The 72,089-nt window shown below is 44.0% G+C and overlaps 2 protein-coding genes across 2 annotated transcripts; both read left to right on the forward strand.

The window, feature by feature from the left end:
* Positions 1 to 28,313: 28,313 nt before the first annotated feature.
* On the forward strand, positions 28,314 to 31,800 carry LOC136458499 (TPR repeat-containing thioredoxin TTL1-like). Its single transcript, XM_066458440.1, has 7 exons — positions 28,314 to 29,301; positions 29,977 to 30,178; positions 30,279 to 30,466; positions 30,559 to 30,892; positions 30,968 to 31,172; positions 31,338 to 31,444; positions 31,564 to 31,800. The coding sequence occupies exons 1-7, from the start codon at positions 28,460 to 28,462 to the stop codon at positions 31,723 to 31,725; spliced, it is 2,040 nt and encodes a 679-aa protein (XP_066314537.1). The 5' UTR covers positions 28,314 to 28,459; the 3' UTR covers positions 31,726 to 31,800.
* Positions 31,801 to 36,281: 4,481 nt separating this feature from the next.
* Positions 36,282 to 40,103, forward strand: LOC136460766 (uncharacterized). The gene is made up of 7 exons (XM_066460345.1): positions 36,282 to 36,869; positions 37,026 to 37,205; positions 37,428 to 37,515; positions 37,732 to 38,166; positions 38,645 to 38,719; positions 38,860 to 39,278; positions 39,747 to 40,103. Exons 1-7 carry the CDS (start codon positions 36,282 to 36,284, stop codon positions 40,101 to 40,103), a joined length of 2,142 nt encoding a protein of 713 aa, XP_066316442.1.
* Positions 40,104 to 72,089: the final 31,986 nt, after the last annotated feature.

Genomic DNA, 72,089 nt, shown 5'->3' on the forward strand with positions numbered 1-72,089 from the left:
GCCTAGGAGTCCCACCGCAAGCCCCTCCATGGCGATGGCAGCATTCATCATTGCCCCGAAGGTCTAATAGTTCGCCGTGTACAGCTTCTCCTGAAGGATATAAGAGAGGCCACGAAAGAAGCGGTCCTTCTTCTTCTCATCAGTGTCCACATGAATGCCAGCATACTAGGACAAGTGATTGAACTTATTAACATAACCCATCACTATCATACTCCCTAGCATAGCTCTAGGAACTCAGTCAGCTTCCGGTTGTTGACACCAGCAGGAATATAGAACTCTTTGAATGCTATGGTGAACTCCTGCCAGGTTGCTAGATGATCTAGCTACTGCACAGCATGGAAGGTATCCCACCATGCACTTGTGGACCCTAATAGTTGCTGCGCTGCAAAGCACACTTTTTGCTCGTTGGCCACGTTGAGCAACAGAAACTTCTGCTCCAGAATACGAAGCCAGTGCTCCACATCTAGGGGCTCATCTATCAGTGTGAAAGTGGGTGGGTGGGTCTTGAGGAAATCCTAGTAAGAGGAGGGTCCCTCAGGACGGTGGGCACCACCCCCATTCTCACCATTGCCCCCATGGCCTCCATGGGCGAAGCCAACGATAGCTTGTGCCAATAGCTCCATGGCATGGGCTGACTCTTGGTGAGCAGCCATCAGTTCAGCCATTATCTCAGCGTGAGTCATCAGAGGCGGTGGTGGCGGAGAAGGAGCCAGAAGTGGAGCCCCATGGCTCTCCCCGTGGTGCTCATTGGCCTGGCCACTCTTGCCTTGGCCCTCGCCAAGACCGTGAGCCGCCCCAGCACTGGTGCTCCCATGTCTAGACCTTAGATTCATCTGTAAGAGATAGGAACCATCCATTTAGAACAACCTTCCCGATTAGAAGCAAGGGATTAGAGAAATGACAGCACATTTAATTAAAGCATTCTTTTAATTAATCCTATCACTTTACTAATCCAATTATATGTGTACGGGGAATTTTTAGTTTAAGCAAAATGCTATTATCATGATGCATGTATCGTCCTATACATTCACTCAAGCCGAAATATAGCGGCATTCGCAAAAAAATTTGGCACATCGCACACTCACTTTCCTTATGCTAGATGATTCCTTACGTAACGTAAGTCAGTGTACCTATAGAAAACTGATTAGATAAAACCAGTGCCGCTATCCTAGATAGACCATATTGCTAGGGCTGATACTTATTTACATAATATAATCGTATCCTACTTTTCGTAAAACTTTTGTTGGTCAAATTTTTAAGTTTTGAAAAAAAGTGATGAAACTCGTAACCATTATTGGCTCTGGTACCAACTGTGGTAGAACCACCCGAAATAACATGCTTACAGAGGTGCTCGCCTTCCACCAGACACTAAGCACCCCGAAAGCAAGCTACAGCGGTGGTATCCATCGGGCACACCCCAAGGGAGAACCCAAAAGATCCACATTTTTCCCAAGGATCCAATAATGAGAACGAGTTACAATACTAGTCCATTTCATATATAAGAGTTTCTTAAAAATTATATTATTATATTACCAAATGTCAGAGTGCGGAATAATAAACAGCGGAAATTAAAATAAACATCTAGCGATAGAAATGAGGATCCGTCTGTGCCACCAATAGAATCCTCCACACAATGGTACTTCTCATGCATCACCTACAATAGGGGTAAAATAAACCCTGAGTACATAATGTACTCACAAGACTTATCCAACTAGTAGGAATAATTTCCTGACTCTAAGGGATATGTAAAGCTTTATGGTTTGCTGGGTTTCCCTTTTTACAGAAAGCAAGACTAATAATGAGTCCTTATTTATGTCATGATTAATAGCCATATTAATGTATTATCTAGCCAGTCTATGTAAGCACCTGTTCTACTTTCAAGCAAGAGTTGAGCAATCAGTTCCATTTCATCTTCTTTCAACTTTCAATTCTTACTATGATGCTAGAGGTAAGACAAGTCGTATCGACTCGACGGCGATTCATGAACCAATGTGCCCAGCTGGGTGCCCCAAAAACACATGCTCCGCTTGTACCCTAGGCACAAGCAGGACTAACCCATCGCCATCCTGTCCTAGGTGTCTAGGTCCCCGTCCAAACTTGGACTCCAAGCCCCCACTCCTAAGTCCTGGACTCAGTGCGGTGCAAGGACCTCCACCATCCCTACCTCCAATCAGTCGGTCTAGAAAGAGCCGGATCCACAACAAGAGAGTAATAAGTCTTCTCTGCGCCCATACCCAAGTATGCGCTCGGGACAATAGATCTGTGACTTGCCTCATGTCCATTGCAACGACCGGTCCTTAATCGACCAGACAGGGGAAAACTGTAACCAAGCTATGCCCTGTTGACCACAAGACACAACCCCTTACACCCACTAGTACCAAAACCATATCCCTGCCTGGTCACCATTTTTCCTTTCCACCATTTATATTTTCCAAGTGATAATAATACAGTAATATATTTCCTATCTCTCGTGAGTGACAGACAATCACTCGACTTCTACTAGAGTCCTGTAGCATAGCATTCTACACAATCCTGTAATACTAGTAAGACTCATAGGATAAAGATATATATGCAAGTGGATTTCATTCAACTCTTTAAAACTTAATGCATAAATATAATTTAAACTGCAGAAAAGTAGGGGTTATGCACCGAGGCTTGCCTTGGGTAGGCGATGGGTCAGTAAGGTCAGCACCAAAAGGCTTTGGGGCGCCCTCCTGCATGAGGATCTCCTCCTCGTACTCCTCAATAACTTTGTCATACTCCTAACGGGCATGAACTCTACCAACTCATGATCTACATGCATGAAATGATGATGCAATACTTAGTAATATAGCAGCAACAACTCTTAAAATAAAGTACATCTGTCTAACTACTAAGCTAGTGCTATCGACCATGGTACTAAGTTATCTATTTTTTCCAATAACAAGTATGAAGTATGGTATACCTTATTATAGCAACTACATGTATTCTTACTCCTAATGCTGATTTACGCTATATATGATAAGGCAAGGGTAATAGCTACTCTATTTATCAACTTGCTCTAAGGCTACAAAATTTATAGCAAGTACATAATAACCTAGTGAGCCTACTGTAAAATTTTTGTAGCTATAGTTATCACCAATTTACCACAAAAATTCCTACAATTATTAATCTACATAATACTAAGCTCTTTAGTTTGAATTTATGACCCCCACCATTATCATAGCTAACTGTAATCTAACTATACTAACAAGTAGATGGTGTTTTGTGAACCTAACAAAATTGGTTTTACTATTTTTGGACAACTACACAATTTACTACAATTTATCAAAGTTCAACTAGAAATTATATTGAATAAACATTGGTAATTTGCTAGAGAATTGAAAAACGAATTCACCACGCGGCCCGCGAGCGACGGCTCGGCCCACCCTGGCTGCCCACCCATGAGCATGCGCAGCAACCGGCATGGCCCACTCGGTAGCACGTGATGCGGCCGATCTCAGGCGGCCCACAGTGGAGCCGTGCGCGGCTGGCTCTTAGCGAAAAAGCCCCCGTTCTCTACCCTATTCGCACAACCCACTCGATTACTATTTCACTGAGCCACAGAGTTTGCATCTAGGACCCTACTTCTATTCGAATTCATGTTTTATGAAGCCCCTGGCCGGACTAATAGGGCCACGGCCTCATCGGCCAAACACCGGCGAGCACAGACCTCTCCGGCACACACTAGGACCCCCATGAGCTTCTACGTGCCATGCGTAACGGATTGAGGTAACAAACGCTAGGAATGGCGCACCACGCAGGCGTGGCCACGTGCCACGGTAGGATCTGGCCGCGGTAGCCCGACGTCAGCGAAACCACCTAATCGAACTCCTCTACTGCTACTCGGTGACCATCTATAGGCTAAAAGTAACCACCTTGAAGCCCTAATTGAATAACTGTTGCGCCCAACCGAGCTGGCCATAGGAGCGGCCTCAAAGCCTGCTCATCGGTGCCCACCCCCACGCTCCGGTGAGCCTCAGCCCAAATTGACTCACCCAGCTATCCTAGGAGTAGGAGGGCCTTACCAGCGATGCGCAGGATGGCTTGGACACGATCGCAGGGCACAGCAAGGCAACTGGCCACGTACACGGGGTCACTCTGGTTCCTGGCGAGAGCGGCGACGATGTTCCCGGTGACCTGCGGCTTTGCCGGTGAACCCACTGCACGAGCACGATCACCAAGTCAATCACTACGCAATGCACAACCTAATTGAAAAAGTGAAGCACCACACGACGCCCTGGACATGCGCCTGCTCCGGCGGCCATGGCAGACCGCCGCGAGGGGAACACCCAGCGTCACCTCACTGTAGGTTGAACAAACATCGGAATGACTCCAATCGAAAGCACACCATCCGAGCTCGTAGTGTGCATGGTTAATTGGAAAATGGTGGAGCATGCGAGGCTAATTTGCAGGGGTGATGCCTATGGACTTATGGCGGCTAATGACGACAAAACTTAAATTGACGCCCCTCCCTTGTACCCCCACGACAGTGGCTGGTTAGGCACGATGTTGTCCTTCCACTCGACCACCAAACGTGCTCGGTACAAGGAAAAGGGCCAACACATTGGTTAGGCCTTGGCGCGGCTCGGCCGGCAGACGACCTTCTAGGTGATGTGACGGGGCCTTTGGCGTGGCCTCGCGCGCAAGCGTGAGAACGAGGCAAGCAGGGCAAGCCCACACGCGCGCACAACCGATGTCAACGGGAGCAGTAGCTGGACGACAGCGCCGGACGACGTGTAGTGCGAACGACGCGACGTGACAGTGAGCAGCAGCCCTAGGCGGATGTGATGGGAAGGGGCAAAGCAGCCAGGCATGGTCGGGCCTAGCGCGCGCACGTGCCATGTGCCAGAGCAAGGCAGCAGGAGACCTAGGCCGGCAGCGTAGAGCCAACGCATGGGTGTGCACGCGCAAGCGCGACGACGACCGGTGCGGCAGTGCCGAGAGCCATGCGGTGACCGCGCCCCAAGCGTTGGCATTGCTCAACCCGTGACTTGCATGCTTTTTAAAGCCGTTCAAAAACTCAAACCCAATGATTGAAGAGTCAAACCATCTATTCTACACTCAAGAGGGTACCTAGGGCTATCGAACTAAACCAAAGCATCTCACCACTTCTTAACCCGATCGCTCTACAAAAATTGCCGAACATGGCTTCGTCGACCCATTTTCAAACTTACGCGAAATGACTAAACTTTGAACGGTTTCGCGTCGAATCCCTTTTCCAAGATACTTGATACACTAGCTAGCGAACCCTGTCTTCGACCGCACGTATTTCATCGTCGCCTACGAAGTTCATACTACAAACTTTATCAAAGTTTCGCATAAGCGTTCTATAGCATTTTTGTTTGATAAAAATTCACTTAGAATACTAAACGATATAAAGCGACATGAAATATAACATTTGTTTCTTGTTTCAAATGAACGTTTCAAGTTCCGAATATCGATGTATACCCTATATTACACACATTTACACACAAGTTTGATGCTCAGGCGGCGTTTTAGCAAAACCATACAATGTAACACCAAGGGTGTTATAGGGCGTGGCTTACCCCAAACCCCTAGTCGCGGCGGCATTCGTGGCCGACGACGAGGAAAAACCGAAATTGGCCGCAGACAGACCACGGCTAGGCCCGACGAGAATGGGGCGTCTAGCTAACTTCCCATGCTACTCACTGGCACGAGGAATTGGGCTAAGAAGCCATGAGCTTGTGATTATGAAGGAAGAGGGAATGGTACATTGCCACTGCCACGTTGTAGAGAGTGGCGACGACTTAAGTGGTAGGTGGTTGGGAGGCGGAGAGCGAGCGCTATAGTGGTTGAGGTGAATCGAAAGGCGGGGAAAACTCCACGATGACCGAGCGACGGCAGCCGTAGCCTCGCCTTGGCCCTGCATGTGGCACAGCGGCTCGGCGTGGCTTGGACAACAAGAGGGTAGGGCGAGGTGAGAGGCGCATCGTGTCGTCGTCCTGGTAGGCGGCACTGGCCTACAGGGAAAGGCCATGACCAGCCCTAGGCCGAGTCCAGCACCAGCTGCGCACGCGCGCGAGGCGACCGTGCCTACAGGGCCAAACGGATGAAACGGTGACACGCACGCCTGTTAAAGCATGCCAAAAACTACTTACTAACTCGATGAAGGATCAACCAACTCCATGATCCCAAGGTTGATACTAACACCTAGCTGGTGAAGCAAACCTCACGTCTAGAGAGCGACCAGAGGGGAGATAAAGAGGTGCCAACGCGTCACATTGAGCGCTGGTTCATGAACGGAGCACCAACAACATGGTCATAGCGCGTTCTAAGGAAGTTTGGAAAATTTTTAAGAAAACACGTGCCACTCAACACCACTACAACATATACCATGCCCCCAATACTCACTTAGAGGCAACTAATAGTGCAAGAACATGAAGCTAGTGTTTAAACATTTTAGTTTAGAATTTAAATACCAAAATAGCATTGTCTACTATCCTTTTCAGACTCAGAAAAGAGCAAGGGTTCAGTTAGAACTAAACAACCATTAGCACTTTTATCACAATTTTTAAGAGGCCTAAACCCTATCAATTTCAACCAACAAGTATTTTATGCAAAAGTCCATACTTCATACTAACCCATAGGAGCAAAATGCTTAGACACTATTTAACTAGTTTGCTCAATATAATTCGCCAAAAATGACACTTTAACTATAATTTCAACGTCTTGTTGATTCAACGAAAAGTTCTATTTAAATTTCAAATTCAATTTTTGAGCTCCCAAAAACACTAGTTAACAATATTCACTTTCCAAAATTAAAGTTGCATTCTCATCTTCACTATTTGTTCATCATCTTTACATAAGCGCCATGCACAAGCCATATTTTATTTTTGTTTACATAAATTGTTTTTTGTACCAAACCATTAAAACTACTTATTTTATTCTTTTTGTTAGGATTTTCATTTCATGTGTGTTTTAAAATCTTAAAACTCGAAAACTTATTTTGCTAGATTCTCTAAGGCCTTAACTTAGGTGCTAAGCAAGCTCGTAACACCCGAGGTGTTACAGGATACTCCTTCTGGTTGGTAAAAGAAGTCGTTTTTGATAGTGACACAGTCTCCATAGCATAAATTTGACTTCTTATTTTTATTAAAGTATTTATTAAAAAGTGTTATATGTATATGTTTATGAAAGTATTTTTCAAGACAAATCTATTCATGTGGTTTTTATATTTGCAAACTCAACAACTTAGAAGTTATTCATGATTTATATTCTGAATATTTGATCCAAACCTTGTCCAACACGACTTCTTTTACCGACCTAGAGAGAGTACAAAGTATTGAAAGTTTGATGGCTACCTTTCTGTTGACTCTCGAAGATGTTTCTTGCAAGTTATGCCGGCTGAAACAACAAAGGTTCGGTGGTGGGTACCGGTTGAAGTTTAAAATTTTCTAGGTTATCGAGTTGTGATATTAGAAACACAAGAGGATGTGTATATTCAATCGCATTATTAAGAAAAAGATCGCATATATCTCGTGCAATAAAAGACTCGGAATTCCAGTAAGAGATATGCCTATGAAGTGAAGTAAAGCATTAACTCTAGATTTTGTAGATTAGGCATCTGTGTGGTATATCTTGCTAGAAGCTTTATGCTGTGTCATAAGGTGCGCGCACATACAACTATATTCTTATTAAAAAAATATAAATATCTCGTACAAAATGATAAAAATAATTCACCACAACACATACCTTCTTAGAAACTACTATTTGAGTTTAGTGTAGTGATATGTGGTTAATCTAACAATCTTCGCTTAATTTGTTTCATGAGCTTAATTGGTTCAGCTCTACACGGCACTATCTTGGGGCAAATCGAAGCCATCCTCATGAGCATGCATGGCCTGGACATGTATCCTTCCTAGCTGATGTGTGATTGTGTCTAGCTAAGCCAACGTGTGTCCGGCTAAAAAAAAGAAGCTTTGGCTTCATTTGGAGATAGCTTGTCCTCTTAGTCCCGGGATCGTTGTCCCGGCGCGGTAACCGGGACTAAAGGCTGTTACCGCCCGGGACAACAAGTCCATTCTGTAGTACATGTACTGTTGTTGTCTGGATTACTAAAACATCCCTAGAGCAGATAACCACAGTTTTGTGCTTGATACCTGCCCCTTTTCTTTGGCTCTAATATATGCGGCGTTTTAGACAAGCAACTGAATATATGTACGTGGCCGGCCAGGACGCCACAGATTAAAAATAACAGAACCTTGCTATGTCCTGGGAGGGATGCATTTAGTATGCAAAGTAGGCCATCCTTCTCATTCTTAATTAGGTTTAAGCTGGTCACAACTCTCATTCAACAACAATACAGCATCAGTTGCAGCTGCACGGCACGGTACCGCAGCATAAACATTTTTTCAGATACGTGTGAGATTCTTCTGCTATGCAACTTCCGGTGCACGCCCTAGCTCCGCATTTGTTTTGGCCATCCATGCATGTCTCGGTCACCATGCGACTACTATATATCTTTGCATGGCTCTGACAGATCACACTTGACACCCTGCCACTGCATGCTGCCACTACTATATATCTTTGCATGGCCTTTGGGGGGCTTTTTAATTAGCATCCAATGGTTGTTGGTCAGTGACCAGTCTATGCAATGCAAGCATCAGGCCATGGGGGGGCTAGCTGGGCTGGCTCTCTTGGCAATAGGGTGGTCCGGCCGTGTCCTTGTTGGATGGATCAAAGCGAGCCATGGGAGAGAAGACAAGTGCTTGAGGCTTTTGCTTGTTTCTGGGTCACAGTGGATTCCTTCAAGGGAAAGAAAGTGGAGTCGAAGCAAGGGTGCTAGGAGCTACCGCTATTAAAATGCACATCGAACATCCTAGGAAGAATGTTGATTAGTGTACTGCTGCAAAGCATTTTTTTTTTCCATTTCTCTATGGAGAAAGCTTCTCGCCGTGTCCAGGATTAGAATGGATCAATACCATTCGACCAATAGCATATATATTCTGCTATTGTCCATTTTGTGTCTGGCTTAATTTAATTTGAGCAACTTTATGTCTCTAACGACACTGAGACAGCCAATGCGTCGCTCAAAATCACATTCACCTCACGCGTAAATGAAAGTTTGCGTTTCAAGTGGAAGTTTACTACTAGTAATCTTATTTTTTATTGATTGAGGTCAACAATAGAACCATCACATTAATTCTTCTCACAAAAAATAGATATCTCGATCTACTTACTGCAGCCCAGGATGGGCGTCGTCGTCTACGCGTGACTTCTTGTTTTGATCTCCCCTACGCCTAGGACGTTGTCTGGTAAAACTATTTAGCCATCAAAATTTGGTACTCCTCTATTTCAAATTGCAATCGTTTTATTTTTGTGTATACTCTGAAGTCAAACTTGTCTAACATTTTACCAAGTTTATAGAACAATAAATCAGCGTGTACAATATCAAATGATTTCACTATAAGATATATTTCATCATGTATCTAATCAATCTTGTTCAATATTGTAGATGCGTGTAAATTTTTATATAAACTTATTCAAAGCAAGAGAAGGTTGACTCGGGAAAAACTAAAACAACTTATAATACTTTAGAATAGAGGGAGTAGACTATAATCATCATTGATTATAATAGCTATTGTATTTAATGTGTTTTCTAAGAAATTACTACTCACATATGCTATTATGAATAATGGTATAAAGTAACCCCTAATTTGCATCTAAACCTTCTCTAGATTTGCGTCAAAATTTAATTTGAGGTTTGCTATGATAAACACAATTTGATGTAACCTCTAATTTACATCAAAACTACCCAACCTACCACTATGATATATAGGTAATCTATGTAACCCCTTACTTTTGCATCTAAAAATTAGAACCCACTTGTACCATTTAAAATAAACTGAAACATCCCCTTGAGTATACATTTAAATTACCAACATTTGCTATTATAGAAAAGATTTAAATAACAATAAATTATACCTACATATATTTCTAAATTACTCGCTTCTATCACTCTTGATATTTAAAAAATAACTTAAAGTAAGCATACGTGTTACTATGTCATCATGCGGATTAAGTGTGTTCTGTATGCATGCATACATGAGAGATAAAAAATATACTTATATGTTTCAGCAACCATGAAAAATGTTCTCTTAACGACTCATATACCAATTATATTAACAACTGAATTAAAATATATATTAATATCCATTACGATAGTTTACGTAAGTTGTTACTTTAAATAAATTGAAAACTATGAGATGTCCATATTGATAGTATAATTGTAATCACTCCATTTTTTAAAAATATTACTATGGTTTCATCACTTCATTGACCTTATTCACCGCCCTATGCAACACTAGGTTGTGGCCATAGCTAATTTCACAAGGGGTTTTAAGGGGTGTTAAGGTGATAAGGAGACAACCAATATTAATATCAGTAGTTATTAAAATAGTAGGTACGTACACCCCCGCTGGGAGCATTGGCACTATTTTATCCTTGCCGTTGGTTATCTAGCTATAACTTGTCTTGCAAAGTTAGAACAATAGAAGTAATTGAAAGCATCTAGGCTCCTAGTTGGGTTTCGGTGATTAATGACAATACGTGATTACTATGACTAACGTGTGTTTTGCAGAGGCAATTAAGTTAGGTCATGGTAATGGAGATCGATCGGGCTATCATGGTGGTCATGCCCCTATGATGGAAATCGTTTCGGTTTTCAAAAGATGGACGACAAGGTTAAGGATGGACTAGTTCTAAGTGTCGATTGGAGTGGAAGAGACACTTAGAGTAGTTTAGGACTTTGTTTTTCATTTGGCCGTACTATTAAGGGGGTATGGACGGGTAGCTTGACCTAGGTGAGTCTAGTGGGTTAGGTGTGGTGCACACTTGCTAAACCTAGCACTAGGTAGCTTCTAAAAAGCCCTTAGATCCATTGGAGCAAACTTCATTCACATATGATCAAGAGTTGGAAGTGAATGGAGTGTCAAATACTGACTGGACACTAGCTTCGGTGTGACAGGACACTGGCGCAGAGTCCGGTCAGTTCATTTGATCAAGGTGAAGTTGTTTGGAAGTGACCGGACACTGAGAGGTGAAGTGACCGGACGCTGAGTCCCAGCGTCCGGTCGACTACAGTAAGGTTCCAGAGAGGGAAAATCACGACCGGACGCTGAGTCCCAGTGTCCGGTCGACTCCAGTAAGGTTCCAGAGAGGGAAAATCACGACCAGACACGTCCGGTCAGTGCTGATCGGACGCTGTCCAGCGTCTGGTTGCCGCTTAAACACTGGAGTTTAGGGAGAACTGACCGGAGCGTCCGGTCAATATGACCAGAGCGTCCGGTCACCCCGCAGAGGCACATAACGGTTCGTTTTTCAGCCATGGTTATAAATACTTCCTCCATTCATGTGTGGGGGTACTTTTACTCATTCCAACAGCTGAGAAACACCTTTGAGAGTGCCAAGAAGAGCAAGGCCCTAGTGAGGTGATTGAGATTTGAGAATCCCAAAGAGAGCCCTCATTAGTGAGATCAAGAGTAGCAAAGTGTGCATCCACCCTTCTCATTAGGCTTGTCGTGGTCAAGTGAGAGTTCGTGCTTGTTACTCTTGATGATCGCCATCACCTAGATGGCTTGGTGGTGATTGTGAGTTTGGTGATCATCCGGCAGAGCTTGTGGATGACCCAACTTAAGTTATGAGCGGTTGTGGGTGATTCACTATGACGGAGTGTCGAAGAATCAACCGGTAGAGAGCACTTGATCCTTGCATGGATCAAGGAGGAGCTACACCCTTGTGTGGGTGCTCCAACGAGGACTAGTGGGGAGTGGCGACTCTCCGATACCTCGATAAAACATCACCGCGTTCCTCCTTTTCACTTTACTTTGAGCAATTCAATTCTTGTCATTTACATTCATAGAATTGCCATGCTAGAGTAGGATTGGAACTTAGGTTACTAAACTTTTGTGCGGCAGATCAATAGAAACACTTTCTAGGCACAAAGGGTTAATTGGGCTAACCTTAGAATTTAATTATTGCAAAAAAATTTAGAATTAACCCAATTCACCTCTCCTCTTAGGCATCTTGATCCTTTCAATTGGTATCAGATCCTCATGGTCATGTATTTAGGCTTAACCGCCTAGAGAAAGATGTCTCACAGGGATGAACCTCCTCCTATCTTTGAGGGGGATGATTTTCCATATTGGAAAATTCACATGGAGGCGTATCTAGGAGCTCTAGATGTTGAAATACTTAGAGCCACCTCACAAGGCTTCCCAAAATCTTGGGATGCTACACACCTACAAGACGATGAGGTGAATTATGAAAAATGGAATGCAAAGGCTTGAAACACCATCTTTAGAGACCTTTGCAAAGATGTATTCAACCGGGTGAGGAACCACAAAGATGCCCATGCACTATGGTCGAACGTTTGTGCGCTCCATGAGGGAACAAAGAGTGAGTGTGAGGAACGCTATCATCTTGTCATGAAAAAGCTTAACTCTTTTGAGATGCTTCCCAAAGAATGTGCTAATAAAATGCATTCACGCTTGAATGTTCTTGTAGAGGAAGTCAATGGGCTTGGACTCACTCAAATGCAACCATCCGATGTTGTAAGAAAGATCTTGAGTGTCCTCCCCATTGACAAATATGGGCATATTGTGACCGTGCTTCATCAAGGTAATCTTTCCACCGCTACACCAACACAAATCTTAGGAAAGATCAATGCTCATGAGATGTACATGCACATCACACCACAAGATGGCTCATCCTCTACTAAGAAGAAAGAAAAAACTTAGCATTCAAAGCTAGCCAAGAGAAGGGCAAAGCAAGGCTTGAGTATGAGAGCTCAAGTGATGCTGAAGTTGATGATGCAAGTCTTGCTCAAATGGTGAAAAGAACCACCAAGATGCTAAAGAAGCTCAACAAGAGTGGCATCAAGTTCGATGGCAAGAAGAAGTTCTTCACAAGCTCTAGAAGGAATTCCACAAGAAGAAGAAAAGTGGGAAGGCATACATCATCGGTGATTGGCTCACGGACATTGATTCATCAAATTGCTCATCCGATGATGATAGTGATAATGAGAAGGTGGCCACCATTGTGATTGACTCTTCATCATCTTCACCAACACCACTGCTATCATCCTTTACACACCTATGCCTTATGGCCAAGGGTGAATGAAAGGTATTAAATGATGATGATAGTAGTAGTGATGATCATGCCAACAATGATGATTTTGATAGTGATAGTGATGATGATGAATTTGAATCACCTTCATATGATGAACTTGTCAAATTGCTAAACAAATATACTACGATCATTAGAAAGACTAGAGCTAAGAATGACAAGCTAGAAGCTAAGAATGATTCTCTTTTAGCTAAATGTGATATAGCCGAAAAGGCTAGTGTTGAGCTTAGAGAAGCAAATGATGCGATATCATTCAAACTCAAGGAGCTCAAATCTTCTAAGAAAGAGCTTAAAGAAAAACATGATAAACTTGAGAGGATACATAATGAGCTCATCACTAGCCATAATATGCTAAAAGAAGAATATACTACTCTTAAGATTAATCATGATAATCTTGTCATTGCTCAAGAATTTCTATCCAATAAGCCACATGATGCTACTAACAATGTTGTTTAGATTGATATAGCTACATCATGTGATAATTTGATCATTGAGAGCATTGAGCAAAGTTCTAGTAGCAAGGGCAAGCAAGTGGTTGAGGCCAATGATTATGATGAGTTTGTCAAGCTCAAGAATGACAATGAAAAGCTCAAGAAAGATCTTGAAGAGCTCAAGACCACCAACACCATAGTACTTAAAACTAGTGATCATGATGGTGACTTGATTCTTGAGAATAAGAAGCTCAAAGAAGAGAACAAGAAGCTCAAACAAGATAAAAATAATGATGCTCTCAAGGAAGAGAATAAGAAGCTCAAGTTGAAAAAAGAGCATCTCAAGATTGGATTGAGCAAGTTCACAAGAGGCAAGCATCTTTAAAGTGAGCTACTAATGAACACCGTCATGAAGATGGATAGAAGTGGCATTGGGTACATGACAAACAAAGAGAAGAAGGCTCAAGCTCAACAACAACAAAAGCCAAAGCCAAAGAAGTGTTTTGAGTGTGGACAAGAAGGCCACTTTGCCCATGAGTGCCAAACTCCACCACCATAACCCTTGCCCAAGCATGCTATACCTTTTGCCTTCAATGCTAATTACATGCTTAGAAAGGATTCTAGTAGAAAGATGAAAGTCATGTTCTTAGGACCTCCAAACAAGAATAGGCCTAAGAAAATTTAGGTTGCAAAGTCACTTGTTGAGAAGGTGAAGGGCCCTCAACAAGTTTGGGTTCCTAAAGCTTGATCTCTTGTGTGTAGGTGAACTACAAGACTAGTGGAAATCATTGGGTTATTGATAGTGGTTGCACACAACATATGATCGGTGATCCTTGTATGTTCACCTCACTAGATGAAGAAGTAGATGGACAAGAAAGAATCACATTTGGAGATAATTCAAAGGGCAAGGTTAAATGATTGGGCAAAGTAGCAATATCAAATGATCATTCTATCTCAAATGTGCTCTATGTTGCTTTATTGAGCTTCAACTTGCTATCCATTGGACAATTACATGATCTTGGCTTCTAATGCTTGTTCACCAAGAAGGAAGTTGTTGTATCTAAGAAGGATGATGATCAAGTGATATTCAAAGGATTTAGATACAACAACCTATATTTAGTGGATTTCACCTCCGAAGATGCTAATTTGAAGACATGCCTATTCACCAAAACAACACTTGGGTGGCTATGGCATAGAAGACTTGCTCATGTTAGGATGAGCTCACTTAAGAAGCTAATGAAGAACGATTTGGTGAGAGGGTTTAAGGATGTGAAGTTTGAGAAGGACAAGCTTTGTAGTGCATGTCAAGCCGGCAAGCAAGTTGCAAATACTCATTCAACAAAAGCTTTTATGTCAACCACAAGAGTGCTAGAACTCCTTCACATGGACTTATTTGGACCAACAACATACAAGAGTTTAGGAGGAAATCTTTATTGTCTTGTGATTGTTGATGACTATTCAAAATACACATGGGTATTCTTCCTTCATGACAAATCTGAAGTTGTATCTTGCTTCAAGAAGTTTGCCAAGAGAGCACAAAATGAATTTGAAGTGAAGCTCAAGAAGATTAGAAGTGACAATAGCAAAGAATTTGACAACATAAACATAGAAGCCTATTGTGATGAAGTTGGGATTAAGCATGAGGTCTCCACAATATATACTCCTCTACAAAATGACGTAGTTGAGAGAAAGAACCGGACATTGATCACTCTTGCAAGAACAATGCTAGATGATTACAACACCCCCAAAGCTCTATGGGCGAAAGCTATCAACACCACATGCTATGCATCCAACCGCCTATTCATTCAAAAGTTCCTTGGCAAGACACCTTATGAGTTGCTCAATGGGAAGAAGCCGAACGTCTCCTTCTTTAGAGTGTTTGGTTGCAAATTCTACATCTACAAGAAACAACAACACCTAGAGAAGTTTCAAAGACGTTGTGATATTGGTTTTCTTGTTGGTTACTCATCAAAGTCTAAAGCATATAGAGTATTTAATCATGCCACTGGCTTGGTTGAAGAAACATATGATGTGGAATTTGATGAATCTAACGGCTCCCAAGGAGCACATGAGAATCTTGATGACGTAGGCGATGAACCATTGAGGGAGGCTATGAAGAACATTCTGGTTGGAGACATCAAGCCTAAAGATGATGAAGATGATGTGCATGTAATTGATCCACCTTCTTCATCAAATGTGCCACAAGATGGTGATAAAGATGGGAGAGTAGAAAATGAAGACACTCATGTCTCCCACGATCAAATGGTGGTACAAGCATAAGATGTTGATGCTCCACAACCTCCTCCTCAAGTGGTCAATAGAAGAAACACACCTCTACTACAAGATCATCCACAAGATCTCATCATAGGAAGTCCATCAAAAGGTGTAATGACTCGCTCACAAAAACTTGCTTCATTTATTGCACATCACTCTTTTGTCTCTTGTTTTGAGCCTACTAAGGTAGAAGAAGCTCTTCGAGATCCGGATTGGATAAATGCCATGCATGAAGAGTTGAACAACTTCACCCACAATAAAGTTTGGACTCAATAAAAACATTTTCTAGGCACAAGGGGTTAATTGAGCTAACCTTAATACTTAATTATTGCAAAGAAATTTAGAATTAGCTCAATTCACCCCCTCTTGGGCAACTTGATCCTTTTAGTAGAGTTAGATCATAGGAAACCTTGCTCACTCATTGTCCTCCCACCTAGCTATACCACCTTACTTAGTTTTTTTTAAAAGATATACCACCTTACTTGTATCTTTGTGTGAGTTATCTCTGTCTTTGGTGTCATCACTATCCTTCCTATTATCGATTACCCCCATATACCCCCATATACTCTGATAGCTAAGTCATAATATAACTAAGATCTCTCATTTATTACTATTCCTAGCCACCACTTTCTGTGTGGATTAAATAAATAATGATATCTTAAAATACTCCTTGGTGAAGTGCTACAACTATATCTATGCGCTTGCAGAATATTCTAATCTTGAGCATAAGAAATACCAACATGGGCTTACTGGACAATCCATCATAATTCGCCAGATGGTCCAAAAGACTAGGCTGGATGTGCCTAAGTGAAAGGTATGGCTAGAGCAGGGTGAATAGCCTAATAAAATTTCTATAAAATTATTAGAGCAACTTGTTAGACAATAAGATGGCAAAATAGCAATTTGCTTTAGCTCTACTTTTACCATTAGCAAGCCACCTACACAATGCTAGTCACTATGATCTCTAAGATGATATCACATAAATGATTAAGCTAGTGACTAATGCTACTACTACAACTAGTGAGCTAGCAAGAAAACTAATTACAACTATGCTACTCAAGTAGCAAGGCAAGCAAACTATCACTGCACAAGTAAACTAGGAAGGTAAATTGCAAGTGATAGAGATGTTGTAACACCCAAAAATTCTACTACAAATTAGCAATTTATTCTTAACCTTTATTACATTTTCTAGATATTTTTAACTTAGGCCAAATAATAAATATTGGATAAATAAAATAAACTATAAGGTTTAGAAACATATTTGTTGCATTCATGCCGAAGCATATTGTTTTTGGTTGAGTGTAGGGCTAGATGATTTAAAGTTGAATTCAAATCTTATTTGAATTTGGTTTAGAATTGAAAATAGAGGAAATGGAATTGGAAAAGGTTTTGTTTTTGAAAAAAAATTCTTCTTTATTCTATTCTGGCCCAACCCCAGTTCTGGCCCAGTCTTTCTTTTCCTCTCTCTTCCACACTGGCCTGCTACCATGCACAGCCTAGCCTATCGCCCGGCCCACTGCTCGGCCTACCTCGTGCTTCCACCGCGCACGCACCGCACGTGGCCCAGCCAGGCGCACCAGCCCAACTCGGTGGCCTACCCCGCACGCTAGTGCACGGCCCGCTCGCCCTTTCTCTTTCTCTCTCTCTCACTGCGCTCCGGCCCCACCTGTCAGCGCATTTCTTCTTCTTTCCTTTCTTCTTCCTCAGCCTTTCCGTTCTTCACCGCCCGACGCTTTCCTTTCTTCGGCCGCCGATGGTGTGGCCATGCACGAAAAGCCACCGCCATCGCCTGCTTATGGCAGGCGGCCAATCCCGCCTGATTTCCCCGCTTCCCTTCCTTATTTCCCCCACCATCTGGCCTATAAAACTCTGAGCCGAGCCCCGCCTCCTCTCCCATCCTCTGCTCATAGCTGAGAACCACCGCCGCCATAGCTTTCCCTCACCCACGCCTCGGAGCTCGACGCCGACGCCACTCGAAGCTCCGCCGTGACCTCTCATGCCAGTAGGTACCTCCCTCTCGTTGATTTGGTGACTCCATGCTCGGATTGAACCTCACTCGCACGTTCTCTCTCTCTCTCTCTCTCTCTCTAGAGCTCCGCCACCATCGACCAAGCCCCTAGAGCCCGTCCTGAACGCCGAGAACGCCCCCAACCGACTCCCGGTGAGCTTCCCATCCTCCCAGTACCCTCCATTCTCGGTTTCATGCCCTAGAACGCCGTTCTAGCAAATCCCAGCCATCACCGACCATGGCGCCGCCGTCGGGTCTTTCTTCCCCGGTGACCCTCTGCCCTCATACATGCCTGCGCCATCAGATCTGGACGGGCGGCCCAGATTAGCCCATACTGTTTCGGTCCACCATGGGCTGTGGACTCGATCCACAGAGCTATGTCAGCACCCACGTCAGCGCGCCCACGCATGCGTGGTGCACCGCGCCTACCAGAAGGCGCCACATGGCCACCCAGTCAACAGCCAGGCCCAAACTACAGTCAATCGCGTGCATTTTTCAGAAAGGCCCTTCGGTTTTCTTAGAATCAACCCGTAGTCCGTTTTAATGCTAAGAAGTTATTTTCCAGTCCTGTTTTTATTCACTTTAGACCCTGTACTTTCCAGATGTAATGCCCGCAGTCCTGTAACCGTGAGAATTTATATTTTTAATTGTTTTAATTCAAAAATAGGTTCAGTTTATTTACAGAAATGCCATTACATCTTATTTCATGCATAACTTTCGCGTTTTAAGTCCGATTTGAGTGATTCTTTCGCTCACATGTTCGTAGCAATGCGTAGAATAGATTTGTAAGCTTTTCAACTTATGTTTTCACTGTTTGGTGTACTGTTCTAATGGAAGTCCATCTTGTATGCATGTAATGATTGGTATGGTGCTTGATTGATGATTGGATCATGATTAGAGGGTGAGCCATTTGAGGTGACTGAGGACCCCAGCAGGATCAGCAGTACTCCCAGGATGACTTTGAGGAAGGCAAGTGTACCAAAGGCCCCTTGTTACCTATGAACTATTACCACTTACATTCATGCATGTGTTTAATTTGAAATACCTTTAAGGACTTTACCTAGATGATTACTGGTACCACATATCCTTGATAGCTGGGATTAATGGATAGGCATTTTGGATAGATGCTACAGCGCTTAACATGAAATAATTATTAAATATGATTAAAGGCTATATGCAATGTGATAAAATGGTGCTTTTTAGCAACAGATAGGGGGTTGGAGTATGGGGTTGAGTACTCTAGTGCCTCTCCATAAGGACTTAATCCTGAAGCGGCAACCCAGGAGGGACTATACAACCCCGAGTATCACATGGCTCTAACTTTAACCTGTTAACTAGATTGTATTAGCTCGTCTATAGCTCCAGTAAGGGGTAAGAGGGTATCTTTCCTTTTTCTGTTAGGGTGTGCACCGTGCTGTGATGCCCATGTATGCCATTCCTTTGTAACTACGACCTGTTGGTGCAACTAGCTAAGGGTTTCATAGTGAAACTCTACCACACTTCCTGGGAAGAGGTGTAGTGGGTCTCGCGAACCCCGGCATTGGGAATCATGGCTCGGTGGGTAAAGTTGTACAATTTCTGTAGAAATAATTAACCTATTATAACAGCTGTGCTCATGGATATGAGCGGTCTGGATCCTTCGAGATTAGTGGTTACTGTGGATGATGGATGGTTGGGAATTGAGATAAATTTGATGATACTTTAATACCACTTGGGAATTGGGATTGTTCATTAAAGTATTGATTCAGGATGCTAAAATTTGATTAACTAAAATTGTGAACCACAGTCAAACAGTGTCAAGCCTTTTTGAGCCTCATAGATCCCTTTGATATACTTGCTAAGCATGGTGAGCTTACACTTGCTTTACATCCAATGAAAATCCCAGATGGGTAACAGATAATGGATATGAAGAGTTCCCGGAGGATGTCCAGGACTACTAGGGAGACGTTCACCAGTTGGAGTCCCTATGGCAGTTGGGCTAGTTATTCCGCTGTGATTGTAATAATATTGCCTTTGAGCAAACTTTGTATTTACTTTATGATGAGATATGCGATGTAATAAGTACTTTACTTTGATACTATTGCAATTTGTGATATATGTGTGTGTTTGGACATCCTAGGCGCACATATATGAGTACTTGGTTTTGCTATGCAAAATTGGGTGCGACAGATGTATATCGAACCGAGCAAGTGTCCAATAAAAAAACCAAGAGACAATGAGAAACAAGATTTATCCCCGAGGTTTGGTTGCTTGCTGGCAACCTACTTCCTCATTGTGGTGATACACTCGGTGGCTTATGCACTAATTGGCATCACACGCCTTGCCCAACACTTTGGTGCCGTAAGAACTAACACAAGAGAGGATCCACAAGCCACAACAATCCATTCGAGTTACCTTTGATGATCTCCTATGGGGAATAGGCACAAGAACCCCTCACAAATCACCGATTGGAGCCAGAGACGATCACCACCCTCTGCTCCTAGACATCTAGGTGGCGGCAACCACTAAGAGTAACAAGAAATCCCGCAGCAAATCCGATCCCAAGTGCCACTAGATGCAATCGCTCAAAGCAAATAAACTTGCAAGTGTCACAATTGGATGCTCTCCCAACTCACTTGGATGATGAAAAAAATCAAGAGAGATGAGTGGGAGTGGAGTATCTTAGCTCTAGAGGGTGTACAAATCACGAAATGGCCAAGAGAGGGCACCCAAGGCTGGCCCTTGCACTTAAATAGGCACCCCAGAGCTACTAGTTGTTGAGTTGACAAGGGGACTATCGGACCCATTTCATAGGACCGTCGAACGCCCTCCGCGGCTACCACACGTTCTCTGAAACGAATTCGACCGTTGCGTGTTCTAAAGGCTAGCTGCTGAGTCTAAGGGCTCAGGGCCCGATGCCCGTCGAACCAATTCACGCCCTGGTCCGAGGCACAATAGAGAGGTTCCAAAATGTGAAAAACCATTGGACTCTGGTCCAACATAGACCGTTGGACCTTTTTGATTGGTCTAACACCCCTACGAACTTCATGATGTGCGCCACGTGTCACTGCTCATAGCTGTGCAAAGTGTCGGCCTAATGAACAGTGTTTCCATACCGTCCAACGCCTCATTTCCTCATGGTCCGACACCTGCATGACCTCTCTATGTTGTATAGACCAACCGTCGGACCCATTCACCAAATGGTCCGATGCCTGTCAAGCTGTGGTCTGATGCTGACGTGGTGCATCGCTGCTCTCTGTCTTCATGCTATTAGTCGTTGGACCCATAGAAGAATTGGTCTGATGCTTTCTGAGAATGGGTCCAACGCTCATGCTGACTCGCTCCCTTCTCTAGTATGTTAGATAGACCGTTGGACCCCTAGGGCCGATTGGTCTGACGCTTGCAAGATTAAGGTCCGACGCCCCAAAAGCTCCCCTTTCTCTTTTCTCTTTCAACCCTTTCTTTCATGTGCCAACACCAAAGTGTCCCAAACACTTGTACACGTGTGTTAGAATTTTTCAAAGCATTTTTCTAGGGTTGTAAGAACTCACTAGGTACAAATGCAAATGCAATGAATCACTTCTAGTGGCACTTGATAGCTGCATCAACTTTGAATTTTCCCCTTTTCATAGTACGACTATCTATCCTAAATCCGATGACGCACTCTATTAAGTCTTGACCAACAAAACAAAATGGCCCTAGCTTTTATACCTTTGCCTTGAGTCAATTTTGTTTTTCTCTTTCTTCTTTTCTAAGTTGGAGCACTTGATCACTATCTTTTGGCCATCTCCATCACCATAAGTGCCATCTAGCTCCTTCTTGGACTTGGACCAACCTATCTCATTCTACACACTTAGAGCATAGGGTTAGTCCTATAGGTTTCATCAATTAGCCAAAACCGAACTGAGGCTTTCACTAAGTGTGATGGTCCATGATGGCTGGTGGAATAGTTCGGGCAATTTCAGATCATCTATCAAATCCAATGGACAATTAGTCATGTTTGTCGACAAAACCTATGTTCATAGGTGTTCTTGGATTTCTTGATGGGGTTCTCCTAGGGTTCTTGAAGGGTGACCATAGGGTGTGTTGGGGGACTTCATAGGGTGCTTGTGCAAGCTTCCAAGGTGGTGGAGCCTATGGTTTTGATCCACTTTCATATCTCTTCTATTGAGTGTTCTAACCTAGGTTTTGGAATTGTGGGCAAGATTGAGGGAGATGATGATGATGAGCTTACCCATGGGGCTCCAATCTTTGCACCCACCAAGCTCAATCTCCTTCTCTTACCATCCATGTATCAAGGTGGAGCTCACTTCATGATTTAGGGAGGAAGGAAGGGGCTTCTCCTTGCACAATAGCATATGGATTATAGACTTGAGATTATCACAAGTGGTGAATTTTGGGAATTTGGAGAGATGAGCAAAACCTACCCTTGGGGCTAAGTTGAGGATCTTGAGGTCTATCTCCTCCTTCATAAAAAATGGGCATAAGTGGTTGAGTTGAAGATCTCAAGACCATCCTTTTCTCCCATCAAGGATGATCTTCCCCTCCAATCTCCTTACCTCTTCTTGCTTCCATTCTTGGCTCTCTTCATGTTCTTTATTCTAGAGAGAGAGTGGGAGAGATGAGTGGGGAGATTGGGTGAGAGGGAGAGTTGGTTCTGGTGACTTGGAAGAGGGCCTCGAGTTGACGGGTGGGGCCAAGGGGTTTAGGATTTGGACAACACATCATTAGCATGGTTGCTAAAATCCTATGCACTTATCGAATGGTCTATCAGTTTATGCCAGATAGTCCGATAGCACCTTGTGGAGTCTGTCGAGTTGACCAATCAACTAGGCTTGACCAAGGATTGACGGACAATCCAAAGGGAAACCTCAGACAGTCCATGTTGATGCTAAACTCAGGGGAGATCATCTATGAGACATTTCTTCACTTGTGGATGCCACTTGATCCTTGATGGAGCTTCTTAATCCATCTTCTTTCTCGTCCTAATCTCACAATTGAAGTTAGTTGATTTTGTCTTGCCTTGGCTTGACCTTTGTTTAGGAGCTTCTTCTAGAGACTTAGGAGTGAGAGTCGATGGATTGTTGGAGATCAGACATGGTCTTTATAGTTGGAGTTTGGTTGAGGTGATTTAGAGATGGGTCAAAATACTAGATGGGGTCTCCCTTTTTACCTTGAGCAGTTGAAAAAGAGGTGAAACCCAAGAGTAGGTGGGCCAAAGTTGATGATAAGGAGAGCATTCTGGAGTTCACCTAGGCCTAGGGTTTGGAATAGAGGGGTGGTGTTTGGGTTTTGGGTTGCATAAGGGGATTTCTGCAAATTTTTATTTGGAACGACACTCGGGTTGTGACACATTCAAACATTGTTTATATGTCCATTTAGGCTAACAACGAATTGTCCAACCAAATTCAAGTTCTAGTCTTTGACATGGGCTATGCACTTTTTAAGATTTATTCTAGTAACTATCTTGCATGTGTTCATAGGCAGAGTATCTGTGTGTATATGACCATCGAGATCTATTTTGTGTTTCATAAAAAATATGTTTTTCACAAACTTAGGTCCCCTTTGGATCCATCCAACTAACTATTAGCTGTGTTAGCTAAGAGAAACAAGCTAATAGCTAACTGTTAGCTGAATGGTAGGTAAGAAATTAGCTGGCTTATTAGCTTAGGATATAAACAAGATAGCTTAGGACACAAACAAGACCTCAATTAATTTTTAGTAGCTAACTGCTAGCTATATAAGATCTAAACGGACTCTTAGATAAGTTTGATTTAGTAAAAAGCTAAAATGATTCTAGTTTTAACTTTTAAATTAGAATGAAGCCTGTATCTCACAACTCTCCTAGTAGATATTATCGTATGATCTACTTCATCGATCGGTCCATATGTTCTTTTTAATCTATTAAGGTTGTACTCTATGACACTACTAACCGTAGTAAAGTGCATGTCGAGTGCCATAAAGGATTAAGGGACATCATCAAGTCAACCATTAACATTAAGCCCTGGTCAAATTACCTTATAGTTAGTACTAGTAATTAATGAACCAAACTAAACGGATCCCATTGGAGCAAGTATAGTAAAGGGATGTAGGTGAGTTGTATGCTAAGGTGGAGGAGAGAGAAGAGAAGCGAGTAAGTTTACAACTAGCTTATGCACAAGAACCAAGAAACTTTATAAGAGAAACAAATGAGCCATAAATGATCCAACTACTATATGAATGGGTGGAAAGGTAAGTTGTAAATATACATACAACTAGCCACGTGCTATATTACTAGCCCTGCTCTTAGGGCAGGGGCTAATTATGCTTCACTCTTACTTTGTCACACATATTCTTCATTAAAGAGTCTAAAGTTTTAGAAAATTAAGTTTAGTTATGTAAAGGTTTATCAAAGTGTAAGTTCCTTTTGCGTGGGTGGGGCGGGGGATTCCATTTAATTCAAATTAGTCTAGAACAATTTATGTACACTTGATCTAAATCCTTCAATTTTTTTAAAAGGAATCACCCAATGCAAACAAATTCAGATTTCAACCATGTTAGTGCTTGTAGAGTAACTTAGGTATATGTTTATCGAGCATGTTTATGAATCATGAGAGAAACACATTGACATTTATATATTGTGCGGTCAAGTTTCCAGTGTCTTACGTGAATAATACTAGTGCACTTTGTAAGAGTAACATTTTGTCCTTGGCTTGTCTTAACTTGTAAAGAAAGGAGAAGTCATCTGTCGATGTCCAGCACCAAAGTGATAAATGCTCCATTAATACATTGGATAATATGCAATATGTTAGTGACATGTACCCTAGTTTAAAAATAAACACATCTGCATATTATTACTGATATACACAATGAAACTATAGTTTGAGGCTGCTCCGTCATGATGAAAAAAACTAAAAGGCCGTCTCAATACTTTAGATGGTACTTAACCATGTCATAAACAAGCAAACACCATCGAAATGTAGCTTAATACGGTACGATGTGTCACGTGTCTACCCTTGGAATATCCCCTAGGAATCTCCATGGGGATGATGTCAGCTAGCGACCACGCCTCACAAGGCTTAATTGGTGACAAGAGATGGACGCTCAGAGCATTTCTAGCAAGGCCCTTATTCATGCCTCTATTCTATATTTATTTAAGGGTTGTTGTGCAAACAATCTACTTCAGTAGAGGCCTTCCAAAGTAGGAGGTTCTCAAATTCCCTCCTCAAACCCTCATTCCAAGGGCTCTAGTCCAGACCCCTACTTTTCTAATTATAGTTGCTCCTCTCTTGTTCTCGTCCGGTATTGCACGCTCTCTACCATTGCTCATGCTTCATCGTTGTTGCTTTCCACTATGCCCACCAACCATATTTGGCACCACTGGTCTCCCGACTACCCTCTTGTCCAGGTTCTCCCATCCCCTCTCACCCTCCTGCCTAGACTTCCTCCGCTGCCTCCCTCTACTGGCAACGCCAACCTCCACCGCCCATGTTGGTTCCACGCAACTACCTTTTTCCATCCCTACCGACCTTCACCACCTGCTACCATTCCATGCATCTAAGCTCCACATCGGTTGCCTAGCAATGATAAGGATGGGAGGGTACTGCTACTGACTTAGAGGAAGGGAGGGCACAAAACCACTTATGTCAGTGCACATGCATAAGGAAGTGGCGCAGGAGCTCGGCCTCATGGTTGTTGGTGTGAGGAGGGCAAAGCTGCATTGTGGTCGCCAATGTGGAGGAAGGGGAAGGTGATGGTGGGGCCACCGGTGTGGGGGAGAGGGCCATGTCTAGCGGTTAGGGTAGGAGAATGAGAAGAGTATGACTGTAGGAGAAGGCATGGCATATACGAATAAGGGCTACAATTTAGGGATTGTTACTAGAGTTAGAGCAATTATTTGAGGGTCACAAAAGTAGGGGAAGCCCCTAGATCAAAGTAGGGACCTTGATTTGGGGAATTTTGCCACTGGTGCTCTTAGGGGTCTCTAAATGGGCCACCTAGCATGGCTATGCCACACATGTCCAACTACCCCTATCTTTGTGGGGATGCTAATGGATGGATCTACCCTCATTATATCCGTATCTCTCTCCATTTTTCCTGCACATTTTTGTCAGATTGTTAAGGTAGTAGTGGAAGGTGATATGGGGGCTCAACAAGACTTTGTTGGGGTATTGTTGTACATGCTTACATGGTATGAAGTGTTCGAAACATGGGACCATTTGACTATTGTAGAGGAACATGAGTTTGTCCACATTATGGTGGCAAAGACGACACTATACCGTTAAATATATACTATGGTCAGGGTCAGTATATACCAGTACAATGAGGATTACATTTTTGTTGTGTTGCATGATGTCTCTACACCATAAAGATATACTATGGTGAAGGTTAGTACATACCAGTACAATGAAGACTACGTTTGTTGTCGTGTTGCATGATATCTCTAAACTCCTTAGCAGAGCGGTTCTATGAAACTCCATGGTTTATTTGAGAAATTAAATTAGCTAACATAAGTTATGTTGCATGATTATTATTGATACTTCACTTGTGTAGTTTGTAATGTTCAAACAGTTTTTTAATTCAATTCCATTTAACAATGTTATTCATTTAGGTGCCTTAGTGATGTATTGGCATGTGACATAGTTATAATTTATTCAGAGATCATTCTTTGTGAGTAGCAGAATGCTATTGGCCATGCTGGAACATGTTCTAATCTCGTGTGTCTAGGCTCAAAAACCAAAGATGGAAACATCTGTTCTTGGGGTAGTGTAGTTACTTAGGCCTCATGGGAATCCATAATGACACTTGCCGCCTATCTCTTTGTCTTTGTTTTCGAATAACTCTTGTTCTAATAGATTCTTTTACTTGCCAACATACCAAGAAGTTGTTACTAGACAGAGATAATAAGGATGTGCACAATAGAGAGGCGTCCACATATGTAGAAATATTATCTATCTTGGAATAATAAGATCACAAGCATTCATGCTGACCATTGAAGATGTTGTGACTCTTATGAATAAATGACGCGTGTAAAAAATATTTGCATATATATATCTTGAAGGTATCAGCATCTCTTTAGGTGTAAAGTTGTCAAAAGTTTGATGGACACAATTCTGCTGACCACGAGAGATGTCTATCATAAGCCATGCATACGTGTGGATGCATATCTCTAGAAGTTCGGTGCGCCCTCCTTTTATTTTATTTGAACCTTTTCTGGTTCATGAAGATGCCGTGACGTCAAGTAGAGAGTCACTGACAGAGGAAAACACGTATTAAAGCATACTCGCCACAAAGATGATATCAAATATCGAAATCCGTATTAGAAGTCAATGAAGCGCCGACCTGACCATAAATCTTGTAGATATTAGATTATCTATGGTCTATCTATAGCTGGCATGCTGTGTGAATGGTGAGTCTCATGCAATGTCGCGACGTCAACGATGACGACAAACTAAACTCAGTCAAACAAAAATAAAAGTTTAATTTTTTAGATAAGTACATAGACTATACTCTAAATACAGTAGAGTTCATACAAAACATTTGTATTTGTATTGTAAGAACGAGCAGACCACCTCTAATCTTTCTAAAAAAATTACCTAATATTTTGTGATATAAAATATCAAAATCCGTATCGGAAGGCAATGACGTAAGTGAAGCGCTGACCTGATATAGATCCTGTAGATATTAGATTATCTATGGTCTATCTATAGCCAGCATGCTGCGTAAATGGTGAGTCACGTGTATTACCGTGACATCAACCGTCCTGCTCGTTTGGGCTTGTTTGGCTTATAAGCCATGGCTGAAAGTACTGTTGGCTGGTTTGATGTGAGTAAAAAATATTGTTCGTTGGCTGATAAGCCATGGCTTCTAAGCCAAATACGATCTAACGAATAGGCTGAACGACGACGACAAACTAAACTCAGTCAAACAAAGATGAAAGCTTAATTTTTTAGATAGGTACATAGACTATACTCTAAATACACTAGAATTCATACAAAACATTTGTATTTGTATTGTAAGAAGGAGCAAACCATCTCTAATCTTTCTAAAAAAAATACCGAATAACCAAATATGGTTGTGCTTTGTCACCAAAGCCTTGAGATCACCGTGGACTAGGAGAGAGAAAAGGAGAAACCCCACTAAAAACCCAAAAAGACCGAGGGAAAACAAGAAAAACCCTAAACTCCAAGACGAAAACCCATCCTGCAAATAACCCCACAGAAAAAAAGGTGGCCTGTTTTTCACTTTGGACCCCGGAACATCCGCGGCCTCTCAAGGCCGCCCCTCCCACCCACTATTTCTTCCCCTCGCTCCCACTCCTCCCCTTTCTTCTTCTTCCCTTCCTTCTCTCCTCCTTCTCCGTGAGGGCTGAGGATATCCTTCAACCCATCCACCTCACGAGGAATCCGCACTTGCTTTTGCTCCGCAATTTATTGCTCAGGGTTCTTGCTGGGTGGTGGCGGCGGGTGGTGCGAGCAGTAGTTCACAAGAGCAAGCTGTTCTTGTGTGCGCGGTTCTATGCCTGCTTGCTTGGCGAGGGGAGGAGGAGGAGGCGCCGGAGTAGTGGGAGTTGAGGGGTGCAGGTACCGGCATTGCTGAGGCGGCGCGGAGAGATCCGGCGATGTCGGAGGCCGACCGGATACGCCACCGCACGGCGGCGCTGGCGCTGCACGACGATGAGGTAAGAGACAAGTCGGACGCCAAGGCGAACGTCTTCGCGGATCTCGGCTCGCCGGTGTCGCCGCTGCGGGCGCGGGCGAGCGTGGCGACGTCGTCGTCCTCGTCCTCCGGGTCAGCCAAGTCGCCGGCGCCGTCGAATGCTGGGATGGCGGACGGGAGGAGCCACTCCGGCGAGCTGGTGGGCGAATGCAACCCGCCGCCGCTGATGGCGCACCGGCGGTCCGGATCTGGACAGTTGATATTCTCTGGCAGCAGCAGCCGGGGGAGCGGCGGCGGGGACCGTGGAAGCACGGCGAGCTCGCCGATGCTGAATGCGCTCCCCACCGGGAACATCTGCCCGTCCGGGCGTGTCCCGGCAACGGCGGCCACACCCCCTCCCCCGCGCTCCCGCCCGGACGTGCTCGGATCCGGCACCGGCCACTACGGCCACGGGAGCATCATGCGCGGCGCCGGCATGGCCCCCGCCAGGAGCAGCATTGACTCGTCGTTCCTCGGGCACTCCTCGAGGTCGCCGGCGAGCTTTCCGGCGAGCAGTGGGAGCCTCCAGGAGGTGACCCGCTTGGGGAACGAGTGGTACAAAAAGGGAAAGTACGCGGAGGCGCTGCGCCACTACGAGCGCGCCGTGGCGCTGTGTCCCGAGAGCGCTGCATGCCGCGGCAACCGAGCCGCCGCGCTCATAGGACTCGGCCGCCTTGCCGACGCGCTTCGTGAATGCGAGGAGGCTGTCCGACTCGACCCGGTCAGCGGCCGCTCCCACAGCCGCGTCGCAGGCGTTTGTCTCCGGTGAGCTTACTGCAGTCTTCCTACCTCCACCATTGCGCTGCAAGCTGTACTAGATTTTAGAACTGATGTGCATCAAGGTCCCTAGCTCTTGCTTCGATTTTGTTCCTCATGGTTGCATCTGCATGTTGATGTTGCTTTCTTGGATGGCTTTCTCTGTGTGAGCGAGACCGAGGAGAAAGCAACATGAGTGTTGTGCCTTTTCACCTTTTCCTTTCCATTGAGGCAGTGAGATTTAGTTCTGCGATTGCTCCATCTTCACACTCAATATTCATTTTATTCGCATCCTCAGGATGCTAGATATTGATCTTTTTTGCAATTCAAAATGAATTCTTTTTTTTTTTCTGATTATCTGTATGTAAGTAAAGCTATAATATTGTCTTGCTTTGATTGTGGGTAAAATTGGCGTTAAAGCTTCCCATCACATAACGCTGACAGAAGGGGTGTCTGCTTAGCTCTACTTTGTAAGGTTGCTTGATGACGATTTCGTTAGGTTCATTGGATTTAGACCACACAATGCTGATTGCATACTGAATTTCTGTTCCTAATATTGTTTATACTGTATATTGTCCTGACTCTCCCCTGGAATTAGGTGTCGAAGACTGATGACATGCTGCAATTATTTGCATTTCTGCTGTTTCTTTCTGCTGATATGCTGTGAGGGTTGTGTTGTTTCAGATTGGGGATGATTGACAAGGCGCGGAGGCATTTCACCCAGGCAGGTCATCTTCAGCAGTCTGACCCCACCGAGTGGCAGAAGCTGCAGGAGGTCGAGGTGCATCTGGGAAGATGCACAAATGCAAGGAAAATTGGGGATTGGAAGAGCACGCTGAGGGAGGCTGATGCTGCCATTGCTGCTGGCGCTGACTCCTCTCAGTTGGTAATGGCTTCCTCATGGTTTATGTTTTGATGGAGTGCTGGAAGTGTTGCTATATTGTTTTGGTAGTGGAATTTATACTGACATCGTGCTTTCCATGCAGCTTCTTGCCTTGAGGTCAGAAGCACTTCTCCGCCTTCACAAGCTGGAGGAGGCTGAGTCGACTCTTGCAAGCTTGCTGAAATTGGATGGTGCATTGCCCTCATCATTGACAGCAGCAAAACTCTCGGGGATGCTCGCTGAGTCATACGTACATATTGTTCGAGCGCAGGTTGACATGGCATTGGGGAGGTGTGATTATCTAAACTTGATATAATACCCAATTTTCCATGATGCTGGGTCAAAATCAGGTTAGCACTAAGAGTTATTATTGGTCTATGCAGGTTTGATACTGCTGTTGCTGCAGCTGAGAAGGCTAGAGATCTTGATCCTGGGAATGCAGAAATCGGGATGGTTTTGAATAATGTGAGACTAGTTGCAAAAGCCAGAGAGCAAGGGAATGATCTCTTTAAAGTTGCCAAGTTTTCAGATGCATCCATGGCCTATGGTGAAGGGCTCAAGTATGATCCCTCAAATTCAGTGCTCCATTGCAATCGAGCTGCTTGCTGGTCAAAGCTAGAAAAGTGGGAAAAAGCTGTTGACGACTGCAATGAGGCACTAAGAATACAGCCAAACTATACAAAGGCTCTCTTAAGGCGAGCTGCATCCTATGCTAAGGTAAGCAATGAGCATGCACATGTAATTTTTTTTGCTCTTTGTAATGTTCCATTGACATTGTATAATTTTATTCAGCTTGAACGTTGGGTGGACTGCGTGCGGGACTATGAGGTGCTTCGAAAGGAGCTTCCCAGTGACAAGGAGGTTGCTGAGGCATTGTTCCATGCACAAATTGCCTTGAAGGCGACTCGTGGTGAGGATGTATCAAATATGAAGTTTGGAGGAGAGGTAGAGATAGTTTCCAATGTAGAGCAACTCCGTGCTGCCATAAGTTCACCTGGTGAGTTATTCTCTGCTACCTCTCTCTCTGCTGGTTCACAATTCATAATGAGATTTACTCGGTTTTTAGTATGTCAGAATTGCTTGCACTGCCTTGTTTACATTGTCTTTTATTGTCATATACACAATGTGGTCTCTGTGTGACTTATCGCTTGTGTTTCTTCAGGGGTATCTGTTGTCTACTTCATGTCGGCAATGAATCAGCAATGCACACAAATTACACCATCGGTCAACACTCTATGCACTGAATGCCCCTCGGTGAATTTTCTCAAGGTAAGCTACTGAATTCGTCATGCTCCAGGAACCCTGGTAGCTACTGAATTCGTCATGCCACAGGTACAAGGATTTCTAAATGATGACTAACAAGTACTATCTTCTGTACAACCCAACAGGTTAACATCGACAGCAGCCCAATGGTGGCAAAGGCAGAGAACGTGCGGATAGTCCCGACGTTCAAGATATACAAAGGAGGGGTGAAAGTGAAGGAGATGATCTGCCCGAGCTTGCATGTTCTGCGCTACTCCGTGCGGCACTATTCTGTATCCAGTTCTTGAGAAGCTTTGGGTACCCGTACCCCAATTTCCCATTTTCGCTAATGCATAGAGCTCCCGGTCAAACTTGCAACATTACCAGCCTCCAGAGCATTTTCACCACCTGCATAACTACTCTCCATTGAGCATGAGCATAACGAGCTAAGACTGTCAGGTGGAAGAGCCCCCCAATTCCCCATCTTCTGTTGTTTTCGCCTCTTCACCGTTCATATACCGACCCATTGAATTCAATAGCCTTTTTTCATGTTTCAGGCTCGCTTCACCTCATTTTGTATTTTGATACTCCATTTTGATTCACCCCATCATAGTCCATAGGCCATCACCCTGCTTCTCAAGAAAAAGGGGAAATGTTTGTAATGTCGTCTAGGTTTAGCATATACCATCTATCCTTTTCGGGGGGGGGGGGGGACGGGCGCTGGTGGTTGCAGTTTTCGTTACATGTAAATATCCTATAGGAAAAGCAGGAGAGAAATCCATTGGAAGATTGGTTCCCTGGAGAAAAGAGAAATTGTGGCATCAGATTGAGATGAGATTTTGGTGGCTGGGGTCAGGTACAGGGCTAGTAGTTGTTTTGAGTTTCCATTAGAGTCATTATCTATCTTTAGAGAGAGAGAGAGAGAGAGAGAGGTGTTAAGTTTAACTGATGATGCAGAGATGGTTGGTGTCCATTGAAGATGATGACATGTCGTTTTGCTGCTTCTCTGTTAGTTTTAAATGGCGCTGGTACCATATATGCTACCATTTCCATGAATAAAACATTGCAACATTCGTTCGTTTTTTTGGGTTCTTTCCCCAATCTGTCAGTTAATCATCTCTCAGCTGTTGTGATGTCCTTGCCCGTATTGATAATGGTATCTGCTCGCAGTCGCAGCTGGGATTCTAGTTGTATCATGCTACAGTATCTGTGTCTGCAGGGTTTGGTATGTGTTTGCTGGCTGTGTTTATGATGACCCACCTGATCATTGTCTGAGCTGGGATCTTAAAAGGAAAATGTGGTGGCTTGTTCCTATCAAGCCACTCGGCTAGGGGAGGGAGGAGGAAGAAGACGGCAGCGGCAGGATGCGCTGGTCCCTTCCGTTGTGTGGTGGTGTGGTCAGGCTGTGTGTGCGCGCGCTTGCGTGGCAACGTGACTGGCAGGGAGCATAGGGACGAGAGAGAAACAGATCGCGTGGCGCGCCTCCCGACGTGCTTAGGAGTGAGAGAAAGCAGAGACTTTTAGTTACCCTACCCCTCTCTAGGCTCTAGGACCTATTGCTACAGGAGTAGTAGGCGTACAACTTGGGAAAGCCACGAGCCCACGACCATAAAACCGTTGGTACTCTTCTGGCCAGAGAGGAGACGATTTTAGATTTAGTCTAAAACAAGCTATTTTAAATTTGATTTAGAATTTCAATTGAAATTTTGCAAATTTTCGTCCTAGTGACCACAAAATTTTTGGTCCTACCGATGACCTCCGGTATATATAGGTAGTTCTGTTTTTTATTTGGATCAGATTTATTTAAGATTTTCGTATAGTTTTGAAGTGTTTTTTTTGTGATTTACGTTTGTACCGATCCTCTTCGGTATTCATACATAACTGGTAGTCGTCCTGTTCGCTTGGTTTATAAGCCCGTATTTTTTCAGCCAACGAACAATATTTTTTTCTCACAACAAATCAGTCAACGGTATTTTCAGCCATAGCTTATCAGCCAAGCGAACAGGCCAAGTGTTCTATACAAGTTTAGTCAGGTTTAAAATAGTTTATTAAGTTGAACCAAATTAGAAATGCATTCTTTGTGGGATAGAGGTAAGTATGTTAGAGCGAGGGAGTATACTAGGACTAGGAGAATTGAAAAAAAACTATTTTGGTTTATTATTTTGTTTTTTTTTTCGTGTTGATGAACGATGAGATCTGGGATACAAGCTGGCTGGCTGAGCTGGCCCCGTTTCAATGGGGATGGGTGGGTGCAGTGCACATCCTCATTCATTGCTCTCATTCAATCGGATCCAAATGGAGCGTCCCTTCCCTTTGCTTGTTTCACTCCCTCCTCGCTGACCCGTAGACCATACCATAAGCAGCACGCTGGCTGCGCACTTCAACCAGATCCGGCAGGATCTACAAAGTTTTTTTTTTCCCTTTTTTCCTTTGGTAGCCGCCAACGAATACCACCTCCCCTTTCATCCAAAGAAAAACACGGGGACTTGCATGTGTTTAGTTAAAAAAAACAGTAGCCATCACATCGAATCTTACGATACGTGCATGGAGCATTAAATGTAGATGAAAAAAAAACTAATTGCACAATTTGGTTGGAAATCATGAGACGAACGTTTTGAGCCTAATTAGTCCATGATTGAACACTAATTGTTAAATAAAAATGAAAATGCTACAGAAGCCAAATTCCAACTTTCCCCCCAACTAAACACGCCCTTGGAATGGATGGATGGAACAGTTCCCGTGGCTTGGTGTTGGTGTATTCATGTTACTGTTAGCCTGTAGGCGGCCCGTTAGGACTAGTTGGGCGAACGGGCCTGTTCGCTTAAACTTATCGGCCGGCTTATCAGCTAGAATCTACAATATTTTTCCTCTCACATCAAAACAGCTTCAGCCGGCTTTAATGCCAAAGCTAAGCCCATCGCCATCGATGTGGGTGTGGTTCGTGTGTGCACCGTACGGAGGGCGGTCGCCATTGCTGTGGTAGAGTAGCAAACAGAGTATGGGTACATGTTGGGGTGGTACGACGCTACGCATTGGTTGCCTGGCATTGACCCTGTTTTTCCAGCACTACATCACAGTGTTTTTCTCTCATAAGAAATCAGCATCAGCATCAGTCAAATTTCAGCGAAACGAACATGACCATTGTCCGCTCTGGTCCTCCTCCCCTTGCATTGCCTGCTTATTGCATTGCCGGCTTATATCTTAGGCCAAGCCCGTAGGGCAAGGATCCTGGAAGCAACGGCTGCCACCTGCAAAAAATACTATAGCCCAATGTGTTGACGCGAAGATCGGTCGCACACAAGCTAGGGCGAGATCATCTGGGTTGGTACGGATCGAAGAATACAACGGATAACTATCACACTTACATGGTGAAGAACAGAGATGTTTAGTAGCAAACCATCAAAGAGTAACCAATGGCTTACATGATGAATGGCTAGTTTACAAGCAAACTAGCAAAGAAACCGTCGAAACTCTCGCCCAGAAAAGACCCCGTCCCTGGCTTCACTGGAGCTGCCCGGATTTTTTTTAGTTATATCAAACTGCCGCAGAATAGTATTTTTTTTTTAGGTGCGAGCCGGAGCTGCCGGTATCCATGCCAAAGGGAGCCTTAATAACTGCTCGCTCGCATTGGGCAGTCAATCCAATCTTGTAGGATCGGTGACCCAGAGGATCCGCCATTCGTGTTTGTTGTTTTACTAGCAGAAGTCAGAACACATCACCTGGCTACTTGCACAATAAAATTATTGTAGCTTAGGTAACACTGCAATCTACAGCTTCCTCGAGGGCTAGTCTGAAATTTAGAACCACAACGAGAATCAGGTAAAGAAATCACGCCTTGTTTAGTTCCCAACTTTGACACTATACAAAAAGAAGATTCTCCGTTACATCAAATTTACGGTACATGTATAAAATACTAAAAGTAGACGAAATTAAAAACTAATTACACAGTTTGTGTTATGACCGGTAAGGTCTATAGGCGTAGACAGGCTAGGAGTCTGGCTTAGCCGGCCAGTTGGTTAGGAGTCCGGCCTAGCTGGACTGTCAGTTATCAAGTCCTAGAAAATAGGGGGTTTATCCCTTAGAGTTTGTTATTTGATTAAATTAGGTTTGAGTCGGTTGGATACCTCTTTGTATAAGTACTAAACAATTATAGTAGAAGGGGTAGCCTAAGATTGAGTTTAATTCACCTTGGCCCCTCGGGCGTTACTGTTCACGATACCCTAATTGTCGCTGCTTCCCTAACGTCTCCAGCCAGCCGCCGAGCACGGCGTCTTCCGTTCTTCGCCGGGGTTCCAAGCCCAGGCCCTCCGTCTCTCACCCCTACGCCCTCTGGTCCCTAAGCCACAACAATTTGGTATCAGAGACCATGGCTTCCTCGGGTGCTCCTGCCGCCGCCGCTGCATCGTCGGTCGCTGCTGTCGTCGAGACGAGCGCCCCTCCACCGTCCCCCACGCCGCCTACTCTTGAGGACTCCCTGGCCTCCTTGGCTGCCATGCAGCGGCAGATGGGAGACATGTTCCAAGGCATGCAGCGATAGATGGCGGAGATGTCTCTGCGCTTGGCGACTGTCGAAGGCCAGCCGGCCCCTTCAATGACACCACGTTTGCCGTACTCTGCCCCGCCGCTCCTACAATATGGCCTGCCAGGGTATGGGGGCTTGCCAGCGTCTACATCACAGCCGGAGATCCTGCCCTCGCCGTCAATGCCGGGGTCCACGGCGCCACTCCTGGAGACCGCACCGCCTCGCGGCTCGCAGCCAACTACGATGGGGCTGCCCATTTAGTCCATCCCTTTTCCGACATCTCCATCACCGGTACCGTCGCTGTCCTCCATCATGCACGGGCCCATCTACTCGTCTGCTCCGATGGTACAAGCACCGCGCCATCCATCTGAGGAACATGGAGACAGCCAGGGCATGCCCAGGTTCCATAAGCTGTCCTTCCCCACTTACGACGGCAAAGAAGACCCGCTTGGATGGTTAAACCGTTGTGAGTCATTCTTCCGCGGCCAGCTGACACGTGAGGCGAACAAGGTTTGGCTAGCCTCCTTCCACATGACAGGATCCGCACAGCAATGGTACTATGTGTTGGAACGAGACTCCGGCCGGCCATCCTGGACCAACTTTCGTCTGCTCTGTCACCAACGCTTCGGACCGGCGCTGTCCACCAACCATCTTGCTGATCTCGCCCGCCTGCCTTTCGGGTCCTCGGTTGAGGCATACATGGACGCTTTCCAAGCACGCTTGGCGCACGCGGGGCATCTGGCGCCGCTGCAGCAAGCACAGCTGTTCACCGGAGGACTTCCAGAATACATCAGGGTCGACGTGGAGCTCCATGACCCTCAGGATTTACACCACGCCATGCGTTTGGCTCGGGCTTATGAACGTCGCCAGGCGTCAGCAGCCCTCGCTCTTCCAGCACCACCAAATCGACATTCTCGGCGCGCTCCGGCTGTATAGAGCTCATTACCGGCCACAGGGCCCACTATGCCATCATCACCAGCCTCGGCGTCCCCACCAGGTCAGCCTTTCAAACGGCTCACACCAACAGAGATGGCAGACCGCCGCAAGATGGGCTTGTGTTATAACTGTGACGAACCATATGTGCAGGGACACAAGTGTCAGCGACTCTTTTACCTTGAAGTCACAGATTATCTTGTGGAGGAGCCAGAGTCCGATGACGATGACCAGCCATCAGCAGCCGGCGCAGACAGACCCACCATATCATTATCAGCCATTGCAGGCATCAGGACTGAAGATACTATGCAGGTTTATGTCATGGTGGGCAACGTACAGTGTGTGGCGTTGCTGGATTCGGGCTCTACTCACACATTCATCAGCAGTAGCGTCGCGCGACGCGTTGGCATCTTCTTTGAACCATGCCCAGGTGCTGGAGTCACGGTCGCAAATGGCGACCACGTTGCCTGCCGGGGGCTCGCGCGTGACGTCAGCATAAGAATTGCCGAAGAAATATTCTCAGTTGACTGCTATACAATTCCATTGGACCGCTAGGACATGGTGCTCGGGGTCAACTTCATGCGCACCCTCGGACCAATATTATGGGACTTTGATGACTTGTGCATGGCGTTCACCAGGGCAGGTCAGCGCGTGTTCTGGTGAGGTATCGGCTCCACCCGAGATGACATACAGTCCACTCGCCGCCTCCATGCTATTCATGACGCGAGCCATACCAACGGGACAACATTGCTGGACAAGCTACTCGCCTCCTTTGACGATGTGTTCACCACGCCTGAAGGCTTGCCCCCCGCTCGCGCCTATGATCACCGCATTCATTTAGTGCCCATTGCGGTACCAGTGGCTGTGAGGCCTTACCGCTACCCACAGCTACAGAAGGATGAACTGGAGTCACAATGCGCCGAGATGCTGCAATTGGGGATGATCCGTCCTAGTACTTCAGCTTTCTCTGCCCCGGTTCTGTTGGTCAAGAAACATGACGGCTCTTGGAGGTTCTGTGTCGATTACCGCGCCTTGAACAAGCTCACTGTTAAAGATAAATTCCCAATTCCGATGGTTGAAGAACTACTGGATGAGCTCCACGGGGCACGTTTTTTCTCCAAACTGGACTTGCGTTCAGGGTACCATCAAATTCGTATGCATACTGATGACATTGAGAAAACGACCTTTCGAACTCATGAGGGTCACTTTGAGTTCTTAGTCATGCCCTTTGGGCTGTCCAATGCACCGGCAACGTTCCAAAGCCTCATGAACACAGTGCTCCGGCCATTCCTGCGTAAGTTTGTACTTGTGTTTTTCGACGACATCTTGATCTATAGTCCATCTTGGTCCACGCATCTATAGCACCTCAACGCAGTCTTCACTGCCCTACGTGACCATCAGCTGCGGTTGAAAAGATCTAAATGCGACTTTGCTATGACGTCGGTTCATTATCTGGGACATGTAATATCTGCGGATGGGGTTGCAATGGATTAGGAGAAGGTTGCAGCCGTCGCTACCTGGCCTCAGCCTGGCAATGTCCATGCTCTTTGGGGGTTTCTCGGCCTAGCCGGGTACTATCATCAGTTCATTCAAGATTACGGCTCGGTGGCTGCACCATTAACAGCACTGCTCAAGAAAGAGGCTTTTCTGTGGTCATCTGCAGCCACCGACGCTTTCAATGCCCTCAAGAAGGCCCTGTCCAGTGCACCGGTTCTTTAACTTCCTGATTGGGACAAATCATTCATTGTCGATTGTGATGCCTCTGGCTCTAGATTCGGCGCAGTACTTCATCAAGGCGGAGGTGCCTTGGCATTCTTCAGTAGACCCTTCACAGTTCGCCATCACAAGTTAGCCGCATATGAGAGGGAGCTCATCGGCCTTGTCCAGGCAGTTCGGCACTAGAGGCCATATTTATGGGGCAGGCAGTTCATTGTCCGCATAGACCATTATGCGTTGAAGTTTTTGTTGGATCAACGACTCTCTACAGTTCCCCAACATCAGTGGGTGAGTAAGCTTTTTGGGTATGATTTCACGATTGAATATCGGCCGGGCACCCTCAATATCGTGGCTGATGCGCTGTCTCGGAGGGAGGGGGACAATCTACTGCTTCATGCAGTCACGGCGCCTTCCTTTCAGTTATTTGACGACCTACGCCGCGAACTACAGCTGTATGATGACCTTCGTGCGCTGCGTGACTCCATTATGACCGACCGGGGTGATCCATGGCGTCTGGCTGATGGTCTGATCATGCGCGCCGACCGTGTGTTTGTCCCAGCCAAGTCCTCGGTTCTCCCAGCTGTTCTCCAGTTGGCGCACGGTGCTGGTCATGAAGGTGCACAGAAGACGCTGCAGCGCCTTCGCCAGGAGTTCGTGATCGACCATGACCATCGCCTTGTCCGAGATTTTGTGCGCTCTTGTTTCACGTGTCAGCGAAATAAAACTGACCATCTACACCCGGCTGGTCTCCTTCAGCCTTTGGAGGTTCCCTCGCAAGTTTGGTCTGATATTTCCATGGATTTTGTGGAAGGCCTTCCGCCTGTACATGGGAAAAGTGTGATTTTAACGGTGGTTGACAGATTTTCAAAGCAGGCTCATTTTTTACCACTCAGTCATCCATATACAGCAGCGTCTGTCGCCGGAGTGTTCTTTGAGGGCATTGTCAGACTTCATGGTTTTCTGGCATCCATTGTTAGTGATCGCGATCCAGTGTTTACAGGGCATGTTTGGCGCGATATCTTCTGGCTCGCTGGGGTAAAGCTAAAGATGAGTACAGCTTTTCACCCACAAACCGATGGACAGTCTGAAGTGGTCAATCGCACAATCGCGATGTATCTGCGATGTCTAACTGGTGATTGCCCTCGCTCTTGGCTTCAGTGGCTTCCGTGGGCCGAATATTGTTACAATACTTCATTCCACTCCTCACTTCGGACAACGCCGTTCCAGGTGGTCTATGGCCGCCCTCCACCGTCTCTGTTGCCATATGCTGCTGGCACGGCTAGGACAGACAGGGTGGACCAGCTGCTCAGTGATCGTGACGAGTTTCTAGCCAATGTTCGGGATCGATTGCTGCAAGCTCAGGAGTATGCCAAAAGGCATTATGATGCTCACCACCGACCACTTCAGTTTGACATTGATGATTGGGTTCTCCTGCGCCTTCTCCATCGGCCGGCGCAGTCCTTGCTGCCAGGTTTCCGTGGCAAGCTTAGTCCACGGTTTGCTGGTCCATTTTAGGTTATTGAGCGCATTGGCGAAGTGGCTTATCGCCTGCGTCTTCTGGAGGGCGCTCGGATTCATGATGTGTTCCATGTTGGGGTTCTCAAGCCGTTTCGAGGTACCCCACCCGCCAGTACACCGCCGCTTCCTCCTCTCCGTCATGGCAGGGTACTTCATCGTCCTTCACGTGTTCTTCGTTCTCAGTTGCGCCGCGGTATGTGGCATGTGTTGGTTCAGTGGGAGAACATGCCAGAAGATGAGGCCACTTGGGAACCCGTGGAGGAGTTCCGCACTCTTTTTCCTTCGTTTCAGCTCGAGGACAAGCTGTTTCCCGAGGAGGGGAGAGATGTTATGACCGGTAAGGTCTATAGGCGTAGACAGGCTAGGAGTCCGGCTTAGCCGGCCAGTTGGTTAGGAGTCCGGCCTAGCTGGACTGTCAGTTATCAAGTCCTAGAAAATAGGGGGTTTATCCCTTAGAGTTTGTTATTTGATTAAATTAGGTTTGAGCCGGTTGGATACCTCTTTGTATAAGTACTAAACAATTATAGTAGAAGGGGTAGCCTGAGATTGAGTTTAACTCACCTTGGGCCCTTAGGCGTTACTGTTCACGATACCCTAATTGTCGCTGCTTCCCTGACGTCTCCAGCCAGCCGCCGAGCACGACGTCTTCCGTTCTTCGCTGGGGTTCCAAGCCTAGGCCCTTCGTCTCTCACCCCTACGCCCTCCGGTCCCTAAGCCATAACAGTTTGGTTGTACTTTACGAGACGAACATTTTGAGCCTAATTAGTCAACGGTTGGATAATTATTACCAAATACAAACGAAATGCTACAGTAGAGAATCTGGCACTATGCAAACTTTGAACGTCCAAATTCCGGCCAACTGCGCCCCAGCATAAACAGAAAACTACATGGATGGGTCTTTTTAATATGTTGGCATATCTGAGACCAGTTTTACTGAACCTAACCCTGCAGCTACCAGATGGTCTTTTAATGTGCCAGCCCTATGCTCCTATTTATGGATGGAAACGGATCAAATACGCATAGAATCTGATGCGGGTGTCACTTTTACCACATTTTAATTTGGATGCGTATGCGAATACAAATACAAGATGAATGGTTTGAATGTGGATCCGCATTCAGATATTTACTCAATCCAAGTCGAAGAGAAAATCGGTAAATTCATCTGGGACAATCAAAATTCTAGAGCTAAGTTCATCGATAACCCAAGTGGACTAAAATGAAAGTACACTACTAATAATATCTCAGATCCAAGTGAACCAAAATCATAAGATCAAGCGAAGTAAATCCAAACAACAAAAGCAGTCAGCAGCACCTCCCAACAGCCAACGGTACGTGACACTGAATAGGTCTACACTAAGTTTGCCGATCAAGGTACATGACATTAAGCTTGCTGATCAAAGCACAAGACATTGAGCTCATATAAGTGAAGTACTGAACCAATAAAATTAAGCAACAGTAGGCAATGGTACACCCAACAGTAGGCAGGAGAACAACAAGCCATGAGGCACCTCTGCTCGCCTACAATAAAATGGTGAGATATGACCATAAAAAATGATAGGAGATCATAAGAATTGACACAGATTAGATATTGAATTCACGTGTACAAAAAATATTCTTGGTCGCACAGATTAGATATTATACAACAGATTGACACAATTATTTTTTCCATTTACCATTTCAATTTTAACTATCTGAAATTCTAAATAATAACCATAATTGTGTTGCAACATTTGAAAACACACAGGGTCATAAATTGAAAAAATACAGAAGGCATAGGGAGTAACATGAAGCAAATGTAATCCTAACCGTCTTCCTCTTTTAGGTCCATAGTGTTGTCACAATCATCACGATCCATAATGCTGTCATTGCCATCTTCATGATTACTATTGCCATCCGCCTTTTCTTCAACAAGCAATTCAGTGAAATGATTCCAAATCGGTGAAGTCGTCTTCTTCTTTGGAGATTTTTTAACACTTTTTGTAAACTAATTTTAAATCTAAAACTGTTTAATTTTTCTCTCCAAAACTAACACTTTTGGCCGCGCCTATTTTCCTGGCACGGCGAAACGCCTGTGCCGCACCATGTATGGTGGCGCGGCGAGAGGGATGACGTGGCGATGAACGGGGCGCTGACCGGTGACGTGGCAGGGTCTGCCACGCCACCGATCTTGGCGCGACAGTGACGCGCCCTGATCGGTGGTGCTGCAGAGACGGCTAAATATCGCCCACCGCACGCACGCCCGCGCCCGCCCGCCAGCCCGCATGCTGTCGCCGCGCCCGGCCGCCTGCCCGGCCGCCTGCCTGCTGTGCGTGCCCGTCGCCGCGCCTGCCCGCCGCGCCCGCACGCGCCGGCCGCGCCACGAACGCCGGCGCGCCACGACCGTCAGTCGCCTGCTGCGCCCGCCGCGCCCGCACACCGGCGCACCACCCCCTCTGGCCGCCCGCCGTGCCCGCCACCGCCCTCACTGCAGCGCCCGCGACTGCCGCCACTGCCCTCATTGCCGCGCTATACACCGCTCCCAACTGCCGCACGCCCTTCTCTCTATCCCGTGTCCACCCGTCGCCGCCGCCGAGGCCAGCGCCCGCGCCTCCCGGGCCGGTCTAGCGCGCCACTGCCGCGAGGACGAGCGCACGCTGCTGCCATGAGACGCCGCCGCGAGGTACTCCCCTAGTGTATTTATTGATTGAATTGACATTGTTAGTATAGTAAGTTAGTAAAATAAATAAAGTTAGTATAATTAGTAAAGTATAGTTAGTTTAGTTTGTATAGGCAATATAGTAAGTTAGTATAGATAGTAAAGTTAGTTAGTTTAGTTAGTACAATTAGTGAGTCTAATTATATATTATATTTAGTATAATTAGTTGTTGTAGTTAGCCTTGTATAGATGTTAATATTAGATTAGTTAGTATAGTTATAGTTAGAATAGATATTAATATTACTATAGACATTACGTACGACGATTTCGACGACTTGATGAAGTTTCTTGAAATGCTTTTGTAGATGGATTGTTGTGTTAGAGTTTTTTACGGAGAAAGTGTTAGGAGTGAAGATGGTATGTTTGAGGATATGAAAAAAGAATTGGAATATTTTGATGAACCTCCTAGCTTTAACGACCTTTGTGTCCATTTGAATGCAAAGTTTGTCGGTGATTTCAAACTGAAGGGGAGGTTTGATACTGGTAAGACTAGGGCACACTATGTCCTTATGCCCTTGCGCGATCCTGCTCACTGGTCCCGCTACACTTGGGTGCTCCAAGGTTCCAATGTGCCCATGGCTAAGGTGGTGGTGGAGAATGGGTATAGGATGCAGGGTGTCCTGGACGGTGAAAGCTCTAGTTTGGTTTTGGTAAATTGATGAAACCTTAAGTGCTAACCTAGTTTATCAAGTGATCATGAGATAGGTAGCACATTCCAAGTGGTGAAGCAAATGAAGATCATGACATGATGATGGTGATGCCATGGTGATGATCAAGTGCTTGGACTTGGAAAGAAGAAAGAGAAAAACAAAAAGCTCAAGGCAAAGGTATATATTGTAGGAGCTATTTTTGTTTTGGTGATCAAGACACTTTGAGAGTGTGATCACATTTAGGTTTGATAGCCGTACTATTAAGAGGGGTGAAACTCGTATCGAAATGCGGTTATCAAAGTGCCACTAGATGCTCTAACTCATTGCATATGCATTTAGGATCTAGTGGAATGCCAACACCCTTGAAAATGTTTGTGAAAATATGCTAACACATATGCACAAGGTGATACACTTGGTGGTTGGCACATTTGAGCAAGGGTGAAGAAGTTAGAAGTGAAAAGAAGTTAGTATCGCTGGTCACTGAGTGACCGAACGCTGGTCTCAGAGGGACCAGCGCGTCCGGTCAAGTGTGGCAGCGTAGACACTGGGTCTTGGACTGACCGAACACTAAGGTCCAACGTCCAGTCCTGTTATCGGGCAGCGCAGAAGAAAGTCACTATGAGACCAGACGCTGGCAGGGTCCGGTCAAGCATGACCGGATGCGTCCGGTCGAAGAAATTCATTTCTAGAACCTTACTGGAAACGACCGGACGCTGGAGGCTCAGCATCCGATCACTTATGCCACAGCGTCTGGTCGACTATTGACCATGGAGATCGGGCGAACAGTATTCAAAGAGAGGGGACACGTGGCATGCATCGCGTGACCGGATGATGAGGTCCAACATTTGGTCGATATGACCGGTCACCCCGTGTTGTGCCTAGTGAAGGGGTACAACGGCTCTATTTCGTGGAGGCTTCTATTTAAGCCCCATGGATGGCTCAAGCTCACCCTCTTGGCTATTTGCATTGACATAGCAACCTTGTGAGCTTAGCCAAAGCCCTCCCACTCATCTCCATCATTGATTCATCATCTTTGTGAGATTGGGAGAGAATCCAAGTGCATTGCTTGAGTGTTTGCATCTAGAGGCACTTGGTGTTCGTGTTTCACTGTAGGATTCGCTTGTTACTCTTGGTGGTTGCCGCCACCTAGACGGCTTGGAGCAGCGAGGATCGTCGAGCGGAGGGTGGTGATTGTCTCTGGCTTCGATCGTGGTGATTGTGAGGGGTTCTTGACCTTTCCCCGGCGGAGAGCCAAAAGGTACTCTAGTGGATTGCTCGTGGCTTGTGTGATCCTCATCTTGTGTTGGTTGTGCGGCACCCTATTGAGGGTTTGGCGTGTGAAGCCAATTAGCGCGTGAACCTCCCAGTGAGTGTATCGCCACAACGAGGACTAGCTCGCCAGCAAGCAAGTGAACCTCGGTAAAAAATCATTGTATTCATCATTGATTCCGAGGTGATTAGTCTTCATTGTTATTCATCCTTGTGATTGATTGGCTCCTTCATCTATACGGTGGTATAACTATCTTGCTTACTCTCTTTACCTTACCGCAAACTAGTTATCAAGCTCTTTAGTGTAGCTAGTTGTTAGCACTTAATTGCTTGGTTGGTGTGGCTCTTTAGTTAGCTTTTGAGAGCACACTAACTTAGGGTAGTGTCATCGCTTTTGTGTGGATAGACATTATCTAAACTAAAATTGTGGTAGGTGGCTTGCACTTTGAGTAGGCTAGCGCAACACTTACTTCGCCTCATAATTGTCTAACCCTTTTGTTAAGTGTTGTTGTAGAAATTTTTATTAGGCTATTCACCCCCCTCTAGCCATTAGGACCTTTCAAGTGGTATCAGAGCCGAGGTCACCGTGATTTGAGGCTTAACAACCTTCGGTGTAAAAATGGCTCAAATCAACAACACTAAGAAGCCACCCCAATTTGATGGCTCAAATTATCCCTATTGGAAAGCTAAGATGACAACTTATATCAAGTCAATCAATAGGAAGGTTTGGTAGGTGGTAGAGACAAAGATTGAGATTGAAGATGAAGAGGCTCTCACCGCCGCCGAAGAAATACTACTTCAAAATAATGACATTGCTCTTAGTGCCATCCATGATGCTTTGGATGAGAGAACATTTGAGCAAATCAAGAACATTGAGAAAGCTCATGAGGCATGGAAGAAATTGGAGGAATCATTTGAGGGCACTCAAGCCATGAAGGGTGCAAAGGCATACATTCTTAAAGAGAAGTTTGCAAGCTTCAAGATAAAGGAGGATGAGAGTGTGCTGGACATGTTCCATCGGATGGAAGTGCTTGTCAATGATCTCAAAGCACTTGGTGAGAAGATAGAGGACAAGGACTTCTCTAATAAGTTCTTGAGATGTTTACCCGCAAGATTTGGAATGTTGGTCACCTTGCTAGTGAGGACCGGTTTGGACACAATGACACCAAACCAAATCTTGGGAGATATTATGACCGATGTTGCTTATAGAGATAATGATGAGAAGGAAGAAAAAAGGGAGAAGAAGGATGAGAAGAGGGATGAAAAGAAGAAGAGCGTGGCATTCAAGGCCACATCATCCAAGGGCAAAGCTAAGCAAGAAACAACACGTGAAGATGATGATTCATGGGATGATGATGATGATGATGAGAAGATGGCTCTCTTTGTTAAGAGATTTGGCAAGTTCATGGTGAAGAAGGGCTACCGTACTAGAAGAAAGAAGTCTTCATCCAAGAACAAAGAAGAGTCAAGAAGATGCTTCAAGTGTGGAAGCAAAGATCATCTTGTTGCTCAATATCCATACAATAGCGACAATGATGATGATAACAAGAAAAACAAGAAGAAGGACAAGAAGGAAAAGAAAGAGAAGAAGGACAAGATGACCTTCAAGAAGAAGAGTGGTTCATATGTGGTCACTTGGGATAGTGATGCTTCCTCAAGTGATGATGATGATAGTGATGATGACAAGACCACTAAGAAGAAGGCACTTGCTAGCATTGCAATCAATGAAAAGCCTTCTCTCTTTGACACTCCATCATGCTTCATGGCTAAGGCCACTAAGGTACAAACTTGTGATGATGGAAGTGAAAATGAACATGATAGTGAAAATGATAGTGATAGTGATGATGATGAACCTACTAAAGATGAATGCAAAAACAAGAGTAAAAATACTAATGTATCCTCCATTAAGCTTGATTCTTTCTATGTGCTTACCAAGGGTACAAATGGTGTGAAGGCTAAGTTCATTGGTAAACCATGGATGGGCTCAAAGAAGAAAGCCATTTGGGTACCAAAGAGCTTAGTAACTAACCTTCAAGGACCCAAGCAAGTTTGGGTACCTAAAAAGAATTGATCTTTTTTTGTAGGTCAATTACAAAGCTGGAGGAAGGCATTGGGTTCTTGATAGTGGATGCACTCAACACATGACCGGTGATGCAAGAATATTCAACTCAATCAACACCAATGGCAATGATGGTTATGATAGTATTACATTTGGTGATAATGGCAAAGGCAAGGTCAAAGGGCTTGATAAGATTGTAATATCCAATGACATGAGCATATCCAATGTGTTGCTAGTAGAGAGCTTGAACTTCAATTTGCTATCCGTGACTCAATTGTGTGATCTTGAATTCAAATGCATATTTGGGGTAGATGATGTAGAGATCATAAGTGTAGATGGCTCTAACTTGATCTTCAAAGGCTTTAGATATAAGAATCTATACTTGGTTGATTTCAATGCTAGTGAAGCTAAATTATCTACATGCTTGTTCACTAAGTCTAGCATGGGTTGATTATGGCATAGAAGGCTTGGTCATGTTGGAATGAAACAATTGAATAGATTGGTTAAACATGACTTAGTTAAAGGCTTGAAAGATGTTGTGTTTGAAAAGGATAAGCTTTGTAGCTCTTGTCAAGCCAGAAAACAAGTTGGAAACACCCATCCTAAGAAAAGCATGATGAGCACTAGCAAAGCATTTGAGTTATTGCACATGAATTTGTTTGGGCCAACACAATACACTAGCATTGGTGGTAACAAATATGGCTTTGTGATAGTGGATGATTACACTAGATACACATGGGTATTCTTTCTAGTGGACAAAAGTGATGTATTTGCAATATTTAAATCTTTTGTCAAGGGCATTCACAATGAGTTTGAAACAACCATCAAGAGAGTTAGAAGTGACAATGGTAGTGAGTTCAAGAACACTAGAATTGATTAGTTGTGTGATGAATTTGGAATTAGACATCAATTCTCGGCCAAGTACACTCCACAATTAAATGGCCTTGTTGAGAGAAAAAAATAGAACACTCATTGATATGACAAGGTCTATGCTTAGTGAGTACAATGTGAGTCAATCTTTTTGGACCAAAGCTATCAACACGGCTTGCTATTGTAGCAACCGCCTTTATTGTCACCCATTGAAAGAGAAGATACCATATGAGCTCTTGAATGGTAGAAAACCCAACATTGCATATTTTTGGGTCTTTGGTTGCAAATGCTATATCTTGAAGAAAGGCACTAGATTAGGCAAGTTTGACAAAAAATGTGATGAAGGATTCTTACTTGGTTATTCCACTACAAGCAAAGCATATAGAGTTTGGAAATTGGATAGTGGTACTCTTGAGGAAGTTCATGATGTTGAATTTGATGAAACCAAGGGTTCACAAGTAGAGAATGAGAACTTGGAAAATGTTAGAGGCATTCAACTTTCAAATGCCATGAAGAACATGGATGTTGGTGAATTGAGGCCTAGGCAAGTGAATGATGATGAAGATGATCAAGTGCAAGTACTCTCTAACTCAAATACGCAAGATGATACAACTCAAGCAAGCTCTCATGATAATGAACAAGATCAAGTGGCTAGTACATCATCTCAACCTAATGATCAAGCAAGTGCAAGCAATCAAGTTCTAATCCTTCAACCAACCAATGTTGCAAGGGATCATGTATTGGACACTATCATTGGTAATATTTCTAGAGGTGTGCAAACTAGTTCAAGATTGGCTTCATTTTATGAGCATTTCTCATTTGTGTCATCCATTGAACCAAAGAAGATAGATGAAGCATTGAAGGATGTTGATTGGGTAAATGCTATGCATGAAGAATTGAATAACTTCACAAGAAATCAAGTATGGGAATTAGTAGAGAGACCAAAGGGACACAATGTGATTGGAACCAAATGGGTCTTTAAAAACAAGCAAGATCAAGATAGGATAGTAGTAAGGAACAAAGCAAGATTAGTAGCACAAGGCTATACACAAGTTGAAGGTCTTGACTTTGGAGAAACATATGCCCCGGTTGCTAGATTGGAAGCAATTAGAATCTTGCTAGCCTATGCTTGTGCCCACAACATCAAGCTCTATCAAATGGATATCAAGAGTGCATCTCTCAATGGTTACATCAATGAAGAAGTATATGTTGAGCAACCTCCCGGTTTTGAAGATGATAAGAAGCCCGACTATGTGTACAAGTTGAAGAAGGCATTGTATGGCTTGAAGCAAGCACCTAGAGCATGGTATGAGAGATTGAGGGACTTCATACTCTCTAAAGGGTTCATGATAGGCAAGGTTGACAGCACTCTTTTCATGAAGAAGATTAGAAAAGATTTATTTGTGTTACAAATCTATGTTGATGACATCATATTTGGATCAACAAATCAAGACTTTTATGATGCGTTTGGAAAGATGATGGCTAATGAGTTTGAGATGTCCATGATTGGAGAGTTAAGTTACTTCCTTGGTCTTCAAATCAAGCAATTGAAGAATGGTACATTTGTGAGTCAAGGCAAGTATATTAAGGACATGATCAAGAAGTTTGGCATGAGTGATAGCAAGGCCATTAGCACACCAATGGGAACCAATGGCAACTTGGATAGTGATACAAGTGGAAATATGGTGGATCAAAAATTGTATCGGTCTCTGATTGGAAGCCTATTCTATGTGACCGCATCAAGGCCAGATGTCATGTTTAGTGTATGCATGTGTGCAAGATTTCAAGCCTCACCAAGAGAAAGTCATTTGAAGGCTACAAAGAGAATATTGAGGTACTTGAAGCATACATCAAATGTTGGTTTATGGTATCCCAAAGGAGCAAAGTTTAAGCTAGTTGGTTACTCCGACTCGGATTATGCGGGATGCAAAGTTGAAAGGAAGAGCACCTCGGGCACATGTCAATTGTTGGGAAGATCACTTGTTTTATGGTCATCAAAGAAGCAAAATAGTGTTGCATTATCAACCGCCGAAGCCAAATACATATCCACCGGTAGTTGTTGTGCATAAATACTTTGGATAAAGGCCACTTTGAGTGACTTTGGAATCAAGTTCAAGAAAGTGCCATTGCTATGTGACAATGAGAGTGCAATCAAGTTGACCAACAATCCGGTTCAACATGTAAGAACAAAGCACATTGATGCCCACCATCATTTCATGAGATCACCAACAAAAAGGGGACATTTGCATTGAGAGTGTAGGCACTGAAGATCAACTTGCCGATATATTCACCAAGCCATTGGATGAGAAAAGGTTTTGCAAGCTAAGGAATGAGTTGAACATATTGGATTTCTCAAATATATGTTGATGCACCCCCCACTTATATGACATGCCTCTCCTTTGAGCAATCCAAGGTAAAAGTTGATTGGCATGGCATACATCCTTGCTAAGGACATGATTAGTGCATCTAGTCATCTCTCAATTTTAATAGGCTCATTCATGAAAATCAAATGAATTTGATGTTTGTATGGTACCACTATTGCTTCTTTATTTATTTTGATCTAGTGGTAGTATATAACATGTTCATGGGCTTGTAAACCTAGTGTTTAGTCTAGAAAATGAGCTCTAAGTGTTTAACTCAACATGGTACAAGATAACCCTTATTTAGAGGTGTGAAGAAGCTTGTTCTTGGATCAAACCGAGTTAAATATCTTTGGCAAATGATCTAGATTGAACCAAATTTAGAAATATGATCCTCACACCATTGATTGATATTGATAATCTCCAGCTATCTATATTTTGAACCTTTGTGGTTATTGATGACAAAGGGGGAGAAAAACAAAGATATTAGTACATGGGGAGAAAAACAAAGATATTCGTGTACTAAGATAGTGAAAAGACAACAAAGGAGAAGAATTTGACATAGGGGGAGGAATATGACAAAGGAAAGGGATCAATTAAAATTTAGAGCACACAAGTAGGGGGAGCAAGCTTATGAACTTGTAAGGTGCATTTGAATGTGCATTTCATATGTTTGCTTGCATGGCACAAGTTTTAAATTTCAATATCCATGCTTGTGTGGTGTATGCTAGTTGTAGGTTTGAATGATAAAATGAAAAACTAGCATGCATAGGATATCTAATGATTTCATTTCCAAGTATTTCTAAGTGGTATCAAGCTAACCATGGTGCTAAGGATGGTATAATGGTGCACTCCAATTGGTATCACGCTTCAAAGGTCCATCTTTTACACCATAGCATCATTTGGTAGACATTGTCTCCTATATTTCCTATCTAAGCATATGTGCAAGCTACAATCTAAACTCTTAGCACATATGTAGGGGGAGCAATTATCACCATTTGGGGTTCATGAAACTTGTCCATATCCTTTTACACATGGTAAATATGCTTGGGCAAGTAACATGAATTCAATTGAATTTTAATTCATATCTTTGTGAGAGGGTTGTCATCAATTACCAAAAAGGGGGAGATTGAAAGCTCTAGTTTGGTTTTGGTAAATTGATGAAACCCTAAGTGCTAACCTAGTTTATCAAGTGATCATGAGATAGGTAGCACATTCCAAGTGGTGAAGCAAATAAAGATTATGACATGATGATGGTGATGCCATGGTGATGATCAAGTGCTTGGACTTGGAAAGAAGAAAGAGAAAAATAAAAAGCTCAAGGCAAAGGTATATATTGTAGGAGCTATTTTTGTTTTGGTGATCAAGACACTTAGAGAGTGTGATCACATTTAGGTTTAATAGCCGTACTATTAAGAGGGGTGAAACTCGTATCAGAATGCGGTTATCAAAGTGCCACTAGATGCTCTAACTCATTGCATATGCATTTAGGATCTAGTGGAATGCCAACACCCTTGAAAATGTTTGTGAAAATATGCTAACACATGTGTACAAGGTGATACACTTGGTGGTTGGCACATTTGAGCAAGGGTGAAGAAGTTAGAAGTGAAAAGGAGTTAGTCTCGCTAGTCACTGAGTGACCGGAGCTGGTCTTAGAGGGACCGGCGTGTCCGGTCAAGTGTGGCAGCGTACACGCCCGCGTCGGTCATCGACCGGATGCTGGGTCTTGGACTAACCGGACGCTGAGGTCCAGCGTCCAGTCCTGTTGTTGGGTAGCGCAGAAGAAAGTCACTGTGAGACCGGACGCTGGTAGAGTCCGGTCAAGCATGACCGGACATGTCCGATCGAAGAAATTCATTTCTAGAACCTTACTGGAAACGACCGGACGCTGGAGGCTTAGTGTCCGGTCACTTATGCCACAGCGTCCGGTCGACTGTTGACCGTTGAGATTGTAACACCTCGGGTGTTTTAAATACTAAAACCTGCCATGTCATCATATGCATTGTACATCATTTCGTATTAGTGAAAATTTTTATGTGCATTCACTAAAACAAGTTTACCTTTATGTTGTATGTGTTGAATTGTATTGTTTGAATCAAGTTCAAAGTTTTGTTTGGATTTGAATTTTCAAAAAACCCTAATTTCAGCATTTAAGTTTGCCCTGGAAAACCCATTTCAAAATCTAAGCACATTTTGGGGTTGAGCCTAAAAGCAAAAGTGTAGAACTTGTCGAGTTGTACAAAGTTGATTTTTGGAGTTTTCAAAGTTGTTTTATAAATGTGAAGTAATTTGAAAAGGCGTAATTCTTTAAATGTCCCCTTTTTGAATTCAAATTTGCATTTCAAAATATAGACCGAATTAGGGGTGGTTATAAAAGCAAAGTTGTAGAACTTTGAATTTTGAACAACTTTTATTTTTGTAGATTTTTGAGTTGTTACATAAATTTGGGAGTAATTTGGGTTTTAAATCGAGTGGCAATTTTGTAAATAAGGTGAACAGTGACCATGGAAGCCACCTCACCGCCGACGATCTTCTTTCTGCTTCTAGGCACGCTCGTGGCCATCTTTGGCTTCGCATTGGCATGGGGAAGGCTCCTGCGTGGCTTCCTTTTGCTTCTGAGCCGCATTATAAGGCCTTCATCGCCGTCATTCTTCGCTGTTTCTCCTCTATTTTCCCGACGCCACCGCTGCTGCTCTGTCGAGCTTTCGCTGTCGACCTAGCGCCGTTACCGTCTCGGCAAAGCCTGTCCCAGCTTCACCTATTCCTTGCGCACCCAGCCAACCAACCATTGTAGCTTGATTTCATCGGGAACCGCCGTTCATCGCTTTTCTTCCTCGCGGCCGGTAGCGTCGCCGTCGCATGCGCTTCACCGTGGCCAGCGCTCTACGGTGAGCCTCTGAGCTTGTGAAGCCTTGTTTCAGCTTTGCCATGATGTCGTGGTGCTTTGTGCCTAGTTGATTGACCATTTTGTCCACCGCTGTAACACCCTAAAAAGTGCCTCTTTTGAAATAGAGTTAAAATGATTTAAGTTGGAATTTTTGTGCACATGAAATATAGGAAATAAAAATTTTCATTAATTTAAAATTCAACATAAGGTAGTAACATGTGTGAGCATACATGCTGCTACATCTTATTCATTATGATGAATAGTGTTGATCCAAACTCTAAAGTAATTTGGACTGTTTTTGAAAAGGGTTTGAAAATGGCTTTGAAAATAAAAGAAAAGAAAGAAAAGAAAATTAGAGAATAAAAGTATTTCAAAAGTTGTAAAATTTATTTTTGGAAACTTACCAAAAATTTCTCATTTATATTTGAGATGAAAAGTATATTGAAAAGTACACTTGAAATTGATTTGAATTTGGCTTAGGATTGAAAACTAGAAAAAGAAAATGATTTAGAAAAAGAAGGAAAAAGTCCTCTCTCATTTTGGCCCGAGGGCCCACGTTTTCCCCTTCGGCCCACTCTTCCTTCTCCCTCTTCGCTGGCCCAGCCTCTCCTCCGTTCCCTCCTCCTTCCCGGCTTTGGCCCGCTCGGAAGCCCAGCTCGCGTGCGCTAGTCATCGGCCCAGCTCGCTTGGCCTTCACCCGCACGCGTCGGCCTGCTCCACGCCTGCCCTCCGCGTGGCCTACTCGGCTGCTCTGCTCGCCTGGCCCAGTCCCGTGCCTTCCGCGCAGCGCCCAGCCTGCTTCAGCCTTCAGCGCCGCCGCCTCTTTCTCCCTTCTCCCCGCTGCCCGCTGGCCCCGCGCATCAGTCATGTCATGCGTCAGCCGCCCGCGCGCCTCACCCCTTCCCCCTCACTGCCCGCGGGTCCCGCCAGTCAGCCGGCCCCTTTCCTTCCTTCCCCGCGCGCGTGCTTTCCTTTCCTCTGCCCACCGATGGCGCAGCCCCGTATGGCAAGCAGCCGCCGCCGTCGAGCATGCAAGGAAGGCAACCAATATTCCCCGCGCCCCACTGCCCTTCCTTTTTCCATGCCCCGTCCCTCCTATAAAGCCCCGAGCCGGACCCCTCTTTCTCCCCCCTTCCTGTCCGCTCGAAGCTCGCCCTCACCGTGCCCTCTCTCTCTCTCCAGTTCACGGCCGCCGTCGACGACCCGCTTCGGAGCTCTCCCGGACGCCGCGCTCCGCTCCAATCGACTCTCAATGAGCTTCTCCTCCCCCCTGTGCTGCCAGTTAATCTTTTGGCCCACTAGAACGCCGCATCCGACGAACTCGGACCATCGGCAACAATGGTGCCGCCGTGGAACTAGCGCCCCGGTGTCTTCCTCGCCTCGGTAGCGCCCCCAACATGTTCGCGCGCTCGTGTAGATCAACTCCGTGCATGTTGCCTCGATCTAGGAGGTCCAGAATGCCCCGCCGCCGTGCTCGGCTCACCGCCGGCCATGGTGCCCTCGCCGGAGACGAGGAGCAGCGCCGGTCAATCGCCTGCACTCACCTGCGCCACACGATCTTGGATGGACGGCCCGGATTAGAACGAAACGGTTCGGTTCACCGCGGACTGTGGACTCGGTCCACCGCGCCAAGTCAGCGCACGTTCACCGCACGCGTGGCACACCGCGCCAACAGCGTGCTGCCACGTGGCTGCCCGATCAGCAGCCGAGTCAACCCAGCAGTCAGCCGCGCCTGTTTTACAAAATAGCCCCTCGGTTTTTAGTGAATCAACCCGCGATCCAAAGCAGTTCAAAATAATTACAAATCCGCCCTGTTTTTATTCACTTTAGACCCTGTATTTTCCAGAATTAGTGTGCCCAGTCTAAAGTACATTTAAATTTAGATTTTAATTGTTTTAATTCAAATTTGAGTTCAAGTTAATTATAGAAATGCCACTGGATCTTATTTTATGCGTAACTTTTGCGTTTTAAGTCCGATTTGATCATTCGAATTGTGTTAGGACCGTATTTATGTTATCTATGTGTTTATACTACTGTTAGGCATGTTTTCAACACTTGAAATTCATGAGTAGATTTAATCTATTATTTAATTAAAGTAAAACTGGTTTAAATCATAACTTATTCATTTCAACTCCGAAATAGTCCATACAAGTTGCGTTTGTTTCGTAACAACGAGATCTATGTATTAGTAATGATGTTTACTATATTACTATTTCATAAAAATCATAGTTTAAATCATATCTTGATTAAAGATTATGCAACTAGGTTTTATACATAAAATATGATTTGTTTTACTTTTGTTTTATAATTTAAATCTAAGATTGACTTAATTTAATCCATATCGTTTATAAAATATCTTTTGTATATGAATTCATAAAGTTAACATAAATGAAGCCTATAGTTTATTTTTCCACATATAAGGCAAATCTCTCGGTAGTTGTAACTTTTCAACCATAGCTTCGATTAGCGTGCCTCTCGCGACTATGTGTTCGTAGTGATGTGTAGAATCGTATATCAATCTCTTTTACTTATTTTTCTATGATTGGTGTACTGTTCTGATATAGATACAACTGTATGCTATGCATGTATGTGTATGGATGTTTGTGTGGTGTTCTACGATTGTCCAGTCGATGAGATATACGTGGTGATCTAGAAGAAGAAGAAAGACATCAAAGAATAAAGCTTACCGAAGGATCGGTGTGTAAGGCAAGTATAGCATGGAACATCCTTGTTACCTATTCATATTTAATCACTAAATTCATATTGCATGTGTCTCCCTTGTTACCATTAAGGATATCCTAGATATTTGATATCTTGTTCCTTGAAAACCTTTGGGTAACTGCATTGGATAGTTTTGCTAGTGCTTAATCAAAACCATGATCTTGTAACTTGACTAATGGTATATGCAATAAACATTAAAACATGACTTTTTAGTAACATGGAATCAGGGGGCTAGAGTGTTTAGCTACTTTCTAAATGCTTTAGATTCCTCTCTCTAAGGACTCATCTGTAAGTGATCATCTGGGACTTACAGTACAACTGTGAGGGCTATATGGCTCTAGCTTTAGCTCAGTATGAGGACCCTTTTCTAGCTTGTTAGTGGTTACCTTTATGGCGCAAGAGGGGCTCCAACGGGTATGATCTCGGTCTGCCAAGTAGGTGCACTTGCTAGTCACTACTTGGAGGGGGGTTCATGCTTATTGATGGGTAAACCTTAGCGGCCCTAACTTGTTAGACGAACCTTTGAAAGGCTTCATAGTGAACCCTGCCGACCTTCCTTGGTAGTGGGTCAAGAGGCTGATCACCTCGGGCAAAAGGGTAAATCACGACTCACAGTGAACGTGTACAACCTCTGCAGAGTGTAAAACTGTTATAACAGCCGTGCTCACGGACACGAGCGACCTTGGACCCTTATGGAATAGAGATGATCACTAATGGATAATGATGATGCTAATAATTAATCATTTATGCTATACATTATTCATGTTTACTTGATCATGAGTTTATGGGCTTATGGATAAACTTGTTGCCAGCTAATTACTAAAAAGATGATCTATTAAAGCTAATCGCAGTTAAACCAGTGTTAGCCCTTTTGAGCCTCATGAACCCCATGATATAATTGTTAAGTACGACATGTACTTACGCTTGTTTTACTTTTCTATACATTGGATAAAAATCCCGGATGGGTACCAGATTGCTAGTTTGGAGGAGTTAGGCTTGTGGTCAACCAGTCAGTCATCCCTGTGGTCTTGGAGTCTTCGCCAGAAGATCGGAGTCAACTTTCCGCTGTATATACTCTGAGGTTATTTTCTTTTTACTAATACGTTATGTAATAAGTATTGTCTTTTGATATTACCCTTATTTGTGGCTATATGTAAGATTTGACTTCCTGGGCTCACATATAGTGTGTATCTGGTTTTGTCTTTAAAACTGGGTGCTACAAAGTGGTATCTGAGCAATGCTAACTGTAGGACGGAAGCCTAGTTAGAACTAGACGTATTAGCATGCCTTCATCTCTGCTTACTTCTTACTCTCTCTCTAACCTTGTTATTTGCAAAAAGTTATGCTCACTTCTGCCTCTGTTCTATTATGAAAACCTTGTCTCTATCCTGAATCCTCTCTTTTCATCTAAATAGATGGGTCGTAATGAAGAAACCACTAGCATCAGAAATTAGGAGGATCAAGCTACATTATCTGTGACTGCATTCGACAAGGAGAAGCCTGTAGCTATGCAACAACAAGTGCTAGAAGGAATAACTCAACATAGGAGTTTCAACAGTGCTTGTTACAAGGTCAAACTAACATACCAAAGGGACTAGTGAAGAGACAAGTCACAGAAGCTTGGAAGAAGATGAAGTGTCCTACATTCTAGTTTGCGCAGCGGAAGCATGGTGGTACTCAAGGATGTAAGAGAGAACTCAAAGTATTATATAATGAGGGTGTTCATAGCAAGTCTCTTAGTGGTTAGGATCCAAGTCAGTGCTGTAAACATTTTGGTTTTCCCTGTTTTTAGGACAAGTCTAATAAGAGGGAAGTTAAGGTGAACCCGAGTTGTGAAGCTAATATGGATAAGAAGAGAATGGAGGTCTCAACAGAGCAAGTATTGGGAAGCAATCAACATTTGGATTCATCACATCTAGCTCTGACCCATAGTCAGATGAATCTAAACTATAAAGAGTTAGAAGCTTCTCAAGCTAAACCTACTTACATGAGGTATGCATAGATGGGTGGACTATCACCTATAAGGAGTTTCAACCTCGAAAGACCAAGCAAGCTAGAAAACAGATTAGTCAAACCAAGGTGAATCTTCAGAGTCAGAAAGCTGACAAAACACCAAATAACAATTCCGTAGAGTATGACATTACAAAAGACCTAGCTAAGAGAAGGTGTCATCATTGCCAGCAGAAGGAACATTATGTTAAACCTTGCCCATAGAAGAATCAACAATTACACCAAGGAAGTGGCCAGAGTTAGATCACTACCGGACTGCCACCAGGAAGTGTCAGTGATAACCAACCTAAAAGAAGTACTTGGTGAAATTGATGAATGAAGAAGTTATGCTAGACTACCCAAGATCCTTAGTTAAGAAATAGAAATTTGTGCCCCTTATGTAATAAAAACGATAGTATCGCAAGTTGAGTCAATGATTGAGTTGTGCATATATAGGTGCTTTGTTGAATTGTCATTATGTTTATGCTTGTTTTGCATCTTTGTAATGATTGCAATGATCTTGTTGGGTGTTCCCACAACTTCATTTAGTTTATAAGCCTAAGGTATAAGGATTAATGAAATAAATAGCTGGGTTATCATTTTCTTCTATTTTACCTATCCTGTCTTTGGAGTAGCTTGTCTCTATCGGTTAATATCTCTGATTTTGGACGATAAAAAGAAGTCATGAGGAAAATTTTGGACAACAGTAGACTTCAATCACAAGACGATGTAAGCTATACTTTGGTGTCCCCTACTTTAACTCATCTTAAGGGGGGTAGCCAAGTTGAAGGGTTTGCAAGATGAAGTTTTCTTGCATTCTAGTGTATCATGTGGAAGAATTGGATATTCCGATGGTTGGGGTTTTCTTTAGTCTTTCATACTATCAATCCTAACTTGTTATCTTTTGAAACTACAATAAGGAATGCTATGAATGACTAAATCCTAATGCATATATGTTGGAAACAGATGGCCTCTACCAGTAGAAGTGCTTCACAAGATGTTGGAAGGAATGTTCCCACTTCTAACCCATCGTGGACAAGTCCCCCAACTAAAGAGCAAGCTTTGATGATGCAGACTCAGCTGATGGAAGGGAAAAAGAGAAAACATGATCTTCAATGCCAGCTAAGGAACACTCAACCTCGGTTTGCTATGCAACCAGAATATCAGTCACATCCTATGAATCTACTTGTGAGTATAGATCCGAATCAGTATCAGCAACCCAATGGTGAAGTGCAACAGGTCAGCTCTCAAGAGCCAGAACAGAATGTCCATGGGAAGCAGGTGCATGGAAATAAGTTAAAACGGAATTACATCCTTGGAAGATTGAATAATGTGAATATGACTACCATTCATGGAGCTAAGGAGGTCGTTTATGGATGGATTGCAGTAGGTTCAGCCAATGCTATGGTGATGTTTGACCCCAGTGCGTCACATTCGTTTATCTCCAGTGCATATATAAAAGAACATAAGACAACTATGCTACCAATGAGGAAACCAGTGATAGTTAAGTCCCCAGGAGGAGAAATGAAGGCAAACCGCATATGCCCAAGAGTTAGTCTTGACATAAAGGGGGTAAAACTTGAAGCAAACCTTATTGTGTTAGAGTTAGTGGACGTTGATGTTATTCTTGGAATGGGATGGATGTCTGCATGTAAAGGAGTCATCAAGTATGCCCAGCATTCGGTGCTTCTAACCACACCGTCAGGAGAAAGAATTGAGTATGAGGGTTTTCAACCTGCACCTGAGGAATATGACAATGGAAATGATCTAATAGAAGGTGTGAATACTAAGGATAGTAAAGTTGACTGTGAGTTTCTAGATGATGGTGTAGAGGAACAAACACCCTTAGAGGAGCTCCATCCGACAGATGGTGATTATCCAGTTAGAATCCTAGAAAGTGCCCAGGGAACTCTTAAGGGAGAAGTGCTTAATGTGTGTAAAGTTCAATGGAATAACCAATCAGAGGAAGATGCAACCTGGGAAAATGAGAATCAATTGAAGATGGATTTTCCTCATCTCTTTAAGGTGTAACACAACTATGTTAGAAGCCAAGATGGGGGTGTCATATGAAGTTAGTTATGCCCTTGAGTTTAAGATTTCTATATTCAAGACAGTTGTATCCCTTGACTTAAAGGGGTAGTTCATGCAGCCAAATCTTTTGTTCTTAAGCTTTGCAGATGAGACAGATGTAACTTGTTAAGCTGGTTTACAATGCAAGTTGAAATGTTGGAATGTTTCATTTGAGTTCTATTCCTAGTTCTATCTCCCTTCCTTGTCCCTAGTTTTCTCGAATCTTGGGACGAGATTCATCTTAAGGGGGGTAGAATTGTAACACCCTAAAAATTGCCTCTTTTGAAATAGAGTTAAAATGCTTTAAGTTGGAATTTTTGTGCACATGAAATATAGGAAATAAAAATTTTCATTAATTTAAAATTCAACATAAGGTAGTAACATGTGTGAGCATACATGCTGCTGCATCTTATTCATTATGATGAATAGTGTTGATCCAAACTCCAAAGTAATTTGGACTATTTTTGAAAAGGGTTTGAAAATGGCTTTGAAAATAAAAGAAAAGAAAGAAAAGAAAATTAGAGAATAAAAGTATTTCAAAAGTTGTAAAATTTATTTTTGGAAACTTACCAAAAATTTCTCATTTATATTTGAGATGAAAAGTATATTGAAAAGTACACTTGAAATTGATTTGAATTTGGCTTAGGATTGAAAACTAGAAAAAGAAAATGATTTAGAAAAAGAAGGAAAAAGCCCTCTCTCATTTTGGCCCGAGGGCCCACATTTTCCCCTTCGGCCCACTCTTCCTTCTCCCTCTTCGCTGGCCCAGCCTCTCCTCCGTTCCCTCCTCCTTCCCGGCTTTGGCCCGCTCGGAAGCCCAGCTCGCGCGCGCTAGTCATCGGCCCAGCTCGCACCGCGGCTCGCTTGGCCTTCACCCGCACGCGTCGGCCTGCTCCACGCCCGCCCTCCGCATGGCCCGCTCGGCTGCTCTGCTCGCCTGGCCTAGTCCCGCGCCTTCCGCGCAGCGCCCAGCCCGCTTTAGCCTTCAGTGCCGCCGCCTCTTTCTCCCTTCTCCCCGCTGCCCGCTGGCCCCGCGCGTCAGTCGCGTCATGCGTCAGCCGCCTGCGCACCTCACCCCTTCCCCCTCACTACCCACGGGTCCCGCCAGTCAGCCGGCCCCTTTCCTTCCTTCCCCGCGCGCGTGCTTTCCTTTCCTCTGCCCGCCGATGGCGCAGCCCCGTATGGCAAGTCACCGCCGCCGTCGAGCATGCAAGGAAGGCAACCAATATTCCCCGCGCCCCACTGCCATTCCTTTTTCCGCGCCCCGTCCCTCCTATAAAGCCCCGAGCCAGACCCCTCTTTCTCCCCCTTTCCCATCCGCTCGAAGCTCGCCCTCACCGCGCCCTCTCTCTCTCTCTCTAGTTCACGGCCGCCGTCGACGACCTGCTTCAGAGCTCTCCCGGATGCCGCGCTCCGCTCCAATCGACTCGCAGTGAGCTTCTCCTCGCCCCTGTGCTTCCAGTTAATCTTTTGGCCCACTAGAACGCCGCATCCGACGAACTCGGACCGTCGGCAACAATGGCGCCGCCACGGAACCAGCGCCTCGGCGTCTTCCTCGCCTCGGTAGCGCCCCCAACATGTTCGCGCGCTCGTGTAGATCATCCCCGTGCATGTTGCCTCGATCTAGGAGGTCCAGAATGCCCCATCGCCGTGCTCGGCTCACTGCCAGCCATAGTGCCCTCACCGGAGACGAGGAGCAGCGCCGGTCAATCGCCTGCAGTCACCTGCGCCACACGATCTTGGATGGACGGCCCGGATTAGAACGTAACGGTTTGGTTCACCGCGGACTGTGGACTCGGTCCACCGCGCCAAGTCAGCGCGCGTTCACCGCACGCGTGGCACACCGCACCAACAGCGTGCTGCCACGTGGCTGCCCGGTCAGCTGCCGAGTCAACCCAGCAGTCAGCCACGCCTGTTTTACAAAATAGCCCCTTGGTTTTTAGTGAATCAACCCGCGATCCAAAGCAGTTCAAAATAATTACAAATCCGCCCTGTTTTTATTCACTTTAGACCCTGTATTTTCTAGAATTAGTGTGCCCAGTCCAAAGTACATTTAAATTCAGATTTTAATTGTTTTAATTCAAATTTGAGTTCAAGTTAATTACAGAAATGCCACTGGATCTTATTTTATGCGTAACTTTTGTGCTTTAAGTCCGATTTGATCATTCGAATTGCGTTAGGACCGTATTTACGTTATCTACGTGTTTATACTACTGTTAGGCATGTTTTCAACACTTGAAATTCATGAGTAGATTTAATCTATTATTTAATTAAAGTAAAACTTGTTTAAATCATAACTTGTTCATTTCAACTCCGAAATAATCCGTACAAGTTGCGTTTGTTTCATAACAACGAGATCTGCATATTAGTAATGATGTTTACTATATTACTATTTCATAAAAATCATAGTTTAAATCATATCTTGATTAAAGATTATGCAACTAGGTTTTATACATAAAATATGATTTGTTTTACTTTTGTTTTATAATTTAAATCTAAGATTGACTTAATTTAATCCATATCGTTTATAAAATATCTTTTGTATATGAATTCATAAAGTTAACATAAATGAAGCCTATAGTTTATTTTTCCACATATAAGGCAAATCTCTCGGTAGTTGTAACTTTTCAACCATAGCTTCGATTAGCGTGCCTCTCGTGACTATGTGTTCGTAGTGATGCGTAGAATCGTATATCAATCTCTTTTACTTATTTTTCTATGATTGGTGTACTATTCTGATATAGATACAACTGTATGCTATGCATGTATGTGTATGGATGTTTGTGTGGTGTTCTACGATTGTCCAGTCGGTGAGATATACGTGGTGATCCAGAAGAAGAAGAAAGACATCAAAGAATAAAGCTTACCGAAGGATCGGTGTGTAAGGCAAGTATAGCATGGGACATCCTTGTTACCTATTCATATTTAATCACTAAATTCATATTGCATGTGTCTCCCTTGTTACCATTAAGGATATCCTAGATATTTGATATCTTGTTCCTTGAAAACCTTTGGGTAACTGCATTGGATAGTTTTGTTAGTGCTTAATCAAAACCATGATCTTGTAACTTGACTAATGGTATATGCAATAAACATTAAAACATGACTTTTTAGTAACATGGAATCAGGGGGCTGGAGTGTTTAGCTACTTTCTAAATGCTTTAGATTCCTCTCCCTAAGGACTCATCTATAAATGATTATCTGGGACTTACAGTACAGCTGTGAGGGCTATATGGCTCTAGCTTTAGCTCAGTATGAGGACCCTTTTCTAGCTTATTAGTGGTTACCTTTACGGTGCAAGAGGGGCTCCAATGGGTATGATCTCGGTCTGCCAAGTAGGTGCACTTGCTAGTCACTACTTGGAGGGGGGTTCGTGCTTATTGATGGGTAAACCTTAGCGGCCCTAACTTGTTAGACGAACCTTTGAAAGGCTTCATAGTGAACCCTGCCGACCTTCCTTGGTAGTGGGTCAAGAGGCTGATCACCTCGGGCGAAAGGGTAAATCACGGCTCACAGTGAACGTGTACAACCTCTGCAGAGTGTAAAACTGTTATAATAGCCGTGCTCACAGACACGAGCGACCTTGGACCCTTATGGAATAGAGATGATCACTAATGGATAATGATGATGCTAATAATTAATCGTTTATGCTATACATTATTCATGTTTACTTGATCATGAGTTTATGGGCTTATGGATAAACTTGTTGCCAGCTAATTACTAAAAAGATGATCTATTAAAGCTAATCGCAGTTAAACCAGTGTCAGCCCTTTTGAGCCTCATGAACCCCATGATATAATTGTTAAGTACGACATGTACTTACGCTTGTTTTACTTTTCTATACATTGGATAAAAATCCTGGATGGGTACCAGATTGCTGGTTTGGAGGAGTTAGGCTTGTGGTCAACCAGTCAGTCGTCCCTGTGGTCTTGGAGTCTTCGCCAGAAGATCGGAGTCAACTTTCCACTGTATATACTCTGAGGTTATTTTCTTTTTACTAATACGTTATGTAATAAGTATTGTCTTTTGATATTACCCTTATTTGTGGCTATATGTGAGATTTGACTTCCTGGACTCACATATAGTATGTATCTGATTTTGTCTTTAAAACTGGGTGCTACAACCGCAGTCGCTGGAACCTCGCCGTCGTCGTAGCTTGCTCCACTGTGGTTGTTGTGCACATCGACCAGCGTCTCCATTGATCCTCCGGCCCTGCTTTTGCTCAATCGTGTTCAGGGTGAGCTGCTGAACCTTCCTGTGTCGTTTGTTTAACCGCTACCGGTCCCATTTTGCCGGAGTCGCATAGCCACGCCATCGTGGCCGCCATGGCCGGTGTCGTGCTCGGTCCTGGCCATGTTTGGTCTTGTTTGTGCCACCAATAGACGCGTAGGGGTGTAGGGGACGTGGTGGTACTATCGCCGTCGCCATTGATCTCATCGGCGGTGAGAAATCGCCGGTCAGTGCGCGTATCGCCGTAGTTAGCGTGGGAGGAAGGAGATGACAGGTGGGGTCAAGGTGTCAGTGGTGGTTTGATTTGAAAATGGAATTTTTCTTTTTTAGAAATGAATGAATAGTATATACTTTTGTTATTTTTTGTGTAGAATTAATTAGAGCTCCAAAAATTATGAAACTTTTTGTGTGACCTCTCTGTGATGTATATTATTTAGGAAACATATGAAATGTTGTTTTTCAGTACTTTTTGAATGTGATAAAAATTGCTCCATTAATTAATAAATGGGTTTCCATGATTTTTCTTGGCTTCATTAATTATCCAAAAATTATGAAAATTGTTTTGCCACTTAGTTATCATGTGATGAATCTTTAAAAAAATTTTGGGCTCAATTAGAACAAGTTGATTTATTTCATAATTTTTAATTAAATAATTAATTCATAAAAGCAAATAGTAACCTTTAATGACTTAGGTTTTTGTGTGAATTTTTGGATTGAGTGATGACCTTGGGTCATTAGTTGGTAATGATCCTTGGCAATTGAAGTAAGTGTTACGAAAAAGGTTTAGTTAGTTTAACTTGTAACTGTACCGCGAAGGAAAGTTGTATTTAAGTTGTTAATTTTGCATCCATCATCAAGCATCATGTTTTATAGCTCGCATCATATTAAACATGGCATTGTTACTACGTGTAGTGAACGACAACGAGCACGTGGTAGTTAATCAAGTTGAGGAGGAGGTTAATCCATCTGTTGAGGTTGGATCTAATATCTGTGGGACGACTCTGGAACCTAACTTTTCCGCCAATCAAGGCAAGCCCCGAGTGCATTTAAACCTACCTTGTGTTTTACAAATTTATATCACTTTTGCTTTTCAATACTGCATTAAGTGATTAGGAGTGAGTGAAAACCTAATTGGTGCATTACCAACCTTGTTTTTCCATATCTACCTTGTTACCAGTTTTACTTCGTAAATGCCTAGTTATGCTTAGCCATGCTTAGATAGATAAAAGTCGGGTGATTACCTGTCACCCACGAGTTTTAAATGGATCTTTGGTTACGTTTGGTTACTTATGTTATCATGTGATATGAGCATGTAGAATAATAAATCTAGACCGAGCGGACTCAGTGTGTGAGAGCCACAAGACATGGAGGTCTTGTGAGCGGGTTCTTTCCACCTGTGTCGATTAAGAACCGTCCGTTGTTGAACTGTGTGAGATGAGACTTTGTAGTACTAACCACATACTCCGATAAGCCTTAACTTGATGATTCTATGACAAGAATTGCTACTCGTGCACTGGGAGTGGAGAGATGGCGAGAATAGCGTGTACCCACTTGGCAATGGGCTAGATTGGTGGAGTACTGTATTCTCGGGTGGCGCAGACCCGTTCTTGTTTTAGAGGATCCGAGCGTAGGTTGATATATGTAAGTCGGGGAGCTGCATATGTCGTGTGGTCTAGAATCCCCAGCTGGGTTTAATAGGTTTGAATTGTTGTTGCTCCTTGGTTATGGAGACTCAACTCTCTGTTCATCATCGTAGTTAATAACTGGAACTCAAGTAAGGTTTGAGAAAGAGTTTGATATGAAGTTCATGATCTCATTACGGATCATGGCAGATTCATATGTGGTTCTTATAAAGTTTTATATGTTGAAGTAAAGAATTTTGTTAAAGAGCTTTTACGCAAAAGAACTTTGACTATTGCTAAAGCCATACCTTGAATCCCTGAGCCTGCATTCCTGAGTCTTCTTAGTTTTAATTCTGGTTAAGTCTTGTTGAGTACTTTTGTACTCAGGGTTCGTTGACCCTTGTTGTAGGTGAGCCTCATGAGCAGGTCTGTTTTGGATCGTGCTGCATGACTGTTGTTCAGGTCGATGACGATAAGTGAATGTGTGATCCTTGGGCATGATACTTATTTTGTGTGTTTGTATTATGTTACTAATGGCACTCCACTACTACTATGGTTTGTAATAATTATCAAACTTAGTTTGTAAGGTTTAAAACAACTGGTTTGTAAACTAAGTTAGTGTAAGACTTCTGCTAATTTACTCTGATGTAGATATTTGAATAAATGTTGTAATACTGCAATGACTCTATAATGGGATCCTGCTCGGAAATCGTGGATAATTCAAGGTTCCCCGAGGACACCCGATAGTCTTCTTAAGTTACCAGGAACATATGCATAGTCGTCAGAGGTCGTTGGACAGTGACAGGTGCATGTGGGTCCTATAATTTAGGAGGTTCTTCCATAGAGATCGAGCGAATAGTATTCAAAGAGAGGGGACACGTGGCACGCATCGTGTGACCAGACGCTGAGGTCTAGCGTCTGGTCGATATGACTGGAGTGTTTGGTCACCCCGTGTTGTGCCCAGTGAAGGGGTACAACGGCTCTATTTCGTGGAGGCTTCTATTTAAGCCCCATGGCCGGCTCAAGCTCACCCTCTTGGCCATTTGCATTGACATAGCAACCTTGTGAGCTTAGCCAAAGCCCTCCTACTCATCTCCATCATTAATTCATCATCTTTGTGAGATTGGGAGAGAATCCAAGTGCATTGCTTGAGTGTTTTCATCTAGAGGCACTTGGTATTCATGTTTTGCTCTAGGATTCGCTTATTACTCTTGGTGGTTGCTGCCACCTAGATGGCTTGGAGCAGCGAGGATCATCGAGCGGAGGGTGGTGATTGTCTCCGGCTCTGATCGTGGTGATTGTGAGGGGTTCTTGACCTTTCCCCGGCGGAGAGCCAAAAGGTACTCTAGTGGATTGCTCGTGACTTGTGTGATCCTCATCTTGTGTTGGTTGTGCGGCACCCTATTGAGGGTTTGGTGTGTGAAGCCAATTAGCGCGTGAACCTCCAAGTGAGTGTATCGCCACAATGAGGACTAGCTTGTCGGCAAGCAAGTGAACCTTGGTAAAAAATCATTGTGTTCATCATTGATTCTGAGGTGATTGGTCTTCATTGTTATTCATCCTTGTGATTGATTGGCTCCTTCATCTACACGGTGGTATAACTATCTTGCTTACTCTCTTTACCTTACCGCAAACTAGTTGTCAAGCTCTTTAGTATAGCTAGTTGTTAGCACTTAATTGCTTGGTTGGTGTGGCTCTTTAGTTAGCTTTTGAGAGCACACTAACTTAGGGTAGTGTCATTGCTTTTGTGTGGATAGACATTATCTAAACTAGAATTGTGGTAGGTGGCTTGCACTTTGAGTAGGCTAGCGCAACACTTGCTTCGCCTCATAATTGTCTAACCCTTTTGTTAAGTGTTGTTGTAGAAATTTTTATTAGGCTATTCACCCCCCTCTAGCCATTAGGACCTTTTAGATGGGCCGTCCATTGACGGTGTTGGAGGCAATGGGCAAGAATTAGGGGTGAAGGGGAAGCAGCTCAGGGGAATATAGATTTGGATGGTCGGTTGACGTAGGAGCAGTTTCGTTCAAGTCAAGTAGGCTGTATAAGCAATAATTTCGATGTGAACGAGTTCAAACTAGAAGAGGAGGAGCAGAGAGGAGGATAGGATCGGTGATGTAGTTAGCAGTGATTCTGATGATTCAGATGGTGACTAGGGAGATAGACATGCTATGCCCACACCGGTTGATGCCATGCCAGTACCTGTTCATGGTATGCTATTACCAGTACCAACTGAGGTTTTGCATGTATCCAGGCTTAGGGTAGACTAGTCATAGATTTGCCAGCTGAAGATACCTGCTATAATTCATGGGACAGAATTAGCGAAGCGCAGCAGTATGTTCCACCACCACCTTACACAGTGATTGAGCTTGAGCAACTAAGGTTGATGAACGTACCTTTCAGGGGCGTTCCGATCTATAGGGATGTCAGCATGACGGATATGGTAGTTTGTGACACCGGTCTCCAGATGTGTAGGAAATCATTGTATGACCATGAGAAAGAAACCCTTAGGAAGGGGATGATATTCAATTCAATGTCAGAGATGAAGCTCTTCCTTTAGGACTATGTTGTGTATCACCATAGGCCGTACAACATCACTCATTCGGACCAGGAGTTGAGGTACCATGTGATATGCAAAAACGGTTGTATGTGGAGGTTAAATGCATGAAAGAGACATAGTGATGGCAAGTGGAGGATAAGTAAAGTTGTCGAACCCCACACTTGCCTAACAAATAGGGGGAAAGAAAATCATCATCAGCTCACTACACATTACCTTGCCTGTCGTATATTGGGGCTCATTGATGACAATAACGACATTTTGGTGTCTTCTTTACAACAGTCCATATCTGGATTCATTAAGTACGATGTGAAGTATAGAAAGGCTTGGCGTGCTAAGCAAATTGCTCTCGTGATTCAATGGGGTAGTTGGGAGGAAGCGTACAATAGGGTGCTCCGCATCTTATGTGTAATGCATTATTACAACCCTGACTTGAAATGGTTTGTGGACACCAGAGGGATGTATTTTTGGCACCCATTGAGGCATGTCCTCTATCGTGTGTTCTGGTCGTTTGCACAAACAGAACATGCATTCCAGTTTTATCGGCCAGTCGTACTTGTTGATGGCACTTCCTGACAGGAAAGTACAGGGGCACCTTGATGATAGCTGCTGCTGTTGATCCTAAGGACCAGATAGTACCCATGGATTTTGCTTTGGCAGAGGGAGAGAACAATGAATCGTGGTCATGGTTCATGTGGCTTCTACGTGTACAAGTGCTTGGCCCATCTCGCACTATATGTTTGATCTTGGACCGTCACCTAGGGCTTCTTAATGCTGTAGCTGAGCATATAGATGGGTTCCCACCTCTAGTGCATAGATGGTGCATGAGACACTTTGTCGCTAATTTCTGGCGGTGTCAGAAGAAGCAAGAGGTATGTAACAAGGTAAAAGCTCTATGTTGTGTATGTACAGAGCACCAGTTCAAGGAGATAAAGAGAGAACTAGACAAGATGGTAAATGAAGCGGGAAAGGCCTGGTTAGAGGCGTAGATGGAATAGAAGGCTTAGTGGTCGTTAGCATATGACGAGGGGGGTTTTAGGTATGGCATCATGACCACTAACTCGTTGGACTCCTTCAACCGTGTATTCATCGGAGTTCAATCGTTGCCTATGTCTGGAATTGCTGAGTTCTCCTTTCATAAGTGCAACGAATATTTTGTCAAGAGGTGGGAACTTGCGCAGAGGAATATAACTGAGCAGGGGTGTTTTTGAAAGGTTGGAGCAAAACATTTGAAGGAGGCCAAGGAATTGCCCAAGCAGCACACCGCCGAGCCGTATGGACCCCACCGCCATATCTTTAGTGTATGGGGTAAGGGTGGCACAAGCTTGGACGGTGAACATTATGGTGGACGAAACTATCAAGTTGATCTTGAAAAGGTAGAGTGCAGTTGCAACGTCCCTCAGATCATGCATGCCCCTTGCTCTCATATGATCATGGCCTGCAGGGTTTGCGGGTACAACTATGAGGATCTGCCATATATGTCACCCTTGTATCTTCGTTCGAACACTGTTAGTATTTGGGAGATGAGCTTCGAGCCATACCTTGACCCAACATAGTGGCCACCTTATAATGGTTATGACTACATGCCGCATCCGGATCTAATGAAGGTAGGGAAGGGTAGGAGGAAGAAGAAGTGACTCAAGGGGGACATGGACGCTATGAGAGGGTACAATGAAGACATGTATGGAGGGGGAGACTTCAACAAGACCCGTGGTAGGAATCTTTGCTCTGTTTGCAAAGACCCTGGTCATAAGGCTAGCAGGCATAGAAGACGAGGGTAGCAGGTCTGTACATAGAAGTTGCTTATTTTCCTAGTAAAGTTGTTTAATATGTCTATTAATGTTACTTTGAATATATACATGTGATTTCATATTGTGTTCATATTGCATAACAAGTAGTTCAAATTTTGCAATGCTACATAATGTTAGTTTGAATATTGTTAATTTGAATACTAACCCTTTGTTTATCAATTTATAATAGGATGGCCCCTCCCACGCAGCACCAGTTGTACCCCCTTCTTGAGGTGGAGTACGACGACCCGCACCGAGCACACTTCTTGACTAACACCGACACAAAGGTGCCCTTGTCTCCTTTGAGGCCCCGCATGCACACCACCTGGGACTTAGTTGGTTATGTCAAACTTATGTCAAACGAATATTGTCGTCCGAAACTTGCAGACTCATAAACCAATGAAAATGTTATGTGGCAACTTGTCAACTTGCGCACGGACTCCATTTATTTGCTTCATATTCGTTTCAATGCATCGCGGCAGCACTTGTAGTTGTTTACAGCACCAACAGCAGCTCATGTTCAATTGCAATTGAGGCTGGTCGGCTTCTGTCTGCATCCAGGTCCTGCCGCGCCATGGGCCTTGGCGTGTCAGTGTCGCGCTGTGGACTATGGCGCAGCAGAACCTAGGCTTAAGGTTGCATGCCAAACGTGACTCATGAAAAAAGAACGCTGGAGTAAAGTGATAACATTATTGTTATTTTACATTGAACTAATGCTAATAACATAGATTACATGCTACTGTTTTAAAATACAAGGGAAACATGCAAAGATATATATGCCAACCAACCGTATTCAAAATCATTTCACTCGATTTTGTTCATTTTAGAAATTCTCAACGCATTCATTATTATTAAAAAAACTTAGATGCATCGTAGAGCGACAAACGAATGGGTCGGAGGGTGACAAATGGATGGGATCTCTTAATATCGACCATGGGTAATCCGAGTACATGATACATGGGTACAATACATCAATAGTTCAAATGGAAAACAAGACAACACAATGAAAGTTCTAGTACATAGCTACATTGATCATTAATAAAGCATGGAACTTAACAGACGACGTAATAAAAAATCCTCAGTTAGAAACATAATGAGTAAGCAACTCATCGTCCGAGTACCAATCCTCTATCACAACCCTGTTGCTGTGGCTAGGGTCACCTGCATTGCCCTGATCTGCCTTTCGCCTGTAGTAAGCGGCCTCCGCTTGATCTGTGGCCGCTGCGGCCTGAGTGAAGAATGCGTCGTCATCCTCCTTCGCCTACAAGTCCACCTCTGCTAGAGTGATGAGCTCGCTCAGTCTGCTAGTGTCATCTTTAGCCTCCTCCACCTGCAAGCCTGCCTTTGCTAGAGAAATGAGCTCGCTCAGTCTGCTAGTGTCGTCCTCAGTCTCCTCCGCCTGCAAGCCCACCTCTGCTAGAGCGATGAGCTCGCTCAGTCTGCCAGCGTCGTCCTCATCCTCGTCTCCCTCATGAGACAACACAATCAGTGATTGAACGGTGCGACCAGCTCACGTTCTATGCTCGTCTAACTTCTTTTCCTCATAACTTGCATGAGCCACCTCTATAGCATGGTCGTCGCTGCATCTAATCCCTTCATGTATAAAATGTAATTAGTTAGCAACGTGATTATATTATATTTAAAATCAGACAACAAAAAAAAGGCTTTCAAGCACTCACTGGCACATAATGCAATAACATGCTCGTTCAAGACCTGCATGTGTACTCTTGTATCCTCCCTTGCCTCCTTCCTTGCCCTCTCCTCCTCTAACGTCATCCGTCCCTCTAATACCCTTTTGTCAAGCCCAACATCGATCAGGTTACAAATACCGCGCTGTCTAGCAAACTCACGCATCTTGTCTTTGTGATGTTTAACGAATAGATTGACGTAGTCAGGTCCATATCCCCTCTTCTGTGCAATTACTTGCATCCCCTTCAACTCATCCAAGAACTTATCTTGACCATCATAAGATTCCCACTTGCATTTCCTAGTGCTCTGTTCAAACGAAAAATTATATCATAATTCTTCAAAAAATCCAGAAAATATAATTTCAGGTTTTCTACACCAATAACCAACCTCATCATAGTCAACCATATGGCGGCAATAATGGCCTATTCCAAGCTCCGAAGGGACTAGGCCATAGTTGGATTTAACACCACATTCGCACATGATAGGAGGTGCTTTGTAAATTAACATTTCTTTCTTCTTTTCCTT

Source organism: Miscanthus floridulus, chromosome 6 (genome assembly GCF_019320115.1).
Source record: "Miscanthus floridulus cultivar M001 chromosome 6, ASM1932011v1, whole genome shotgun sequence".
In the NCBI taxonomy this organism is placed as follows: domain Eukaryota; kingdom Viridiplantae; phylum Streptophyta; class Magnoliopsida; order Poales; family Poaceae; genus Miscanthus; species Miscanthus floridulus.

Coding starts and splice junctions, on each gene's coding strand:
- LOC136458499 (XM_066458440.1), top strand. CDS start 28,460: ATGTCGGAGGCCGACCGGATACGCCACCGCACGGCGGCGCTGGCGCTG. Junction 30,179..30,278: donor GCGCTGACTCCTCTCAGTTG/GTAATGGCTTCC, acceptor CTTTCCATGCAG/CTTCTTGCCTTGAGGTCAGA. Junction 31,173..31,337: donor TGCTGCCATAAGTTCACCTG/GTGAGTTATTCT, acceptor GTGTTTCTTCAG/GGGTATCTGTTGTCTACTTC.
- LOC136460766 (XM_066460345.1), top strand. CDS start 36,282: ATGGTACAAGCACCGCGCCATCCATCTGAGGAACATGGAGACAGCCAG. Junction 37,206..37,427: donor TTTATGTCATGGTGGGCAAC/GTACAGTGTGTG, acceptor TTGGACCGCTAG/GACATGGTGCTCGGGGTCAA. Junction 39,279..39,746: donor ATCGCCTTGTCCGAGATTTT/GTGCGCTCTTGT, acceptor TCTTGGCTTCAG/TGGCTTCCGTGGGCCGAATA.